The sequence below is a fragment of the Arvicanthis niloticus genome, chromosome 3, assembly GCF_011762505.2.
Source record: "Arvicanthis niloticus isolate mArvNil1 chromosome 3, mArvNil1.pat.X, whole genome shotgun sequence".
Classification (NCBI taxonomy): domain Eukaryota; kingdom Metazoa; phylum Chordata; class Mammalia; order Rodentia; family Muridae; genus Arvicanthis; species Arvicanthis niloticus.
This window is the reverse complement of record NC_047660.1, coordinates 66,597,762-66,661,489: the sequence shown is the minus strand read 5'-3', so window position 1 is coordinate 66,661,489 and position 63,728 is coordinate 66,597,762. Positions and strand designations below refer to the sequence as shown.

Sequence of the window (63,728 nt, the reverse complement as noted above, 5' to 3'; positions counted from 1 at the left end):
GCTTCTATGTGTCTAAGAAGAGAACCGCACAGCAGGCTGATGAGTGAGACTGCAGTTTCCTAACTCCAGAAACAAGATCCTGATCACAAGTACAATTTGTGCTCTTTGGGGACAATAAAAGACTTATATATTGAAGAAGAAGAAGAAGGAGAAGGAGAAGGAGAAGGAGAAGGAGAAGGAGAAGGAGAAGGAGAAGTAGAAGAAGAAGAAGGGGGGAGGGGAGGGGGAGAGGGAGGAGGAAGAGGAAGAGGAAGAGGAAGTAGTTGTGGAGTGTCTTGCCTCCCTCGCAACAGAAAATAGTCCCTGTTTGGGGATACAAAGAATAGTGCTAGAGCTCAGAGAGGTGGGGGTGTGCATACGCACCCAGGGCAGCTTAAGGAGATGTCCATTGCCACTAGCAAAGAGGAAGCAAAAATAGATTATGCCTCAGGGGTGATCTGTGGGGATGCTTATACATTCCTGGCCTACATAGAATACGGTTTGGGGTCTTTTGGTTTGGTTTGGTTTTGCTTTTGTGTTCTTAGTGACTCTCCCTGGTCATATCAGAGTGTACCCTATATTTTCTATGAATTCAACATTATGAGGGAGAGTCTGCTGGCAGACTGAGCTGGCAAAAATAAGCTACATTGCTCTGGGCACCGTATATCCTTGCTAAACCCTGAGCCTCAGGTCGGAAATCATTCCTCTTTCCAGGTTACTCCTGACTTACATTTCAAGCATGCTGTTCCCCACTCCGACCTTTCTTCTGACCATGGTTTTACTTCTGCTTACTATAATGTCACTGTTCTGTTGGTACAATCATATATTGCTTAAAGACAGGAATATGTTCTGAGAAACATAGGTAATGGTTTTTCCTTTTTTGTCATTGAGCAAACACTGGAGAATGTGCTACACATTCCAAGAAACTTTTGGTGTCTGTAAGAGAATACTGTGGGTCTGTTGTCACGTATGTGGTGATATATGTTGGGTAGGTCAAAATGTCATTATGAAGCTCATAAAAACAATCCCTCACGATTTTCCAAACGGAAAGTGTATGGCCCTCTTTCACTCTGTTGTGATTTCTCATTCTCTTGAGCTGTCTCTCACCTCACCTGCCCCTAATGTCTGGAAGACACTCACATTCCTTGGGAACAAACCAAGATTCAAAGCAGATCTTGGTTTCAGGACTGCCTTGTGTTCAACGATGAACAATAGGGCTGTAAGACTGGGAGCTGACCACAGGGCGGCACTGTGTCTCCATGAGTGAACTAGACTATCTAGAGCCAAAAATTAGGGTCAACCAGGGACAGCAAATGCCCCTCCCCCCAAGTTCCTGCAAAATACCTTTTCTCCGGTCTTAGATTCTAGAGCAGAAACACCTATAGTTGTATTCACATACATGTACACTTAAATGAAATGTGTTCCCAGTTGTGAAAATTACTCTGCTAACAATACAACCTTTGTAGGCAGATACTAAGCAAAGATCTGTCTTCCCATCCATAATACACAACAGCAGCTATACCAGTAAAGGCTGGTTGAGGTCGTAGGTCTTCACTTTTTCCTTATGTTGGGCTAAGTGATCCCAATGATTACAGCCATGCTTTGCTTTTCTTCTGTGTGGCATTTCAGCAACCTTTGTTGTCTGACCCAAAACATCCATCCATCAGCTAACTCCAAACCCCTAACACCATCTTCTGACACTGGCCTACAACATCTAAATAGACTTAGGGGTAGGGCTGTAGATCAGTAACAGAGCACTTACTTGCCTAGCATGCTCAAGGTCCTGGGTTCAATCCCCAGCACAAGAAAAGGAAAAGGGTTCAGCATCAAGGACACAGCTTGGCTCACTACCACGTTGGAATGTGGGCACTGGATGCCAAGGGGCTCCGTCTCCCACTCACTGCCACTGCAGAAATAGTGCAATTGGGATTTCCATAAAGCAAGCTTTAATGACCACAAATATTCTTTCCACATTATTCATAAAGTGCTTTCTCCTTTCGCGGGTGTGTGTGCGTGTGTGCACGTTCACAGTGTACTCCTAAGTGTTTATATCTGTACACCTACCTGTAAAGGCAGAGGTGGACTTTAGATTGATTCCTCCATCACTCTACACCTAATTTTTTGAGACTGGGTGTTGTCTGGCACAACCCTCTAAGTCAAACAGCCACCATTGTCATGCCCGCTTGTAAAAGATCAGCATAGCTGGGCTTGTGGACATGTAGGAAGGACACAAGGTCACAGGATCCTCACCTGAGAACTCAACCCTTTGTGCCCAAATTCCAAGAGGCCTTGGAGTCTCAAGGAGAAGCTACAATATACAGCCCAGGGAAGACTAGAAGGGAGCGCCACCTGAACAGCAATGGGGAGTCACCACCTATGCTGGGTACAGACCTTCCGGTGGGCCTGCCTCCAAGCTACCCACCACCTCTAAGGAAGCTTAATGTACCCCTTGGCTCCCCAGGGTGAACTTTGGTAGAACTGAGCGTTGCTTTGTTATGGGGCCTCATGAGAAGACATGCATTGCTGAGTTCCACACCCTCAGGAAGAAAGTTCTCTCAATACTAGGTTCCAGCTGAGCCTGGTGTCCACTGATGGGCTAGGCTGCCAGCTGGTGAGCAACCGGGTCCTCCTGTCTCTGCCTCCCAGCCATGGGATTATAAGAGCACAGCCAAACCCAGATTTTTCAGTGTGTGCTAGGGATCAGAACGCCGTCTTCATGGTTGCACAGGACTTTACGTGCTGAGCCATCTCCCCAGCCCTCCTTTTGCCTCGAGAGTCCAAGAAAGAACCTGCAACAGCTACAAGACATCTGAATCCCCAAGGCTGTTACTCATATTTGGTTAACAGCCTCTTACAGAACCATAGTTTTGCTCCCAGATCCCCTGGAATCCATCAGTGAATAAAATCCTACAAGGAAGTCTCTTTTACTGTGACCTTCTCGAATCACAAATAGGATGAACATACAAGCAGCAGATGCCCTGCAGTAAGTTGCATTCTGAGACTGTGTTTGCTATCTTACTGAATGATCCATCTAAAATGTACTCTAGGTAACTCCAAGGAGGATCCTGAAAGATGGGCCTTTAGGGAGTTCAATTACTTTTTCTTTTTTTTTTTAATTTTAGTTTATGTATATGTATGCTTTGTCTGCATGGTTGTCTGTGAACCACATCCATGCCTAGTGCACTCTGGATCTAGAAAAAGACATGGACCCCCTGGAACTAGAGTTATGGATGATTGTGAGCTGCTATGTGGGTGCTGGGAATTGAAACCAGGCCCTCTGGAAGTAACAATTGAGCCATCTTTTAAATTAAATTGGTCTCGAACTCAGAAATCCTTCTGCCTCTGTGCTGAATTAACCCAGGTGCTAGAATTAACCGCCACCGCCGCCGCCACTACCACCACCACCGCCGCCGCCGCAGCCGCCGCCGCCGCCGCCACCACCACCCAGCTTAGTCAGCTTTCTTTCTTTCAAGAGTTATTTATTTATTTTATGTATATAAGTACATTGTAGCTGTCTTCAGACACACCAGAAGAGGGCATCAGATCCCATTACAGATGGATGTGAGGTTGCTGGGAATTGAACTCAGGACATCTAGAAGAGCAGCCAGTGCTCTTAACCACTGAGCCATCTCTCCAGCCCCTCAGTCAGTTTTCTTAAAGGGCACGATATGGATGACATCTCTGAAATCCTACAGTCTTTCTCAATGACCCATAAATGATAAGGAAGTCTTCTAAGATCTACAACAGCTCCTCCTCCCCAAGCTTAAAAATGCTATTCATAAAAAGAACGACACCACTTTCTCAGCTCCCATGGTCACACTCTGTGCAGCTTTTATACCCCGCAAGCCATCCCAGGTCATCATGTTTTAAGAGGAGCAAGGAAAGGGTAAGAAAGGGGGCAGGGCACAGGCACATTTAGATCCAGATTAACAACAATGTTCGGTTTCCTCTATAGTTTATTGCCACAGCAGAAGTTGTGTGAGACAGGAGGTCACGCTCTACACATAACAGTATAGTCAGAGCCTGGGGTAGCCCTGATGCCAAACCCCAAGCAGTCGGACCTAAGCTCTTTCCCCTAGTCCCACTTTAGGTGCACACTGACAGCTATCCAAGTTAGTGCAGCCAAAGGACCCAGGCCTCCCTACTGCCCCAGCCTCAATGTGTTTACCACTGTTCTTCACCGGTCACCATCTCCCATTCTGACTTTCATTTTACAGGCTGGATACTTCTATCATGTTAAGGATCACTGACTGACCCACCAGCAAACCTTCCCCTGATAGACATTCATTTAGGACCACTGCCTTCAGAGGCCTAAAGCATCAAGGCAAAACCACTGTCAGCTTTGGAGAATGAAGCTCCCCATCTCCCACCACCAACCCTACACACACACTCTCTCTCCTACCCTTGCAAATATGAACTAAAGGGGGGAGTGATGGGGGCCCCATGACAGCCAAACCAGCTTATTGTTCCTCATCTAGAGAACCTAGGTCAGGGAGAGAACATACAAGCCTTCTCAACACCAAAATGGGAGAGGGGATAGTTTAGGGGGCCTGGATCTCTAAGAGATATTAGGACACCTCACCTAGGAGCTAGAGGATATCACAAGTTAAAGGTCAAGGTTAGGGTAGCAATCAAAGATCAAGGCCATCTCCCTGCACAACTGCCCATTTTCCTTGCTTACTCTGGCCCAATGCCCTGATAACACCTCTGAAGTTAGTGCTGCAGGAGGTGAGGGCTGGGTTCCACACCAAGGCAATGAGGGTCATTCAACAGGAGACTTCCATGGTGTGCCCTGGGGGTCCAGAAGGGAGTGTCCCAGACTCGCTACTCTGCGACAGAGTGCGGGATCGGGACCGACTGCCATCGATGGATGCTGCACTGGTCAGAGATGCAGTCCGAGACCGAGAGAGGCGAGTCATGCAGGATGAAGCCACTGTAGACACATAATGATAAGCAAGCCATCAGAGGGAGTGGGAAGACAACCGGTAACTTCTAGTGGGGCCTAGGTGAAGACGAGAGCTGTGGCCAGAGAATCAGCAAGCTTGCCTTGTAAGACGGCGAGTCCAAGAGTTAGCCTACAACAGGTCTACCCCTGCAGTCCTCAGCCTTTCCCTTTTTAATACCCTCTGTCCCAGTACTCACTGTAGCCCATGCCTTGCAGGAAGTACTTGAAAGCCTCTGTCAGCTTGCCTGGCTGTGGGCACATTACAAGGAAAGAGAAGAGAGAGAGAGAGAGAGAGAGAGAGAGAGAGAGAGAGAGAGAGAGAGAGAAGTGGTTGAACATCATGAAAGTCTCAACAGTGGCAAAGGGCACAGCCCAACGACCCTAATAGCCCATCCCAATTCTGCATCCCAAGATCGGCAGGGCACCCACCTGAGTCAGCTGCGGCTGACCTCCAGAGTCGGCCATCTGCTCAGGAAGGAAACACCCAGAGAAGAAGGATACATGGAGATATCAGACGCTCCATGACAAGGGAAGGGGACTTTCTCCTCCCAGGTTCCTCACTCAGCCCCTTTGCCCTTCTCTCCCTTGACCCATAATGAACCCACAAGGCTTAGACGCTGGAATTTAAAATATGTATGCTCCTGGACTGGGGGGCGGGAAGCAAGTGAGGCTTGGAGGAGGCCTGCTAACCTTGAGGAATGAGGTCTGTGTGGGGTCCAGTTTTGAGTTACATTCCACCTGGAATAAGTAGGAGGTTGAATGAATCAGGTCTCCCGCCCCCCCCCCCCCCCCCAAGTGCCCCTGATCTTTCCCTCTCCTTGTCAGGCCCTACCCAATTAAATCTTAATAGAAGCCAAATTCCTAAGGCCCTAGAGTTGTTTCCCCTGTCCCAGAGTTTTCAAGTTTGCTGCTTGGCAAGATCCACTGCTTGGGTGGACCCAGTGTTGGCAAGACCCCCAACATTCCCTCACTACCCCGAAAGCCATTACTGACCACGGCATCTTCATGAGGTGCTTGGTCTCCAACCACCAGCATCACAGGGCACCTAGAGGCACGGGGTCAGGGAGAAGACAGTGAGCCTTGTACTCTCTCACCCACACTTCCCATAAAAGTAGCTAAACAAGTGTGTGCAGTTGCCTTTCTCCTGCTGACTCAGCAGGAAGGTCAGAGAGGGAAGCCCCAAAGGAGACAATTTGTTACACAGAATAGAATAAAGGAGATTGGTAACTTCCCTACAAAGGTTAAGGGATGTTGGTACCAAGGGGCAGGGCAGAGACAGGACAAAGCCTCATCTACCAGCATCTTACTTGAGGGTCGTCTCACCACCTCGCTCAAAGTTCAGGTCTCGGCGGCTGCAGAGGGTTCAAAGAGAAGTTGTTTTTGACAGGCATGGCTGTCTACCTAGATAAGCTACCTCCTCCATAGGAAGCTATCTTCCTTATTTATAGTCAGCTATTGGGGATTAAAAGGAAATGCCAAGGGCTGGGGTTACAACTCGGTGGTGGAGTACCTGCTTAGTGAACATCTATAAGGCAGTAGGTTTGATCGCCACAGCAGTTAAAACGGATGGCGGGGATACCATAAACAATGGCAGGCACAGGCCAAGAGCACACCACCTGAAACCACCTGTGCCCTAGATCTCTGGTCAGAGGCAGCTAAGGGAGAAGAAGGGCCCAAGAATGAGAGATGCCCTGACTCCTGTCCTGAAGCTGTGCAAGCAAACCCTGCCTGTGATGCACACTGCTCACGACCCTCTCTCTGCTTCCGTTTCCTCATGTGCACACAGCCTACTCACTTGTTGTAGCTGTTCCAGTACAGTTCAATGTTCTCCAGGTTGGGCGCGTGTGTAATGATGTTTCTATACTTTTGTATCAATTCAGAATTTCCAGAAAGCTCTTCCTAAGGCATGGAAGAGATGAATCAGGGTTGAAAAAAGAAGCTGAAAATGATGGAAATGACCTAACACTTCAGATCCTGTGCCAACTAAGGAAGTCACCCCAAAGCATTCAACTCCCTGCTGGTCACTCCCACTTCTTCCGCCTCTCACAACCACTTACCTGGCTGAAAAGATGTCCAAGAATCATCTCCGGAATGGAAGACGTGAGGCCAGTTAACTACGAGGACAGGTGAACAAGTTCAGGATATTGTGGAGAAAGACCCAAGCAAAGCAACACATTTTATTTTTGTGCCCCATTATGCCCTCTTTGAAGGTCCAAATCTATTCAGTCACACTGGTAGTGTCATCCAAGGAGACTCCCCACCCTAGATGTCAGCACACAAGGCCCTCCAAACCTTGTGGGCTGCCCAATCCATCCAGCCCTTGGCATTGGGATCAATGTTGATGAGAACAAGACCTTCAACTGTGTCCGGGTGGTTCAGCTAAGGAACAACAAAAAGGAGATCAGAAACGGTCACTCTCTTTGTCCCCGCCTCACTGAGCCCCACCTATCTCCCCCCCCCCCAGATTCCTATATGGCCTACTTTCTACCCTGCTCCCTAGTTCCTTCCAAAATCCTGAAATGACAGGAATGTGGACCATTCCTGCAATATTATCTAATATGGGGGACCCGCCACCCCCTAGTCTAGCAGGTTTTACTTCTTACAGCATATCGTGACAGAATGTAGGCTCCAGCTCCAACACCAACTCCAATTATTGTAGAGAAACTGTAAGAGGTAAATGTGTGTGTCACGGGCTCTCGCAGCCAAAACTCTGTCACAGCCCAGTCTCTTCAAACTCATCATCCTTCCTGAGGTCATTCCTCCTCACAGAAGAGGACAGCAAAGGACTTTCCTTTGGGGATGTAAAAAGGCACCAAGAATGCCTGATACTTGGTGTAGATGAGGATAGACATTTATCCTCAGCTTCCTCTTGGAGAACTAGTGTCTTGAAAAAACGTCTCTTCCTACACACACAGCTTATCAATTCTTGACTCTCTGAAACGAGTTTAACTTGTTCTGAGCCCTGGCGCTAAAGAGGAACTGGAATTATGGACCTTCTTAAAGCAAAATATGAAACAGGTGTGGTGTTAGTCATTTGGGAGAATTGAGGAGGCAGGAAAGGAAGTAAACCAGAGTTGCTGAGAGCCATGGCGCCCAGGAAAAGCTAAACCAAAAAAAGATCCCAGGAATCAGGGGCTGGCAAGATGGCTCAGCAGTCAAGAGCACTTGCTTCTTTTGCAGAGGACCCAGGTCAGGTTCCCAGCACCTCCTTGATGGCTCTTAACCATCTATTATTCAAGTTCCAGAGGTTGCAATGCCCAGACATATGTGTGGTGTCCATACATGCATGCAGCAAACACTCCCAGACATTAAAAATAAATAAAGCTGAGAAAGAGAAAACACCATTTTTCAGCATTTCCCTCCTCATGCCAGAGGCCCTTGTGCGGCTTGTGTTCCTTCTCCCACTGTCTTACACACCTGTCTCCCAGTGTACCAAATGTGATCATGGGAGACAGGAGTGGGGACCAAGACAGGTCTATCTAGTTCCTCAGGGATGAGGTCACCTGTACCTCCTCTTGCCCAACTTCCAGATCAGAGAAGCTTCTCCTAAGCCCGAGACAGGGCCAGGGACAAACCCCTTCTCTTTCTCCCGGTCAGTAGTAAGACTACTCTGATAGTTCCAGGCAATAACCCAAGCCCACTGCCCATCCTATCAATCAAGGTGAAAATCCATGGAAGAGGAAGATAGACTGAGATGAAAATTAGCCCAAAAACCATGGGGACAGAATTCTAGAGGCTTTCTTATACTGAAAAGAAAAGTTTGAAGGCCTCCTGAAGCCTCTCACTTTAAGTACTGCAGGATGCAAGGAATCATGTCTGCAAGCTGGTCCAGAGATGGGTACTGGTACCTGGAAAAGAGAAACATGTTAGTTACCAATCTGTACCTATATACCTCTTCCTGGAGTAACCTCTGCATCCTCTGCCAGAGTCTTCTATGTCTCCTTCACTTTCATCCTCTCTGGTACACTGCTCTGGTACCTTGCTCTCCCACACATATCAACATACATACATACATACACACACACACACACACACACACACACACGGAGGGAAGGAGGGAGAAAAGAAGTAAGAGACGGAGGAAGAGGGAGAAGGAGAGGGAGAGGGAGGGAGACACCTGCTTAGTAAGGAACTAATCTTACCCCAGAGGAAACACAGGCGCCCCCTCTTCCATTCCAGGGGCATCCACATGAACTCGCACAAAGTTCTGTATGATTTCTTGCATATCCCCGAACTGAAACAGTGGCTGGAAGCAAGATTTATCTAAAGAGAACCCACATTCCCCAACAACAACAAAATCAGAAGGAAAGAGCATCCTGTGTCAGAACCCACCCTCTTGCTTTGATGCTGTTTACACTAGAGGAGACTCTCTCTCTGGTATGCCACTGGGCTCCCTATCTGACCATACTGACTATGCTCCCCCCCCCACACACACACACATTGGGGTTTCCCCTCCCCGTCTCTCCCCACAAAGAGGTAGGAAAAGAAATGGTCTTACAGTTGAGGCCTACATCATGGTAGGTAAATATTGCTGGGCGTTTGGGTTTGGGGGTGCCATACACGGTAAAAGTGACTGAGCCATAAGGTGTCTCCACGGAGTGAGTCTGTAAGAAAAAAACTTACCATCAGGGAGGAAATATACTGAAAGTTTTCCAAAGGGTTGAAAAGTGAACAGGATCAATGGGTTTTTAAGGAAAGATGACAGTGGAATTGGATCTGAGGGTAGAAAAATCATGAAAGATTAAGGAACTCAAACAGAAAAAAAAGAAGGGAAGAGAGGAGAAACTTGAAGAAAAGGGGGGGGGAAGTGCAGAGGGCCAACTGGGGGACAGAAGATCTACTCCTCCCACCCCGGCACAGTACCCCACAGTTACCTGTCCCTGGTCCAGGAGGATGCGGGCAGCTAACTCGGCCTCCTGGAGAGACACACACAGACATACACACGGACAGAGACACACAGCAAATGGGGAGACGGACATACAGAGGTAGGTAAAGAGAGACCAACAGACACCAAATACAGAAAGAGTGACAAAAAAAAACGAGACAGGAGAGGATGAAGGTTAGTGAGGTGACGAGACGAGGTCTGGGCTCCCTTTTACAGTGTCAAGGATAAGAGATGGGAGGAGATGGGTAGAGAAGGGGTGTGCATTAGAATGAGAGCCATGGGCCTGGGGAGGCAGAGAGGCAAGGGGGAATCTTCAGGGCATGGGACTAAGGCAGGGAAGTCAGAGAGTCTCTATAAACCTTGGCAGTCTCAGGCGTTTGTCCTGGCAACAGTGGCTTCTCCTCAGTTATCTGCACCTCCTGAAGCTCTGCCATGGTGGCCTGGCAGGATAAGAAAACAGTAAACCAGCCAAGGCAGTGGTGGCGTACACCTTTGATCCCAGCACCAGGGAGGCAGAGGCAGGTGGATCTCTGAGTTCTAGGCTAGCCTGGTCTAAGGAGAGAGTTCTAGGACAGCCAGGGCTACACAAACAAACCTTGTCTCTAAAACAACAAAACAAATCAGTAAGCTGGGGAGGGAGCTAGCTCAGCCTCTGTGCTCCCAGCCCTGCAAAGTGCAAAGAGACCTCAGAGCTGAAAACTCCAAGATACACAGGGAGCTTTTCTGGCTCCCCCACCCCACTTCCAGGGTAATACCAAACAGGACAGCACATCTCTTCAGACCGCCAGCCTCATGGCTGCCCCTCAACCCCAACACTCGAACCTCAGGACGCTCCTCTCTCTCCCATCCTAGAGGGAGACACCAGGGTGGGGAAGCAATGTGGCTCCAGTTTCTTAAGCTAAATTTAGGGGACTCCCTGCCGTAGCTCTCTGACTTGGGTACACTCTTAGTGTATCAAGAGTTAGGGTACCAAGAGTTCACAATTGACTATGACCTTCAACTAAAGCCCCAATGTCAGCATCTTGAGGGGCTAAAAGGACTGAGGCAATGACCACCTGCAAGTACTCAACAGAGGGACCTAGATACCCAATCCAACCAAGGTCTCCCTCTCTCTGTCGACTCAAGACTCTCTCTCCCAAGTACACAAATGAGTGTACATCAACACCAGTAAGTCTAGAGAGCAGAGCACTTGTGCAGACTTGAAAGAAAAGAGAAGGAAAAAAAGCCAGTAGCATGGTCTGGGTGGGGTCAATTTACTAACCTCCTATTGGTTGGGTACGGTAAGAGTGGAGGTCAGGGTTCTTAGTCCTGACTCTGGGGTCTGATAAAACACAGGAACAAGGTGAATGACATGGGAGACGGACTTGGGTGTTTTAGGGACATACGGCCACAGCCAAGACCCAGAATTCCAGGGTCACTAACCCTTCCTAATCTCCCCTGAGTCCAGAGAACGCGTCCTCTCTCGGTTCTGATCAATACAAGCTGGAGGGGCCTGCGGGGCAACACAAGCAGGTCCAGGCTGGGTAGGGTATGAAGAGAAAGAATTGACACTTCGATAGAGCATGACTGTGTCAAAACCTGCCACTACTATGTGTGACCTTGTCCGGTTAGTTACTACTCAGTTTTGACAGTTCTCGGTTGATATGTAGGTAGTACAGCATGATCTCTTCCTCCACCATTTAAAAACAAACAAGCTTCAAGCCTTCATCTCTCCCATCCACCCAGTCTAACTGTAGGTCGGGTGAAGAAAGGAGAGGGGGAATAGGGCGGCCCCGTAACCTCTGCACTTCCCCGGACTGCCAGCCAGCATGTGCCAGCCGGGAAAAGATGGGTAGGACTTGACTGCCGCTCCCAGAATACGAAACCTGAACCTATGAGTCCCTAGCTGCCGGTCCTCGACCGGACCAACACCCTCTCACAGCGGACGCGAAGCGCCCAGGACCCTGTACATCATCTCAAGAGCGTCCCAAACACGCCCTGCACTTTGCAGCGCCTCCGCCTTTGTGCGTAGCAGCGGAGCACCTCGCTTAGCCAGCCCCTTCCCCCGAACTGCAGCCCAGGGACCAGAACCACGATGCCCACCCTCCTAGCCCGCGCCTTCCCAGCCCAGAGGCGCGTTTGCCCCTCCCCCTACCTGCTGCAGCCTCCGCGGTCACAACCACCTTCACTTGCCTTTGACTTAGGTCCGCCCTAGCTCTGGCTCCCCACAGACCCGCCCTGGGCCCTCCCCCGGGCTAGCTCCCTGTAGATCCGCCCCGACTCCCCCCATAAACACGCCCTGTAACTCGCCGGGGCTACCAGGGGAGGGGCGAAAGGGTGCGGTTTGGGAGCACACAGAGGTGATGTTCATAGGCTCTCCGAGTGCTCCCCACAACCCCAAGCCGCGTGAAGTGGGGCGTGCGTGGGGACCCCTTAAGCCTCCAAATGATCCCCGCGTCCACCTCAACGGCGCCCCCTACTATAACCTGACTGCCAGGCTCACTTTTGGCTCTCTTCCTAGCCCCCCAGATTGAGTGGCGGCGACGGATAGAGTGGGGAGGCCAACCCAAGGTGCCCACGTCCCACTATTCAGTTCCGCCTGCCCGGAAGCAGAGAGCTAGGTCAAAGAAGGGGGAGGTGGGCGAGGGCCACCGCTCAGACCCGGTCTCGAGGCAGGTAGGGGTAGTGGTGCCAGCGTGTCTGGGGACGGGTGTCAAGGGAGCAGGAATTCCGAACAATTGGGGTGCTGGTACCTCCTCAGCCGCGTCCCGCCGCTTGCTCTCCGGCTGCTCCGTGAGAAGTTGGACAACAAGCAGGGGATTGGGGGTGGGGGGGGCCGGGAAATGCTGGGGGCCGCTATAAATAGATGATGAACGAAGGAGGGGAAAGATGATGGCCAACAGCGACTCCCGGGTCAAGGCCCCAACGAGGAGGCGGAGGGGGGGAAGAGGAGGGGCTGGGGACCCCCCAAGGGCTCTGACTCTTGTGTAAACAGGCGCGGAGGCGGAGCTAACTCTGCAAGGGTGGAGTAAAGGGTTTGAGGAGGACTCAATGTCCTGGGCTGAGACCCAAGAGACCCTGTGGCTGAGGCGCTAACCCCTCCTAGTCCAACCCCGAAAAGGAGGGCGAGATCAGCTCTGAAAAGCTGAGTGGTAGTGCCCTGAGGCCGATGCCTCCTGAGCTGCTGTCTCCAGGGCCGATCCTCGGTGCCTGGTGGGTTTACCATCCTATCCTAGACTTCCACAAGATTCACATCTGAGACACGTCCTCCCAGTGCTCTGTAAAGAAGGCTTGCTGAATTGGACTGGTTGATGGGCTATAGGGTTTGAAAGTTGTGTTAAGCAACCAGATGGTATTTCCCCACATGCCCTTGTTCTCGCACCCCTGCTCCCAGAATCAATCCTGCCCCATCCCCCTTCAGCCTAGTTCCAGACTTGCCATTTAGGGGGCTGGGCACCAGGCCAGTTGAAAACAATGTCCAATGGAACCGGGGCTGCCAACTGCAACACCAGAGCAGACTGCTCCCCCTCGAGACCCCCAGATTGCCCTCCCCCTGCCTGGGAACTACCCTCACCACCCACAACCCCCTTCCCCAAGGAACATCAATGCCCCTTTCATCCCCACTTGGCAGGTCTGTTGGAAAGGAGAGGCCAAGAGGGAGGAGGAGGAGGAGACCTGGGTAGGCTCAACGCAGCTAAAAAAAAAAAAAAAAAAAAAAAAAAAAAAAAAAAAAAACCTAAAGAGCTTCTTATATCTCCCAGACAGAGCCCCGAGTTTTCCTCTGTTCCTTTCCCCTGCTCCCTTCATAAGAATTGCCCTAGAAACTGGCACAGACCCCTGGCATTCTAGCTTCCTGCCTAGCCCCTGGGTGCATGCAGGTTTAACGCTCTCCTGGATGAGAAGTTTGCTGGAATTTAAGCAGAGCTACAGATGGGTACGACAAGAAAGCTCTGACAGCCCCTGTGGCTTGTGGACAGACAGACAGACAGCCAGAGAACCTGGACTGAACACTTCAGCCTGCGGGCTTCTTTCACGTGTCTAAAGTAGACATACTTAGAGGGGGGAGGGAGGGACTGGAAGGTTCCAGCATCTAAATTCGTCTCTGGGTCAGAATGACTCAGGGGGAACCTGATAAGGGGCAGACACAGGGGCTTGGGGAGGGCTGGAAGTGGGAAATTTCCACTGAGATCTGTTTACTTCCTAGACCTAGGGGGTCTCTAGATAGCTCCTAAGGACAGGGACACACACACACACACACACACACACACACACACACACTGGCTCTGCCTCTTGTTTTTCACTGTCTGGACAGGTTCAAGACTTACCTGAGTACAAGTGCCCCAACATGGACAATATCTAACCTAATTTCTCTGAGTCAAAAGCAGTTTCAAACTATGCTTTTAGCTAAGTGACAGTTTCAAACACATTCAGCATACAAACCACTGGATGGATGAAATTCAAAGAAGTGGTATGTTTTGGTCAGTCTTGTGATCCAGGGATTGAAGAAGCATATAAATATAGAAAAGGCTAGGGAAAATAACCTAAAAGATCAGTGTATAGAGAGCAAGTCTTGTAGCAGGCTCCACCGCTCTCCAGTGGGAGAGAAGAGCTAATTTTCCCAAGATGATTTTAATAACCCCTGATGAAGAAAGCACAAATTGGAAATTCAGAAATACTTAAGAAGTAGTGTTTACAGTGCTGTAGCCACCGCATACTCATTTGCAAAGCATATTATTTAGTGCTCACACTCAATCTTCTTTTACCAAAGGACTTCAGGGCCCCTTAGCAATACTTCTGAAGCCCCACCCCCGGAGGCTAGAGACCACCGGCTAAGAGCCATATGTTTCTATAATTCAGAGAAAAGGAGCTTTGCTTCCTGGGTGAACCGCCCAGATGAGAAGTGGACTATTTGAATGGGAGAGAAGGGGCATTTCATCTCGGCAGAGAGCGAAGAAGAAAGTATAAACAGAACTGTAGAGCTGGGAAGAATTGAAGAGTAGGAAGTATGTGTGACCCCCAAATTCATATCATTGTCCCTAACTATATGTGGAAACTGAAGTCTGGGAACATCAACGACCTGCCCGTGGCCACCAGCTGATCGCACGCCTAGGATGTGACCCTATCAGATCCAGTCCCCTCCAGGGTCCATGCTATTTCTGCCAGGTAACCTTTTGAATGTACAACTATTATGCCATTAGGGCCCCAGCTAAGAAAAATGTTAGTGAGAGGCAGGTGACACTTGGTGAGATAGGCTGGATCCAACTTGTGTCCTTGAATGCTAGGTAAAAAGATTAGGCAGTAAGAACCACAGATTATATTTTTTTGAAAAAATGTTTTATTTCTATGTATGAGTGTGAGGCTATGCATGTGAGAGACACGCCCACGAAGGCAGAGACATCAGATCTCTCCGGACCTGGAATCACTGGCAGCTGTCAGCCGATGCAGGTCCTCTTCGAGAGCATTATGTATTCTTAACCACAGAACCATCTCTCCAGTTCCAGCTATTCATTTCGTTTCGTTTTGTTTTGTTTTGTTTTGTTTTTTGAGACAGGGTTTCTCTGTATAGCCCTGACTGTCCTGGGAACTCACTCTGTAGACCAGGCTGGCCACGAATTCAGAAATCCACCTGCCTCTTCCTCCCAAGTGCTGGGATTAAAGGCCTGTGCCACCACTGCCCGGCTCCAACTATTCTTGAGTCATAGCATAGTGGTTCAGTGAGACAGGATATCAGGTATTCCTCAAACTGGCCGTGTATTTAAGGTTGGCCTTGAACTCCTCATCTTCCTGCCTTGACCTCCACAGAGTTCCGTGATTGCAGGTATGTGTCACTGTAGTCAAGTACCATAATCTGTTCTCCAGCAGGAATAGAGGATAGAAAATCTTGGTCGGGGAGCATTACACTAATGGGGAAAGGTTAACAGAGCTGGTGTGTGGAATAGAAAGGCAGAAAGAACTGAACCTAGAAAAACAGCAGTTCAGAAGCCTCAGATAATCGTAGAGATGTGATGCAAGAATAGGGATGAAAAGAGTTTTTGTTGTTTGTTTGTTTGTTTGGGTTTTATTGTTGTTTGAATATTTTATTTTATTTTTTGTTTGTTTTTTTGTTTTGTTTTGTTTTTTAGAGACAGGGTTTCTCTGTGTAGCCCTGGCTGTCCTGGAACTCACTCTGTAGACCAGGCTGGCCTCAAACTCAGAAATCCACCTGCCTCTGCCTTCCAAGTGCTGGGATTAAAGGCGTGTGCCACCATTGCCCAGCTGTTGTTGGTTTTTGAAGACAGGGCTTCTCTATGTAGCCCTGACCATCTTGAAACTCAAGTCTATAAACCAGGCTGGTCTTGAACTCAGAGATCTACCTGCCTCTGCCTCCTAAGCCCTGGGGAGTCAAGGTGTGCGCCATCACCACCCAGCAGGAGTGTATTCACAAAACTGTACACTGTTTATAGGAATTAGGACCTGATTAGATAGCTAAGACTAGAAGGTAACCAATCTCCATTGTTGATCCTTGAAGCTCATCTCTCATAGAAGACTTTTGTCCAGAAAGAAACCATTAAGGGACACTTGGAACTGCTCAGAATCATCTCCTGGGGATTTTCAAAGTTTGAGACTTATTCTGACACATTTCACTCTACTTTATATGGATCTGCTACACTGCAGGTCTTCTGCCTTTTCCCTCTTGAGTCAACAGTAGACACTCTTTAAAATCCCCTGCTGCGGCTGTTTTTCCACAGTCAGAGGGATTTCTCCGTCTGGTGGTCAGTACACCTGAGCTGGGAGATCAGACAGGAGGGCAATGTCCGACTCAAGCCAGCCTGTCCTCCTCAATTCCAAACGCTTCAGTGGTTGGGTCTCCCCAAAATGTACACACTAAAATTCTCCCTCCCAACATGGTAGCATTAAGAAGGATTTGGGAGAGTCATGGTGAGGTTTGGTGAAGGTAAAAATGAGACTTCAGGAATGAGATTTAGAGGCCAGGTGAGCTCTACCATTCGAGGTCATAACGAGGCCAGAAACCATAAGATTGGCAGACTGGGATGAAGTGATGGGGGACAGGGATTTGATATCTGAAGATGCCACTAGACTGGAAGTGATGGGGTCGTGGCTTTGATCATCTAAAGATGCCACCAGACTAGCAGCTTACTCAACTCAAAGGTCATGTCTTGCTATCCATGATTCCACAGTCTTTACACAGCTTGAAGTTCTTGCTGATTTCAATGTTGTGGCTGGATTACTCCCCAGAGATGAGAACTTGATGGATCTCTGCTGCTGCTGCTGCTGCTGGAAGGAAGACAGTAGAGAGGCCGAGCCAGAGCCAGGAGTGATGTCATGTAATACTGTGACATCACAGTGTTTCTTTTCTGCTTTCTTCACCCATTTTTGTCTCCCTGTTGCCACACCTTCTCCCCAGTCATCTGACTCCCACATAGCTGCACACACTTGTATACATAGGCACAGACACCGTCTGGGCTCCCAGGTATATGAAAGCGGTGGGTAAGGGGGATTCCTACTGCATAGGAGTTTAAGCTTGACACAGTGCTGGAAGGGAAGGCCGGTGCTAGAGCTGAAGCTCTGGGGTGGAAAGGTGGGGGAGACAGGAGAGCAACAGGGAAGAGAGCAGTTGTCCCTGGTGCTGCTGTGACTTACCATGCTCCTTACCCTTCCTTCACCTCATTCTCCCTCACTCCCCAGCCCCAGCCCCTACTACCCCTTCCCCACCCCTCCCTCACCCCATCCACTCCCACCCCCCCACACACACACACAATTGACCATGGCCTCAGAAGCAGAAAAAACATTCCATCGATTTGCTGTCTTTGGAGAATCATCCAGCAGTGGCAATGAAATTACCAACAAGAACTTCTCCAAACTCTGTAAAGACTGTGGCATCATGGATGGCAAGGCAGTGACCTCCACAGATGTGGACATTGTGTTCAGCAAAGTGAAGTAAGGGGCCAGAGGTGGGGGCTGAAGTGAGAAGGTAATCGGTCACAGCGAATCTGTTTTGTTTTGTTTTGTTTTTTTTTTTCGTTGTTTGTTTGTTTTGTTGAGACAGTGTTTCTCTGTGTAGCCTTGGCTATCCTGAAACTCTCTCTGTAGACCAGGCTGACCTAGAACTCACAGAGATCCACCTGCCTCTGTCTCCTGAGTTCAGGTACTAAAGATGTGCACCACCAGCCTGGTACCGCCTGGCATAGTTCTTAAGATGGAAGATTTATAAGGAGCATCTGCTGGGAACTGTCCCAGTCCCTATTCTCAACACTCACTGGCAGGATAAAATAGGCATTCCCGACTAAGAAAAAGGTAGATGTTGGGAGGTGATGACTTCATACTCCACAGTTACTGGATTTCTGTCTGACGGGCCAGGGCCAAGAATGCCAGAACCATCAACTTTCAACAGTTTCAAGAGGCGATGAAGGAGCTGGGCCAAAAGCGCTTCAAGGGGAAGAACCCAAACGAGGCTTTGGAAGATGTTTTTAAACTCATGGAAGGCAAGGACCCTGCCACCACTGGTGCTACGGTGAGTAGTAGTAATGACCTTTTGTCTGGTCTTTTCCTTTCTTCCTTTTGATGTTTGTCCTTCCGTCTTTTCTTCCTGTCTGTCTGTATTTCTATCTAGCAGGCCCTTACTCTCTTAGACTAGCCTGGAACTGGTTGTCTGACTCAGGCTGGTTTTGAACTGAAGTCTTTATGTTTCTGCCTCCCAAGTGCTGGGATTCTAGGTGTGTGCCAGCCACCACCCTGACTTCAGTGATAATGTTCATCCCAAGCCCAGAACCCTACTACTTCCCTAGACTCCTCTGCTCTAGTCCACTCTCTGCTTCTATGCCCCAAATCTTGTTGGCAGTGCAACTCAAGAGACAGAGTAGATAGCCTGTGGTACACTGCCTGTCCTGCTTTAGAGCCCTTGTAGTTGTTCTAGAGATGACACATTTGTGGCCTGGAGAGAGATGTTTGCTTCCAGGGCAGTGGAGCTCCCAGCTACCTCCTTAGCCACAGAATGGCTGTTTCTTTAGTATTTTTGTTCTTGTTGTTTTGTTTTGTTTTGTTTTGAATTTATATGAATACACTGTCACTGTCTTCAAACACACCAGAAGAGGGCATCCGATCCCATTACAGATGGTTGTGAACCACCATGTGGTTGCTGGGACTTGAACTCAGAACCTCTGGAAGAGCAGTCAATGCACTTAACCACTGAGCCATCTCTCCAGCAGAAGAGCTGTTTCACTAGTAGAATTTCTACTCGTTCTCAGATCCCATGGCCCAGACACCTCAGCCTTCTGTGTCTTTAGACACTAACATTGGAGGACTTAGTGCCTGTTTCACTAGTCCTCCTCCTACATATATTAAGGTTTAATCTCAGACTTCCTGCCTCTCACCCCTCTCCTTCCTAAACTGTGTCCTCTGTAGAAACAGTGTTCTCAGCTCTGCACATTGTGGATGTGACTTGGGACCGAAGTCCTCTGCCAGTATCCTGATCAGAAATAATTTTTCTGGATACGGGAAACTGCACCATCCTTTTCCACAGCTGTGTCTGGGCCTCAGCAAGCAGCACAGTGCCAGAGGCAGAACAAGAAGCCCTCTCAGCATGTGTTCTAAGGCTCTAAGACCATCTGTGGGGAAGGGCTGTGAGGGCCAGGGAAGGAGGGCTTCAAACTCACCCTCTGGCTTGCAGAAAGCGACCACCGTGGGTGGAGTAGACCGGTTGACCGACACCAGTAAGTACACCGGAACCCACAAGGAGCGCTTTGATGAGAGTGGCAAGGGAAAAGGTATCGAAGGACGGGAAGAGACCACTGACAACTCAGGCTACGTGAGTGGCTACAAGGGAGCTGGCACCTATGACAAGAAAAGTCAGTAGAGAGGAGCCATCTTCGCCTGCTAGTTTCCTGATCCTGTGTTTTTAACACTAGGAAAAAAAATCTAGGAACTAATAAACAATGTGTGTGCAGCAGCTAGTGAGTTCCATCTCGTGAGTAGGAGGCACGGATTGGCCCACAGATAAAGGGAGAAGAGAAAGCCCAAGGAGCCAGGGTTTCAGTCATGGACCCTTTACCCTGCTAAGCCTCATGCATACCAGCCATAGGGTCCTAGTCTCCGTGGCAACTGTTCCTGAGACCAGGACTGGAGAATACATTTGGAGATAAGAGTTAAATCAGATGCAGAAGAAAAAACTATTTACTTACTGTGTTCACACAGGAGTGGTTCCTTCCTTTCTATCTCCCCAAAGGGAGTCACAGTTCTTGACTTGACATTCCATGACCCCCATAATCATTTATGATCTTGAATGAATGTGTCTCCCAACTTCCTCCATCTGTTAGAATCCAAGTTTTGTTGGGAGATAAATAGAAGCTAGGAAGGGAGCCTGACACCTACTACAAACCACAGATTTGTTTTCAGGCTGGGGAAAGATAGAATCTTTCTGGTTGGTTGCTTTTCGAGACAGAGGTTTCACTGTGCAGTCCTGGCTGGCCTGGAACTCTAGATCAGGCTGGCCTTGAATTCCCAGAGATCTGCCTGCCTCTGCCTCTCAGGTGCTGCCATTAAAGTCGGTCACCCACCTCACCTCCATTCTCATGCCTACAGAGCAAGAGGGTCAAGGGGGGTGATCATCAGGACACCCAAAGCAGGGGAGGGAATTCAATCATAATCGAGTTTGAATGTTTTTAACTTTTTATTTTAAAATGATTACAGATTCACAAGAAGTCAATCTAGAAAGGAACTCATGGGCCTCCTGCCCAGTCTCCTCCAGAGGTTTTGACACTTTACATGATGGGGGTTGGGACTGCCTCTTCCCCTTGCCACCTGAGTGAAACAGAGATAAGGGGAGACAGGGGGACTGAGGGACCTTGAGTAGGACAGGAAAGATAATCTGAAATTCTGGTGGGCCAAGGTGAGAGAGGGATAGAAGACAGTGGTGGGAAACAGGCAGACAGCATGGCTAACAGTGGTTGGGAGAGTCTGGGAAAACAGCACTAGACTCCATGGTGGGAGGAGGTGGGGAAGGATGGGTTATATGAAGGGAAAGGGGAAATCACAGATTACTGTGGGCTCTCAGGAAGGGAGGCAAATAGGCCAGAGGGTCATAGGGAGGTTCTGATTGCCGGAGCGTGGCAGGAATTAGAAGAGAACTTGGGGTTGCAGGAGGTGTGGTGGGGGTGGAGGACTGACTGACACTAAAAACAGGCCTAGGGAGAGATACTGAAGCTGGGTGCCTGTTGCCATGGTGTGAGCTGGGGCCTGGGCCTCCCTCCAGGAGTCGGGATCTGGCCCAGCAGATACACAAGCACTGCCAGCTGGACACAGTCTGCTTCTTGGGTGGGTTTTACTGTTGCTGGGAGAGGAAGGCTCATGGTGGGGGTGATGACAAGGCAAAAGAGCCTGAAGGAGGGCGGGGCTCTGCTTCAGATGTCAGGGAGGAAGACTTGCAGACAGACTCAGAGTTTGGGAATGGGCCTTGGTGTGGCATGTAGAAAGCCTGTAGTAGGTAGGACTGGTTTGGGAACTAAGTCCCTAGTAGAGGCCAATGATGTCTATTGGCTCAGCATCATGCTTGCGGGAGCAGAGCAAGTACAGCCTTTGGTTGGTCAGGGTGCTATTGTAGCTACAGCTGGTTGGTGCCTGTTTATGGCCCAGGGTGCAGACTGTGATGGGGAAGGAGTTCCGAGTGAGGGTGCAGTACTCATTGTAGTTTTCACAGAAGCTCTCGCTGTATTTGCAGAACTTCTGGATGCTTTCCAAGGGGGCATGGACCACATAGTGGATCTTAGGGCAGTACCAGTCCTGCAGTTTGCCTCTCACGTAGGCAATGAGGCCATTACAGTATCCTTGGAAACCCTTCGGATAGTTAACCATGGGGTAGTCAACATGTAAAGTTCGGAAGTTCTTGATGGCTGCCTGCGTCGTGATGCCTGTCACCAGAGTTGGCCGTAAGACAAGCTGGAGGACCAGGAGCCAGGCCACGTCTGGTGCCATACCTGTTGCTGGCAGAGTTAAAGTAATTAGAGGTACATTGGGCTAAAGAGACTGTCCATCCTTCCCAGAGTCTCCAGTATTCTCCAGCTTTCCCTATGTGTCTCCCCTAACATCTAAGAACTGCTCAGTACCTTACAAATTCTGACACTCTAAAGAGGCAAAGCACTTGCTCAAGGCTACCCCTCAGACCAGCTATCTACAGCCAACCCTCCTCCTGTGCTTCACCACCGAGACTCTGTCTCACCCAGTCCTTGGGCTGTACAGCGCAGATTCAGAGGTCCAGCTGGTCCTTGGGGAAAGATGCTTCTGAATGCTCCGTTTCCTGGCACTCCTTTTGGTAGTTACAGAAGGAGTGGAGAACAGGCTGCCTTGGTAGTCTCTAAGAACTCTGCAGGAAGAAACTGAAAACATCGGAGGGTAGTGGGAGGTAGGGATGCCTAGGGCCACTTACAGCCTAGAAGTGGGCTGAGACTGAAAAGGTTTCTGGATAAAGACATTCTAGAAGGAAGGTGTGTCCCCTGGGTTTGAGGAGCACTGTGCTAACAGGGTTAGATGGGTAGGAGGAAAGAGACATCACTGTCTGGTCTCCATGCTGCTATCTTCAGTACACTTAGATCCAACCTCCTGGCTAGAAATCCCTAAGTTCCTGGGCCTTCTTTGATGTTTGCTCTGGCTCACTGGTCCTGCTTTTAGCAAAGTGGGAAGGAAAGAACCATCTTTTATATGAAGAACAAAGTGTTTACCTTTGATCAAGGGTTCACCAATGTCTCATCCCACTTATAAGCCCCGGGGCCATGTGCATCAGCACCTACCACTAAAGTGGCAGGCTGAGAACAAAGAACCTCTAAGACTTCCCACAGTCCCCCCTCCCCAATGCCCAGCTGAGTGTGCCAAAACCTTGCACCCTTGACTCAGGGCCTGTCAGTTCAGAGCACTGCTAGGAATCTCTGCATGCTGCCTCTGAAGCCCCAACAATCTGGTTCTGGCTCTTGAGAGAATGTGAACCACCTGGCCTGATCAGATTCTTGGTATTGGCTGGTGACCGGTAGTTTTTCCTGCTGAGTAAAGAGCTAAGTTACTCAGCTTTTTATCAAATATCTGGATCTTCATCAAAGTCAACAAGCTAGTTTCAAGGAACTTGCCAGCTGTAACCTTTGACCCCACAGGCCTTTCAGCCCTGTCTCCCTGTGGTGATTCTCCACATTTACACATTTTAGGGCTTTATTTGTGACAGGCTCTTACTGTGTATGCCAGGCTGGCCTTAATTTGCTTATCAGCCTGTCTTCAACCTCTTGAGTGCCAAAAACAGAGCTATGTATCACCCTGCCCAGCCCCTGGGATGCTCTTAGGAGAACCTTTCACCTTCAGCAGCAGAAGCAGGAGTCAGGAGGCAGACCCCTAGGTGCTCTGAGGTTCACTGTGGAGCTCACAGGAAGGAGGAGTTGGTCTCAAGAGACATATTCGTATTCTCTCTATGGTTTTTCATTTGTAGCCTCCTCTGGACTCGTTCTTTCTGGCTGCACAAACTAGAGCCCAAAATTAAATTTATTCTCCTCAGACTCAATTCTCTTGTGTCTTTGTCTTTATTTCCCTGTTGCTGTGCTAAAAATCTTTGACAAGAGTGACTTAAGGGAAAAGTTTATTCTGGTTTATTCTGGTTCACATATCAAGGAGAGCCCATCAGGGTGGGGAAGTCGAGGCAGCAGGATCCTGAAGCAGCTTGTCACATTGAATCTGCAGTCAGGAAGCAAATACAAACGAACACATGTTGCTCAGCTCCTTTTCTCCATCCACACAGTCCGGGGTTCCAGCCAAGAAACAGTGGCTGGGTTTTGCCACCTCCATTATTGTCATCAGGATCCTCACCCAGAGAACTCAATTCAGTTCTCAGCACTCACACGGTGGCTCAGAACCACCTGTAACTCCAGTTCCAGGGGATCTGATACACTCTTCTGGACTCTGTGGGCACCAGGCATGCAGGTGAGATATATACATACATACATACATACATACATACATTCATGACAGCAAAATCCTTGTACACATTAAAAGTAAAAAAAAAAAAAATCTGTTTTGTTTAACCCTTTTCTCACAATATATAATCCAGTCAACAGGTCACAGGGCCTCTTGCTCTTGTCTGTGTCTGTATCTGCATTTCCACCCCTGCCAACTTCCCATCTTGGACTACATCCCACACCCAGTGCCCTCAGGCTGTCTCTCCTGGGAAAGCTGCTGATGCCTTCCCTTGCCTCTTGCCCCATTTATTCCATAACTAGTTTGCATGAGGACAGTCCTAAGGGTCTCATTACTAAAGTCTCTGCTTAGAGGAACTGCCCTGAGGATTGTGCACAATTCGGACAAATGACAAATTCAGACCCACAGAGGCAAGTGGCTGTCCTTCAGGCTGCAGGACAGTGCCCTGGCCTGGCTGATTGAATTTGTGCTTTGAGGGCGTCAGCCCACAAAGTCTAGGATGCCAATTTCAGTCATGCTCCTTCACCCCTAGTCTCTCCAGGCTGTAATTGGAGCTTTATATGGCTTTTTCCATCCCACAGGTCCCCACTCTCTAGCCCCTCCATCCACTTACCACTCACGTGTGCACACAAGATGCCAAACTTTAAAGCACGCTACAGAGGGAAGGGTTCCCTTCCTGGCTCTTGTCTCATCCTCTGTAAGATGGTTTTAATTGTCAAATGGTATGCAGATGGGTAGCTACACCTTTCCTAGGTCCCACATTAATTCACTTGTCATCTTTAGAGCCTCATTTATTCCCTACACAGACCTGATGACAAATCTACATCCCTGTGCCACCAACCCAGAGTCTCCTCTAAACTCAGCCTCCGTCTGAGATTCATCTCCACAAAGCTTCCAGTGGTTATGCTATGACAATGTTTTAAAAGATGTTTTAATTTATTCTTTGAAGATTTTGTTAGAGTCCAACAATTGCTGACGAATCAGACCCCAGACACAAATAGTATGTAAAAGCAAAGAGTTTATTTAGCTGAGTTTTCTGCATGCAGGGGGCTCCCCTTTTGGGAATGGAGACCTCCTGCAGACTCTCAGGCCCAGCTTGTATTGTCAGGGGAATTTTAGGGAGGGGTATGTGCCCTTTTACCTTGGTTGGTCAGCTCTATCTCTAGGGGTCTGACTGACTCTACAATTGGTTAGGGCTCTGGAGACTTCCCAGGGGGTTGCTTTCTCACTTTAGCTACCCATTCTTACTTTAGGCCAGATGGCAAGGTGTCCTTGGATTGGCTGCCTGCAGCTGTGGCTGACCACAGGTTCCCGGATCTGGGTTCTCATTTCTGGGAAATAGAAACTAAAGTCTAGTCTCCCAAACTGCCAGTTTGCAACCTGTCATGGAGTCAGCCTGGTTCTGGCCAACTCAGTCCTCTCAATTTCATACAATGTATTCAGACCATTCTTACCCCTATCTATCCCTCCAACTCCCCCCAGACTGTGCTTGCCTTGCTCCTATACCAACATCATGCCCCTCCCCCCCCCAGAAACAATTATTGAGTCCAATCAGTACCGTTCATGCATGAGTGTAGGGTGTAGGGACAATTAGGAGTATGGGCAACCTACCAGGGACTATACCCCTCCAAAGAGAACTGATTCTCCCTCACAATCAGCAACTGCCAGTAGCTCTTCAGTAAGGGATGGGTCTTCGTAACTCTCTTCTCCGTCCACGATGGAAGTTTGGCTGACTTGCTTTTGTGTAGGCAACCACAGCTGCCGAGAGTTCCTGAGAGCAATGGCCCTGTCCCATGCAGACACTATGTTTTGCAGCAGTCCTCCCTGGCCTCTGGCTCTTAGCATATATCCACATGTCTTCCTTGATGTTCCCTGAGCCTTGCAGGGAGGAGGCTGTGGTATAGATGAGGAATTTAAGGCCGAGCTTTTCACCCTCACTTATTCCTTGCACTTTGATGAATTGTCTGTATTAACTGTCACTCACTGCAAAGGGAAGATTCTCTGATGAGATTTGAGATTTGCACAAACATTGCTATGGGTATGAAGATGCATGTCTGGAAGGCAGCTTGATATGTCCATTTAGCAAAGTTAGTAAGTTCTCCCCCAAGGTCTCTGACCTCTCCAGCCACAGGCTCTTGGTCAGGTTTTCAGTACCAGGCACGAGTTCCATCATCCTGTGCAGCAGGCTTTAAATACAATCAGAAAGCTATTGATTATACCGGTAACATTCAGGTCACGGTGGCACTGATGGGCACACCCTACCAGGCTGTTCGCTATTGTCGCTTGTAGGGCCCACAGCTGGGTAAGACTGCTAATAATTTTTCATCTCCCAGCAGGCTTTGTAGCACTTTCCAGCACTATAAAAGCTAGCCAATAGGAATAGCTCTTTCAGATCAGTGCCAGCCTGAGTTCTCCACATCCTATGGTCGATCCAAGCATGCGATACCTTCAGCAACTAGGTCTTACTGCCAATGTCCTGTATTATTTGGAGGCTCTGTCCCACTGCCCCAGCCTCCTGAGTGCCAGATCTACACTGTACCACACACTGTGCTTATGTGTGTTTATAGCATTCTGCTATGGTTTATGCAAGGCACAAAAGAACTATTGTTAGCGAATAAATCTAGTCTTCTGATGACTAGCCATCTAAGTTAGAGGGAAATTATTATTATTGTTGTTGATGTTATTATTATTATTATTGATTCTTTGAGACATCATCTCTCTATTATATAACTCTGGCTGTACTGGAACTTGCTACATAAGCCAGGCTGGCCTCAAACTCACAGAAATTTACCTGCCTCTGCCTCCCAAGTATTGGTATAGAAGGCAGGTGCCCCATGGCAGACACCATTTCTTTCTCTTTTTTTAGGTTTATCTCTATTATTTGTTTAAATTATGTATAGGGATTGTGTGTGTGTGTGTGTGTGTGTGTGTGTGCATATAGGTATGTGCACATGTGCACAGGTCGATTTGGAGGCCAGAGATATAGGAGCCCCTGGAGCTACAGTTACAGACAGTTGTCAGCTCTCTGATATGGGTGCCAAGAATTAAACTCAGGTCCTCTGGGGGAGTAGCAAATGCTCTTAGCCACTAAGACATCTCCAGCCCCCCATCCACTCCAAAAATCATATTTCTTGAAGACAGAAAATAATATAGGAATGCAGAGATAAGAAAGATGCCATCTCTGCCAGCCAGAGATATAACTCAGTTGGTAGAGTTTTCCCCTAGAAGCCAGAGTCTGAGGCCTGATCCTGAGCAGCGGCTGCGGTGGAACACGCCTGAAATCCCAGTCCTAGGGCGGCGGAAGCAGGAGAATCAGGAGTTCAAGGGCCATCCTTAGCTATATACCATGGTGCAGGCCAGCCTGGGGACCCTGGGACTAGTCTCACTGGGCAGTCAGAAGTTAAGTGGCATGAAAAAAAAATTATGAAAATCATATCTGCATGCAGCTGATGAGAAAAGTCCCACTCGGCGCCCCAGCCACGTGCAGGTATGATGGTAGGCCTGAGTATGGGCTAAGGGACTTATTTTGGATATAAATAAGGAGTGTGGCACTGGAAAGGGTTTAGAGCACTGATCAACCTATTACGCCCATTACCCTAAGACCAGGTCCCTCTCTCCTATGTCCTAGCTTGTCTAGAGGTCTGGGAGCCAAGGATTCTAACCTTTGGTCAGGGCTGCCGCCTCCAAACACACAGCCGTTCCAGAAAAGGTCATGGGAATTCAAAGACCTGAAGAGAGTCCCACAGCTGATCCCAACTTTGCAGCGTCTCACTTTCTCCAAATATAAAAATGAGCCTATTCCCCTTATTTATCCAAGATCTACATTAGGCTGACAGAACTTGGATCGGCTCTGGTCTGGAGGGAAACACTCTCCCATGGACTTCCCATTGGTATCTAGAGGCTGTGTGGAACTCCGGAAGAAAGGCTTGGCTCTGAAGGGTAGGCACCAATCCAGGCCTAGCCTCTCTCCCCACCCCCTTGCTCCCTCCCACTGCAGGCTGGAAGAAGCAACAGCTGTTGTGCTGTGGGGAACACAGGCAGGGATCCACCTGGCACTGGAGGAATTTTCACAACACCCACCCCAACTTTAACAACACACACACACACACACACACACACACACACACACACACCGACGGACAGCAGGGAAGAACGTTGGGCCAACAGTAATGACTGGAGTTAGAGAAACAAGGAAGCCAGGGCGCGTGGCTTTCCTCTGCCAGCCGCCTTCTGCTCCTCTTCTTTCCCAAAGCTGTCCTCTTTCTCTCAAGTTCCCCGCCCCCCCTCCAGAACCTACAAACCCACCTCCCACCCCCACCCCGCTTTTGCCAGGAGGATCATGAACGTAAAGTGTCAAAATTGTCTTAGCGAGTGCAGATTGAAGCCGATCCGGCAAGTTGGACATTTTAGGCCAATGCAATCTATGCAAATAACAGAGGCAAAGGTTTCAACCTGAACTGTGCCAATTGTAGGTTTCAACTTTCCTGTTCCAATTTTTGTGTACAAACTTGAAGCTCCACTTCTTTTCCCTTTGACCGGAGAAACGACAGAGCTTTGTTTATCTCATTTGCACGCAGTAGGCAAGCAGCCTCTGGAAACCCCAGAATGGTAGAGTTAGAAGCAAATAGAATAATAACGACAGGAAAATGCGCCGCAGATCATGGCTTGAAAGCATCACACCTTCGGGAATGGAAACTGGGAAAGGACTCTAAGAATTTTAATGAGCTTACAGCCACCCCTACCCCCCCCCCAACCTGCACTTCAGGGGCAAGACTGGGCTGAGCTGATGTGAATTTGGTCCACTGCCTATTTTAAAACATGGGTTCTGGGGCCGAGAAGATGGTTCAGTGAATAAAGGCATTTGTCACCAAGCAAGGCAACCTGAGTTCAGTCCCCGGAGCCCTCGGGGTGGAATGAGATACTGAGTGCAGTAACTTGTCCTCTGACGCACACCTCCACCTAGGATCCCTCTCTTTCTCCTCCCCCTCCCTCCCTGCTTCTCTCCCTCTCTTTCCCCCTTCCTTTTTTTTTTCAATAAATAAATAAAATGAGGATTCTTCGTGTGTGTGTGTGTGTGTGTGTGTGTGTGTGTGTGTGTGCTCGCGCTCACGTGCGCGCGTATCTGTGCCTGTGAATCTACAGCAACTTGGTATAATGCTCGCTCCAGACGTTCTGACACCTTAACAAAGAAGAAATCAGTGCTTGTCAGGGCCAAACCTCTCCAGGGAAAACACCCTGAGGAGCAAAAGGCCTGTGTGAACTTGTCCTTAGTGTTGTTTTGCCACCTAGTGGCCTTGTCCTTGTCCAACACCACTTGTCCTGACAGAAGTCCATCTTTGCCCACAGCTGTGCTGTCTACCAAAGGGACAGCTGGAAACATTCTCCACTTCTTTGCTCAAAACCCCAACTTCTGTAAGGAGGTAGGCAGAGAGTAGACATGATCGAAACACACTGTATTCATGCATGACAGTCACAAAGGATGTATAGTTTTAAAATGTCCTAAATGTATAAAATTATATTTAAAAAAAAAAAAAAAAAAAAAAAAATCCTAACTTCTGGCCCAAACCTTAAACTTCATAGCCAACATGGCTTGTGTGGTTTGACTGCAGCTACAATGCACGTGGGTAGGTGACCTTTTTAACAGGCCCTTTACTCCCAGAGTGACATCACAGCTCTTCTCGTGGTTCCTAAGGTTTCCTCTGTGTGGTTCTCTGAATGCCCTATGCACATGCTCCAGTGACACAGATCGCCTGGCTGTTCCTCACAGCACCCCAGGGGTCTGTGTCCACTAATGGTGTTTTGGTTGTCTCATCTGGGAACATCCAGACAAGCACAGGTTTACCCTCTCATTTTTATGGCTCTGTCCTAAAGTCACCTACTTCAATGACCTATTCAAAAAAAATCTCTGCCCACTCTATCCTGTTCTACCTTTTCTTCTCAGCAATTATCACTTTGAGCAAAATTATATGTGTTTTCCTGCTTTCCCTAGTGTAAGGCAACTCTGTAAAGATTGGGGTTTTGTCTTATTCATTAATAGGAATTGGATATACCACTGGCACAAAATAGTTGCTTTTTACAGTGTGTTCATTGTGTCGGGGGATGTTGGGGGTGGGGTAGAAACAGACCTGAACCTAAGATTTTGAGGTCACTTGTTTATATGTGAATTCTGAAAACATAAAATAGTCTTCACCTCTTTTCTGGGTGTTCCTACCCTGCTAGAGATGCTTCTTGACTCCAAGCTCCCCATTTCAAGCTCCCAGGAGCTCCCAGAGCAGCACGGACACAAGCTGTGCCCGGCACAGAAGCAGGAACTATAAAACGAAGGAAGGGCTGAGGCCCAGTGATGGTAGTGTTTCAAATGTAAACACTTGGGTAATGTTTAAGCTCTGCAACTTTCTATAAAACAGGGAAGGCCAGAGAAGAAATGGGAGGGGCTAGGTGCCATCTCTTGGTAAAGGAAGTGGCCTTTATCAGTACTCGGAACTAGAGAGGCTTGGAGAAATGAATCTTAGAATAGATGAGCCACTGCAGAAGGCACTGGGCGTGGTGACTGACGGTTCATCCTTGTCCCTTGCTTCTTCCAAGTCCTCCAGGAGACAAATCCAGCTTGTATACTTACCTGGATGATGAGAAGTTATGCGAACTAATTTTCTGGACTACTCCGTCTGTACCACAAGTCAGAAATAAAGCAATCCTTAACACCACAGTGATTGGCTCTTCTCCAGATAATAAGCCAGAGGTCCATGCAGAAAAAGATTAACGTCAATTCTCTCTGGAATTCAGTTGAGTTGACACCTGTGTCAGATGTCTTAATAAGAATCACTAAAACCATGTGGCCAGGGGCCAAATCCAGTATAGTTTTGAATGTGAGGATTACAGATTCCTTACTGCTGAGTATGTTTAGGCAGGCCCGTTAGCTCCATAGGCATCCGCTTGCTTGGCACATATAAGTAGAGAGTCAAGAGGTTGACTCATTTCCTGATGTACAAGCTGCCCCCCAGCCTTCCCCAAGTCACATGCAGCATAGCTCATACCTTCCTTTAAAGAATTAGGTCGTTTGCAAAAGTCCTCAGAGGATTGCCAGTCCAGCTAAGTTGAATGCATCCCCGGGCCCCTGAACCCATCATGGCACAAGAACAGAAAGTGATGAAGAATGGCAAGGAGAGGACAGAAAAGGAATGGTTCTGACCGGATGAAATATGTCAGCAATAAGATAGACAAAGGCCTGGCTACAGGAATGGTTGAGACCTCATATCTTGATCCAAAAACAGGAGGCAGACAGAACACAAGTTAACAGGGAATCATGTGTGTTTTTTGAAACCTCAGAGCCTAGTGACATACCTCCTACAACAAGGTCACTGTCTTAGTTACTCTTTGATTGCTGTGAAGATTGCACCATGACCAAGATAACTCTTATGAAAGAAAGCATTTCCCAGGAGAATTGCTTGGTTACAGTTTTAGGGGTTAGTCTGTGGCCATCACAGCAGGAAGCAAACAGGCATGACACTAAAACAGTAGCTGCGGGATTTTTTTTTTTTAAAACTAGAGTCTTTCTATATAGCTCTGACTGTCCTGGAACTCACTATATAGACCAGGCTGGCCCAAACTTACAGAGATCCACTTGCCTCTGCCTCCCCAGTGCTGGGATTAAAGGAGTACACCACAGTGTCTGGCCCAGTAGCTGAGGACTTTACACCCTAATCTGTAAACAGTTAATGGACATTAGGCTTGGAACCAACTTTTGAAACCTTAAAGCCTACCCTTAGCAACATACCTACTCCAACAATGCCACACTTTCTCCAACAAGGCCACACCCACTCAAGCACAGCCACATCTGCGCATCCTTCCCAAACAGTTCCACTAACCAAGCATTCAAATATATGAGCCCATAGTGGCCATTCTCATTCCACTGCCTGGCCCCATAGCCTTGTAGCTATCTCATAAGGCAAAATGCATTTATTCCAACTCCAAAAGTCACATAGTCTTTCAGTCTAATCACTGCTCAAAAAAGTCTCTTTTGAGTCTTAAAGCAATTTCTTAACCCTCATAAAATAAAAAGCAGATTACATACTTCCAACATACATACCACAGCACAGAATATACATCACCATTCCAAAAGGAAGAAAGAGGGCACAAGAATGAAGTACTGGACCAAGGTGAGCCTGAAACCTGCAAGGCAAACTCCAAATTCTGTCTTAGATGGTTTGTTCAGTCTCCCATTCCCCACAACGTTGTTGACTGCAGCACATTTCTCTCTCTTGAGCTGGTCCCATACCCTGAATGCAGCTTAACCTGGCAGGTATCTCAGCTCTGGCATCTTCAACATCTTGAGATCTCCAAAGCAACCCAGGCTTCACTTCACAGCTTCATGAAATGACCTCTCTGGGCCACCATGCAGGGACTCCCTTGCCACATGCCTGGCTTCGTCAGCTTTTCTTAACTGTAGGGGAAGATGTTACAACTATTTTTCTGTATCTCTGTTTGTAGTAACTTAAAATTAATAATAACTTTTAAAAGCCCTGATTTTGGTTTTAAACTCAAACATTAGCTTCCCCCAGAGACACGTCCCGGGAGAAGCACATTTCAAAGACATCCCAGAGGAAGAAAGACCCAAGATAAGAGTTTATGAGGCCTTGGCACAGTAAAACCTGGGTAAACAGACTTAGCAACTGGGCCTGAGGATGGAAACTGAGCCTGAGAATGGCTGTTGGAGTTTGGCCTTTATGGTTAATGTTTAAGAAGTAATTGTATAACTGCCTTTATGAGCCCTGTAAATATGGTATAAATACTGCCCTCAATTTTGGCTCAGGGTTCTTCTTGCCTTCATACAAGAGAACCTCAGCACCAGCTATTATCATTTCATCAATAAACCTCATGTTATTACATCTAATCCTGTCCATGAGTATCTCTGGGAGAGTGTGTCCCGTGTTATTAGATCTTTAGAATCCAACATGTTGACTCTAAATCCAGAACTACATGGCCAAGCTGTCAAGTTCTTCTGGCTGTTGGAGTTGAAACTTGGCCCCTTCCTTGACTTTCATTTGTGTAAACTTTCCGTTGTTGTTAGTTGCTTAGGAAACCCCTCTGGTTTACTCCTTTCACAGGTTGCAGGATTATCTGGGTGGTGTCTTGTCCTGTTTATTCTATTTTAAATCAGGTCTTTCTTTAAAGTTCTCATCTCTTTCAGCACAAGCCTTAGATGCCCCTTTTCTCTTCAAACTGTTTTGTATTTCCTTTTGCCTGGCTTGCTCTTTTTCTTTGCAGGTCTCATAAGAGTGATCACTAATAACCATGTTATTCCAATCCAGCCAGCCAGAAGAATGTGACAGCTTGGCAAGAGGGTTCTGGAGTTAAGAATCAACAAAAATACAGGAAAGAGTTGTGGCATCTTTCCAGTTAAGGAAAGCTGACAAAACCATGTATGTGGCAGAAGAGTCCCTGCATGGTGGTCCAGAGAGGTCATTCTAATCCATAGTCAATACTAGGCTGTCTTGAAATATATTTTGTGACAATGCTATTCATCCAAATCTCTTCAATGTGTCCTCCAACAATTTTGGGGGTGGGGGTGGGTAACAAGGACAGAAGTGGCCATGTTCTCTACCAAAATACCACTAATATTCTTGCCTCCCTGAAACCTCTAAAGCTGAGCCTCCATAGTCCAAGTCACTCTCCACACTATGGTCTCCTATGTTCCTACATGGATTGCCCACTAAACTGCACAGAAAGCATTAAGCCAGTTTTCTAGTCCAAAGTCCTGAAGTCTTCCACATTTCTCCAAACAGCAGCATGGTCAGGCCTGTCACAGGAATATTCCAGGCCCAGATACCAACTTCTGTCTTTGTCACCATGACCAAGATAACTCTTATAAAAAAAAGCATTTCATTGGGAACTTGCTTATAGTCTTAGAGAATTACTCCATGGTCATTATGGTGGGAAGCGGACAGCCATAGCTCTAGAGCAGTAGCTGAGAGCTTTATATTCTGATCCACAGGCAGCAGGCAGTGAGAAAGACACTGGGCCTAGCATGGCCTTTCAAGACCTTAAAGATCACTCCCAGTGACACACCTGTTCCAAAAAGGCCACACCTACTTCAACAAGGCTACACCTCCTAATCCTTCCCAAACAGCCTTAAAATATTTTCTGCCAGCTTGGCCATAGGGTTTGACCTTTTCAAACTTTCCAGCACAAGCCTTGGCTCTAAGCTGAAGAAATGGCTCAGTGGTTAAGAGTACTGTCTGCTCTTCCCGAGGTCCTGAGTTCAATCCCCAGCAACCACATGGTGGCTCACAACCATCTGTAATGTGATCTGATGCCCTCTTTCAGCATGTAGGTGTACATAAAGATAGAATGCATATATATATATATATATATATATATATATATATATATATATATATAAAATCTGGCCTAAGTATTCAAATATATGAGCTAAGCCAGGCAGTGGTGGTGCCCGCCTTTAATTCCAGCACTAGGGAGGCAGAGGCAGGTAGATTTCTGAGTTTAAAGCCAGCCTGGTCTACAGAGTAAGTTCCAGGACAGCCAGGACTACATAGAGAAACCCTGTCTCAAAAAACAAAACAGAAACACAAATTAAATATATGAGCTTATGGAGGTGATTCTTATTTAACACACACAGTCCACTCCCTGGCCACCTAGGCTCATGGCTATATTATGATGTAAAATGCACTTAGTTCAATTTCAAAACACCCCATACATTTACACAGTCTCAACACAGTTTAAAAGTCCAAAGTTTCTTCTGAGACTCAAGAAAACCTCTCATTTGTAACCCTCTGTAAAATCAAAAATCAAATTACATGTTTCCAATACATAACGTCATAGAATATACATGACCATTCTAAAATGGAAAAAAAAAAAAAAAAAAAGGAGTACAGTGAGGAAATACTGAACCAAAGCAAGACAGAAACTCAACAGAGAGAATTCCAAATCCTATAGCTCTATATCTAGAATCAAACAGCTTAGATCAATCAGTCCTTCCAGCCTTGTTTCCTGCAACGCACATCTCCCTTTTGGGAGGCTTCCACTACCTGTCTGCAGTTCTCACGGATCTGGCATCTCCAACATCAGGGTCATTAACAAAATCCAAAATCCAGGCTCCACTCTCACAGATTCACTCAATGCTCTCTGTTCAGGGATTCCCCTGCCATATGCCTTGACAGCTTTCCTTAAAAACAGGGCTATTTTACAACCCCTTACTCAACTATCCTTCATGACTAATGCCAGAACCACAAGAGCAATTCTGCCAAGTGTGGCTGCCCACTTGGGTTGAAGCCTGCCCCCCTCCTGGAATCACATTTGCATAAGCTTTGATTTGTTCTTGGGGTGGTTTTGTTTTGTTCAAAGCAGGAAATTCCTTGTATTTTACAAGTTGGAACCTTAGCTCCAAGGGGTCTTGCCCTGAGGACTCTGTCCCTTTTCCATTTTCCTTCAGGCCTTTCTTTAATCTTTTTCATCTCTTTCAGCAAAACCCTTGGTTCCAATATTAAACTTCCTGGCACTCTCTTTCTCCTCAAACTGTACATTTGGCGTTTTGTCTTCCCCTGCTTGCTAATTTTCATCACAGACCTGCATGAAAGTGATTACTAAGAACAACACACTAGGTCAGTTAAAGGCTGCCTTGAAATGTCCTCCATCAAAGAGATTTGTCCATTGCTTTTCAAATCAGCCTCAGGCAAGTTCTTAGGACAAGGGCAAAAAGTGTGTATGTTCTTTGCCAAAATATGACAAAAATGGTCTCTCTCCCCATTCCTAAATTGTACCACTCTGGAACTTCCTAAGTTTGTCCTCCACAGACCATGCTATCAGCACTACTGTCTTCCAAGCTCCTCTAAGGCTGAATGTGTAAGTTCTGCTTACACATTCAACTATTTTATACCCATAAGACCCAGTCTTCCACATCATCCAAACAAGCACATGGTCAGACCTGTCACAGCAACACTCCATTCCTGCCACCAACTTCTGTGTCAGTTGGGTTTTTTTTATTGATATGACACTAAAACCAAGGCAGCTGATAAAAGAAAATATTTTACTGGGCTTTTTAGAGTCCCTAACCCTCTAATGCTCTAATTTTGGCAAAGAAAAGTCACGGCTGCAAGAATGGCTGAGAGCTCATATTTTTATCTGCAAGTAGAAGGCAGAGAGAGAGAGAAAGAGAGAGAGAGAGAGAGAGAGAGAGAGAGAGAGAGAGAGAGAGAGAGAGAAGAAGGAGGAGGAGGAGGAGGAGGAGGAGGAGGAGGAGGAGGAGGAGGAGAGAGGAGGCAGAGAGAGAAATAGATAGAGAGAGAGATAGATAGAGAGAGAGAGAGAGAGAAAACAATGAGGAGGAGGAGGAGGAGGAGGAGGAGGAGGAGGAGGAGGAGGAGGAGGAGAGAGGAGGCAGAGAGAGAAAGAGAGAGAGAGAGAGAGAGAGAGAGAGAGAGAGAGAGAGAGAGAGATCTAAAAATGCCATGGGCTTTTTGGAGCTTCAGAGTCTCCTTTCAGCAGCATACCTCCTCCAACAAGGCCACTCCCTCTTAGTCCTTCCAAAACGGTTCCATCAACTTGCAATCAAGTATTCAAACATGTGAGTGTAGGAAGAGGCATTCTCGTTTAAACCACCACAGACAGGTTAGTTAGACCCAGTAGTAGGTCTTCTTAGGCTACCAGTCTCAAAGTTTAAACATTCAGAATTGGGAAGCTGCAGTTGCTGGTTTTTGTACACATTGGTCAACCACTCATACTCAGACCACCTAGGGAAGGCTTTGTCATCACTCTGAACCTCATTCAGACAATGCTTTGTCCCTCCCATGTGGCTGAGGCATGGGGGCTTTTGTCATGGCCATGACCATGTCAGTAATATCCATTCACTTGGGACTTCATTCTCTCTGGGCTTCCTCCATTCCCTACACACAGAAATGGGGACCCAAAGAGACAGGGCAAAGAGTAAAAGGCAACAGAATTATATAAGGGATTCAAGGTCAGGATACTGATTAGTGGATGGTATCACCGTAACTGTGAGTACCTGGGGAGTGGTGAGTTAAAGCCATGGCCAAAAAAGGGAGACAAATAAGGTCAGGAGTTTGGTTGATTAGCTAGAATAAAGTACAGGAAAGTAGTGCCTTGACTGAGTAGTCTCTGTTCTCTGTCCCAAGCAGCCCCAGCCTCAATCCTGACTCTTCCCTCTAAGGGAGATGGTATCAACCAGAATAAGATTCTGTTTCAGGCTCAAGAAACTGTAGGTAGCTGAAGTCTCAGTCAGCACAGAGTTCAGTCATATGACCTCACCTCAGAATTTATCTCAGAACATGCAGCTCAGCCCTCAAGCGTGAAACTCAACCATGGATCACATCAACACACACACACACACACACACACACACACACACACACACACACACACGCTAAAACTAAAAACCCCAACATCTTTGTGCATCAGTCCTATCCTGGTACGACCACCAACTGCCAGATCCTGGACATCGCCTGCAAGAACGGCCAGAAGAATCACCACCAAATCAACAGCACACATCCCTGACCTTGTATGAACTCTCATCAGGGAAGTTCACACACTGCAGGTATCATCTGAGTGCATCTTACACAGCAGCTTGCCTGCCACCCTCCTCAAGAAGAAACTCTGGAGAATCCCTGCTGGTTCCTGTGCACTTGGACCAAATTCTCTAGGTTTCCAGAATTCTTACTTTTTGGCCAAGTCCTAAACCCACTCCCTAACTCTGCTGTGCTCCCTTCCCACCAGTACCTTCTCCTCCTCTCATCTCTTGGGTCCTTTCTGCCTCAATCTCTTCAGAGAGGAGCTGGGGCTGACACTGTGGTGACCCAATCTCCAAGGAGAGTGTCTTCATTTTTTTTGTTTTATTTTGTTTGTTTGTTTGTTTATGTTCAGATAATTTCCCAGAAATTTCCAGTTCCACTCTAGAGGGAGAAATAATGCCTTCATCTGTCCAGGTGACAGGGAGATGACAAGCCCCCACCTCAATCCCTCAGGCCCAGGCAAACTGCCAGTGTAGAGCGCCAAGGGGCTTATCTCCAACACACACACACACACACACACACACACAAGCAAACCTGGGGGACAGGCTTCCTGGTTTATGCCTTTGACCATCTCTCCCCTCCCCTGTCTAATGAAAATATGACAAGTAGTAGGAAGAGATGGAGAAGGGGTGCGTGCAATTTATAAGCAGTGCTGTTTCCGTTCCTAAGTTAGAACTCTGACCTGGTGAGGTGACTTATTTGGGGACAGACGGCTGGAAGGAGAGAAGACAAAGAAATTCCACAACGTATTTATCCAGCCAGCACTGCATGCCTTACATGAACCAGCCAGACAAACCATCTAATACCTGTGAATATGAATTTGACAGGGATCCCTTGCCTCCTTTATGGATGAACAAACCAGTTTCAGAAAGCATAATTTAGGGCTGGAAAGATGGCTCAGTGGTTATAAGCACTGGCTGTTCTCCCAGAGGGCCCAGGTTCAATTCCCAGCACCCACATGGCAGCTCACACCTGTCTGTAACTCCAGTTTCAGAGGCTCCAACACCCTCAGACAGACAGACATGCAGGTAAGACCATAATGTGAATGAAATAAAAATAAATAACAAAAATTAAGGGAAAAAAGCATAATTTAAATAGAGCTTGTCTAATTAGTAGAGCCTTGTTCTGAAAATAGGTGTCTTTAATCTCTGTGCTACTGTACCAGTTGGGCAAGAAAGGAAAACATTACAGACAGGAGAAATAGGTAAAAGTTCGCTCATGAAATGGATCCTGAGAGTTCTGTAAAGCTGGGTACCCTGTGCCGGCCACTGCTATCTATGTAGCCAAGAAACTGATTATGAGGTATGCTGGAATCTTTATTCAATCTTTTTCCCTCTTCTCGCAGCCCTTCCCCATTCGCTAGCCCACTGTGCTACCAACCTGGGCTCCAGGCTGGCTAATGCTGGATCCACTTGGCCTGATGGCTAAGGGGAGTGTCCCAGTTTCATTACGTTTCTCCAGATCACATTTCCCTTGACCTTAAGGAACTTCCGTGGCCCACAGCCTGCTTGTCAGAAACAGACTGGCGAAGCTGACAGAGCTTCCTTCCTTGCATTTGCTCTCCCTTGCCTCTCTACACTGGCAGTCTGCCTGAGCCTGAGGGGTTGTAGGGGCAGATCAACTCCCTGTGCCTCAGCTGCAGGCATTATTTCCCAGTAGAGCTGGAAAGTCTTGGGCGCTATCTAACCTATCTAACCGTTGCCATGCCTTCTCTCTTCCTTTGTCTCAGTCCCAAAGTGCACACGCCCGCCCCAGGCCCACTTTCTCAAACCAGCCCCTTTGTCGACCTCTCCCACCCCTCGCTGAGTGTTTTACTGTATTCCACACCCCCCTATAGTGTACCCCTAGCTGGAGACAGAGGAGCTTTACAGCTTTGGAGCCAGGCAGAATTTCATAATCCTGGTTCCTGGCTCAGTTGTTTAGTGACCTTGAACACTGTTCCTGCACCTTTCTGCAGGTCAATTCCTTAAAGCAAAATAAGAATAATCCTACCTACAAAGAGGATTGTAGGGAGTCTTAGAAATAAAAATTAAAGGCCAGGCACATACCTTTCATCCCAGCACTTGAGATCTCCAAGTTCGAGGCCAGCCTGGTCTACAGAGTGGGTTCCTGGACAGCCAGGGCTACACAGAGAAAATCGATCTCAAAAACAAACAAACAAACAAAGCAAACAAGAAAAAGAAATAAAATTATAAAATTTAAGAAGCCCCAGCTCCAGGTCCCGAAGGACACAACAGATAACCATAAGCGCCCCACCAAGCTTCCCAGGGACACTGTTCTCTGGGAACCTGGGTTCACTCCCCGGTTACCATCCGAAGACAGAGAAAAAAACAAAAGTATTAAAGAGGGAGCTACATCAGGGAAAGTGACAACTCAAACAAAATGTGAGGTCCACAAGGAGATGAGTAGCCCTTACGAGGCTGGAAGGTAGACACACGCACTAAACACACACTGTCCTAACACCAAACGATGGAGCAAAGTCACTTTTTTTTCTTTTCTTTTCTTTTCTTTTTTTTTTTTTTTTTGTTTTGTTTTTTTGTTTTTTTGAGACAGGGTTTCTCTGTATAGCCTTGGCTGTCCGGGAACCCACTCTGTAGACCAGGCTGGCCTTGAACTCAGAAATCCACCTCTGCCTCCCAAGTGCTGGGATTAAAGGCGTGCGACACCACTGCCCAGTTAAAACACTACTTTCTGAAGACAGAGCACTGCCATCATATTGTAACTAATAGAATACTCAAAAATATATATACTTTTACTCAAAATCTTAATTAATATAATTCTCCTATGGTTGCCATACTTGACATTTATGCATTTCTTTATTTATGCATGTGTGTACATGTGTGTGTTGCTCCTGGGAACTGGACCTAGAGACTCATACATGCTAGGCAAGTATTCTACTCATAACGTACATACATTCCCCAGCCCATTGTATACTGATTCTAAATAAATGATTTTTAACTGAAATGCATAGGAAGGCAAACACTTAGAGACACATGAATTTTTTTCATAATTATTTGTATTTTTTATTTGCGAAGTGTTTTAAAAGCTTCTTGAGCAGGGGTGGTATGAGCATGCTCTGTGTGCACATGTGGAAGTCAGAAGTCAAGCTGAAGTAGGCTCTCCCCTCCCACGGTGTGTGAGCCAGAGATTACTGAACTCAGGTCATCGGGCTTAGCCATTTCTGCCACACCACTGGTGAGTTCTGATGGCTGTTGGAATTTTGGAGATAAACATGTTCCCCACAAAAATTTAAAATGACTAAAATTACACTGTAGCAGTACATATTTAAAGAGTCCGATCTATGCTCCTGGCAGGTGCATGTGTGGCTCTGCACCCACCCAAGAGCTCTGGATTTACACACATGCACACACACACACACAGAGAGAGAGAGAGAGAGAGAGAGAGAGAGAGAGAGAGAGAGAGAGAGAGAGAGAGAGAACTGTTTTAACTATGCCTTGCTCAATGGCAAGGCTTCTCTCTACCTGCACGTGGCTAACCCACTTTCTCCTTCGATATTCCTGAGTCAACACCTTTTAAAATCTATATTTCATCTTTGCTACCCCATACCCAATTGGGAGGAATGGCCTCTGGTGCCACTTTCCTGGATTCTTATATGTCAACGGGCTTTTAAATCTGATCTTTCTGTTTCCCCAGCATGGTGACTCTGCTCCTTCTCTTTCTTGAGTTTCTTGACCAGGAATCCTAAAAGTCCCACTTCTGTCTCCCTGCCCAACCATTGGCCATTGGCTAATTTATTTCCCAGACAAAGCCAACTGGGGCAGGCTTCTTTTAGCCTGACTGTGGGACATTGCAAACAGGTTTTTTGGGTAACAATTAGCTTGAGAACATAAGCCCATATATTACACCTTTAGTGTTTCTTCCCAAAATGAAACAAATGTCTAGTTGTTTTTGCTTTTGTTTTCTAAAAACACCATCTAAGTAGAGTTTAAAACTAAGAAGTTCTGCCAGATAGTGGTGGTGAATACCTATAGTCCCAGCACTTGGGAGGCAGAGGCAGGTGGATTTCTGAGTTCAAGGCCAGCCTGGTCTACAGAGTGAGTTCCAGGACAGCCAGGGTTACACAGAGAAACCCTGTCCTGAAAAAACAAAAACCAAGGAGTTCTTCAGTAGACTCAGTGGCAGAGTCCTTGGAAGAAAGCTATGAATTTGATGAGGTTGGGGACAGATACTAAACCAATCGGGCAGAGTAGCTCATCCCTTTAATCCCAGTACTCAGAGTCCAACACAAAAGGAGTGAGGAGCTGCTGAGAGATCAAGGCTAGCCTGGGCTACACAGTAAGTTCCAGAATGAATAGCCTGATCTACAAATCGAGATCCTGTCTCAAAACACAAACAAAATAGTTTTGAAGAAATTTGTGTTGACAGAGGCCTTGGAGAATGATAACTAGGAAAGAGTATGGGTACCTTCTGAGAGGATGGCGAAGTTCCATTGTTGTCTAAATATGTTTACTGTGTGGAAACTGTGGACTTAAGATTTATGTCTACTTCTTTGTGCCTTAAAGTTGTACCTCAGGGCTGGAAAGACTGGAGAGATGACTCAGCGGTTAAGAGCACTGACTGCTCTTCCAGAGGTCCTGAGTTCAATTCCCAGCAACCACATGGTGGCTCACAGCCATTTGTAATAAGATTTGATGCCCTCTTCTGTCATACAGGCATACATGCAAGAAGAACACTGAATAATAATAATAATAATAAAGTTATATACTTCATCCTTTCTAGAGCCTTTCAAGTTCTTAAGAATGATTTTATTTACATGATAGTTGTTAATACAGCAATCAATTCCAATGAGTATCATTTAATTAAATCATAGATAGAATATAGTTTATATGTTTTGTTTTGTATTATTTGTTAGATAATACTTTTTTGTTCATTTGTTTGTTTGTATTTCCAGACATGGTTTCGCTGTGTAGCCCTGGCTGTCCTGGAACTCACTCTGTAGGCCAGGCTGGCCTCAAACTCAGAAATCCACCTGCCTCTGCCTCCCAAATGCTGTGATTATCGGCATGTGCCACCACTGCCAGGCTAGATAATACTTTTATTACTTACAAAATTGCAAATATATATACTTCTTCTAAGATTATGTAACTCAGGAAGCTTTTTCTAATACTTATCTTCCCCCCACCTCTGCCCAGTCTCACCCACACACAGGGTTTCCCCTATATAGCCCTGACTGTCCTGGAATGAGCTCTGCAGACCAGGCTGGCCTCAAACTCAGAAATCTGCTTGCTTCTGCCTCCTAAGTGCTAGGATTACAGGCATGAATCACCACACTCTGCTTCTTAATATTTATCTTATTTGTCAGTTAATTTTTCTGTTTTTTAGCTATGTGGGAAAATGTTAATCACTTTACAAATGCCATTATAAGCTTTTACAGCTATTAATTGTTAAAGTTTTTACAATAAATACACATGTATACTTGTATGGCTGATAGAATTTAATTTATTCTGGTTTGCTTATTTGAGACAGGGTCTTGCTCTGTATGTAGTTCAGGCTAGCCTGGAACCCCTGGCAATTTTATCTCACTCTCCCAAATTCTAGGATTACAGGCATGAGCCATCATGACAGACTGCATTTTCAACTTTTCCAAAGTTTATAAGGAAATTCTTCTCTCAGAGATACATTGAGGATGTGCACCAATGTTTGGAATTGCCTTGGCATCAGTAAAACGCAAAGACTTGCTTGACTCTCCTTCCTGGCAAACTCCGGCTTGACAGGGCCCATTTCTTCTTATGGTCTTGATCACAATACATTGCAGAATGCCAGAAATAACGTGATAGACATTTGACTATTCAGCTTTCCAAACACCAAAGGTGAGGTCCAAGCTGATAATAATTAAGGCCAAAGCCCAGGCCAATGGAAACCTGGTGCATTACAACTTGAAAGTTACAGAGTGGACAGTGGGGAGCTGGAAATTAGAGACAGGGACTGGGTAGTCCCTCAAGATTTCTGTTGCTGAGGGGAGAGCGGGAGAAGGCTATCCAGGGAGAACCATCCAGGCACCACACATGGCTTTCAGCATAATTTATACCTGGATCCAAGAAACAGAAGTTGAATCTAATAAATGACTGAACTTAATACTAGAGTTAGAATGAGCTAACTTTCCTAACAATGAGGCTATCCTATTTAGTAAGCTTTGGATATCCGTGGAGACACAGAAGCATTCGAAAACCTCCTTGCTAATGACACCCTGTTGGAAGTCCACAGTTTATAGGACAAGAAAAAAAAATGTCTGTTGTGACAGAAATATGCTCTAACCCAGGAAGGTGGATGGGAAACACCCATACAGAGATAGATTCTAAGATATCCAGTATCCTGTGAACTCAAAGTGACTAGATACGAAATGCTTAAAACAGTGATTAGCATGCAGGGAAAGCTTGAGCGACATCAGTGTTGATACCTACTGTATCAGATGCTGAGTAGTCAGATCTGTGAACTCCATCGACGTCTATGACAGAAGAACAAAGGCTTCAAGCAAAGTAAGCCGAACTTCTCATCTTCTACTGCCAAAAAGGATCCCATGGGGCTGGAGAGATGGCTCAGTGGTTAAGCATACCGGCTGCTCTTGCAGAGGACCTGGGTTCAGTTCTGTCGCTCACATGGAAGCTCACAACCCTCTGTAATTCCAGTTCCAGTGCACCTAGTACCTTCTTCCAACTTCCTCAGTTGGCAGGTGCACATGTGGTACACACACACACACATGCAGACAAGACACTCAGAAACATTCATACATAATAAAAAGTAAATCTTTTTTAAAGGCTCCCAGACAAAAATCAGGTAAAGTAAGGTTCAAGGTCAGACAAAACAAGACCTTAATTCCTCCAGGTAAGTTCATTTATCAGGGTTGGAAGAATGCATTTAATTTGGGGGAGGGGGACATCTAGGATTTTGTTGAGCATACCTGTAATCTTATTCCCAGTACGATCACCATAAGTTGAAAGCCACACTAGGCTACAGTGAAATACTACTTCAAAACACAGAAACATTAGAGTGTGAAAATTTTTATGGAGTGACGTGCAAGCATGTTTTTATGTGCAGGAATGTATGTAGAGGTGAGAGGTTCACGCCAGAAAAGTAAGGCACAGATGTCTTAGACACATGCCCAAGATCATACAGGTAGTATAGGCAAGAACTCAGATTTTCTTTTTCTTTTTTTTTTTTTTTTCTTTCTTTTTTTTGCTTTTCAAGACACGGTTTCTCTGTGTAGCCCTGGCTGTCCTGGAACTCATTCTGTAGACCAGGCTGGCCTCAAACTCAGAAATCCGCCTGCCTCTGCCTCCCAAGTGCTGGGATTAAAGGAGTGCGCCACCACTGCCCAGCCTTTTCTTTTTTTTTAAACCAGTCCAGTGATGCTTCAAGCTAGCACTCTCGTTAGTAATTCTAAGTGGATCTCAAGCATGTTCCAGTGTCTAATTCACAATATGCAGGCTTGGCAAAAATCAAGCATTAGATAGTCAGACTTCTGGATTTGAGACAAAGACATATTTATCCCAAAGGGTATTTAATGCCTATGATGCTGACATGTGTACATCCCTGACATTTTGTCATTCAGGTAGGGGAGTTGTTACTCAAGGACTTGCCAGTCAACTGGTCAAACACACCCCTGGCCATACCACTAGCTGTTGGAGACATAAATAAGGACACTCAGCCAGAGTAAAGACCCGCACCTCCATTAGCTGTTCAAAGACAGGGGCTACATCACAAAGGTCCTGCCTGGCGGCATTCCAGGTGAGCCTGTGACACCCTGAAGTACTTCATTTTTAGTGTCTGCATACTTTTTTATTTATTGTTTCGGTGGTGGTAAGTGTGCACAGGTGTAGAAGTCAGAGGACAACTGGAAGCCATTTTACCAGCCCAGCATCTGTATTCTTTAGGTGGACAGATCTAAAGCTGAGTTTTCATGACCAACCAGAGGCTGCAGGACAGCAGTTTTCTGGCTCTCCCCTAAAATATAATGAGAGTAGAAGAGAAGGATTTCAAGCTCCTGGCAAGTGGGGCCTTGGCAAGCCCGGGCTTCCTCTAAAGTGACCTTAACTGATACTCAGAGATAGGAATTATGTGGATATCACGTATATTGTCTTAAAATTTGCTTGTTATAATAGTAGATCAATTGCTCATTTCCTGGTCTTGTTGGTTATACTGTGGCTATAAAGGCAAAGGTAGTTGCCATAGTGGGTGTTATGTTAGAAACGTCTTTTTTAATTACTAAGATATGTTAACAACAATGGGAAAGTCCGGGTGAGGTATGTAGTGAGCTTGTACACCACTTCTGTAACTCTGTGTTTAAATTTGGTATTATTCCAAACTAAAAGTATTTAAAATAAAAAATTTTAATTTATCAATATACTCCACGATGCATGTTTTAGTTAAGGTTGTACTGTTGTGAACAGACACCATGATTAAGGCACCCCTTAATTGGGGCTGGCTTACAGCTTCAGAGGTTCAGTCCATTATCATCAAGGTGGGAGCATGGCAGTGTCCAGACAAACATGGTGCAGGAGGAGTTGAGAGTTCTACATCTTCATCTGAAGGCTGCTAGGAGAAGACTGACTTCCAGGCAGCTAGGATGAGAGTATTAAACCCATGCCACAGTTGTTATGGATGACCCTGGTGCTTCCTGTATTTTGATGTTAATCCGCTTTCCCAGGAGGGGCGGTCTGAGACTAGGAATGAGTCATGTACACTCAGGTGACTTCTTGTGAACATTCCCTGAATGAATGAATGAATGAATGAATGAATGAATAAAGGGACCAATCACTGGGCTAGGACTTCTCGGTTGGATGGGGAAGAGAGGAAAGAGGAGAGAGATAAGGGCTTTTAAGGGATAGTGAAAGGACAAGGTGTAGCTGCTAGTGTCTCCCGGTTTCAATGGCAGATCCACTAGGATTCACCACAGGAGGATTTAGATTTATTATGGCTTACAAGACTAGGAATCTAGTTGTTGCACCCAACGATTGAGTTACCATTGTTTCTGAACTAAGTTTGTGTGGTGTTTTCCTTCACAAGGCAGCAGCTGGACTGGGTTCGAGAGAGAAAGATATGGTGGCATAGCATGGGTTTGTCTTATGTGCACCACAAAAGGCCGTGTGAGTTTTGAAGCATGGGGCTGGCATGGAAGCAACCTGCCAGTGGGAACGTAGTGAGCTGGGTGGAGAGATTTTGGAACTCTGAGTTAGAGAGTTCCAAAATAAGAAGAAGCTGACCATTGCTGGCCAGTGCACGGCCAGCCAGCCTGCCAGAGCAGAGAGTAGCTGAGATATAGTGCTTTTAGTGTGGGAACTTGGTGCCGTTTGTAATATTTCCGAAACACACAGTGACACACCTACTTCAACAGGGCCACACCTCCTAATAGTGCCACTCTCTGGCCCAAGCATATACAAACCATCACAATGCAGTTTTATTTTCCATGAAAATAATGCCTTAATGGATTTCTTTTGAGCTTAGCATATAGCTAACTCAGTAACAGAGTTACTTGCCTAACATGTCCAAGGTCCTGAATTAGATCCCCAACCAAATAAATTTTAAAAACTTATTTCTATTAGCATACTTCTAATAAAAAAATAGCTGTGATAAATATGGACTGAAGACATTTACCTTGACACCCTCTGCACATCTGAGTTCCCCCTGAAGTACCTAAGGGTCGGGAGTAGGAGTGAGGCTTCCAGAGAGTGTCGAGAGTGTCGATACTGAACTTGGTCAACGATACTCTCAGACTCAGAGCCTCCGAATGCAAGTCTAGGGTATTCTGTAGACGATCAGAGCCACGATCTCATTTTAGAAGGAAGTTCTCATAAAGAGACTTGTAACTTTTAGAAGCTTTGGACAAAGCCCTCACCTCAATCTGAAACTAACTCAACTTCCCTATCCTCATTGATCTTTGCCAAGATCTGGGATCCCCCAAAACCAACCAAGAACAGTTAGTCTTTTATAACCTGGATGCTATTTGAAGAATGAATCTTTAAAAACCCTACCAGGGGCCCATGAGATGGCTCAGGGGGATAAACGTGCCTGCCTACCTACTATCAAACTTAAGGACTTGAGTTGGATTCCTGGAACCCCTCATTGTGTGTGAAAAGAGAGATAAGACTCCCTCAAGTTGTTTTTGGTGGCACACACATGAACACTCGGGCATGCACATGTAATAAAATAAAAGAATTTAATTTTTTATTTGTTTGTTTTGAAACAGGGTTAATAAATAAACTTCTTTAGACTAGTTCATATGTGGAGGAAAGTGAGAGGCCGTTGGAATAGTGGACTAATGGTCAAAAAAGAGGTTTGCTGCTAAGCCAGGGAGAGCAAGTGCCAGGGTACAGGAGAATAACTGGGGATTTTCTAACTGAAAAAAGTTATAGGGAGATGAGCATTGTACCAAGATCTAATAAACAACATTATAAATTATCCATGAGACTCAGGAGAGAGCCTGGCAGTGGTGGTGCATGTTTTTGATCCCAGCACTTGGGAGGCAGAGGCAGGCCTATTTCTGAGTTCAAGGCCAGCCTGGTCTATAGAGTGAGTTCAGGATAGCCAGAGATGCACAGAGAAATGCTGTCTCAAAAATCCAAAAAATAAAAAATAAAAATAAATACTCAGTAGAGAAGATAGGCAAGGAGGCACACAGCAGTGATGACCATCCAGACCAGAGGCAGAAAGGGAAAAGGATCAACAAAACTAATAGCAAAGTCTAGCTCTGCCCTTACCCATGCTTGGACACATTGGATGTTCAGTATATTAGCTATAAAAAGGAGAAGTCAAAGAAAAAGGCAAAGACAACTAATACTTTCAGTTACAAGTACTGTAAAAAGAAAGATGAGAAGGAGAAAAAGAGGAAAAGAAAGAACTGGAGGGAGAAGGAAGAGGAAGAAGAGAGAAAAGGGGGAGGAAGAAGAGGAGGAGGAGGAGGAGGAGAAGGAGGAGGAGAGGAAGAGGAAGAAGAAGAAGAAAGGGAAAAGAAATAAATGGAGACCTTACACAGAGGAACAGTTAGTTTTTGGAGAAAGACTGAGTTAGGTAACAGAGCCTGCTGCAGGGCAGAGAGTAGCTATCCTGTTGCCAGAGACAATCATCCCAAAAATGTTGCTAGGAACACTAAAGAGTAGACCTCCAGTCCGTTGAAGAGTTAATATTAGCCAGTCTCCCTGCACTGTACAGCTTTTGTGTTTGATAAAGGTGGGTTCGTGTAAATTAGCCATGGGCATGACTTGAGTCCAGGCCACTAGTTGGCCACAGAGGTGTTGCCAGAATTTAGGACTACCATTGTCTGGTTCAGTATTCTTACCACCTCACTGTTTCAACTTTGCATCTTGACTCATCTCAGGAAGGAATTTAAGTTGAAATTTTGGTTCTGTCCAGTAATCTCACATAAAAACAAAATCAATAAGAATTGGTTCTGGGGAGGGGATAGGGAGATTACGCACTGCTTAAGAGCGTTAGCTACTCTTCCAAAAGATCCAGGATCAATTTCTAGCATCCACATGGCAGCTCACAATCGTCTGTAACTCCATTTCCAGGGAATCTGACACCTTCTTCTGGCTTCTGTGAGCACCTGGCCTCCATGTGATGCTCAGATATACTAGCAGGCAAACATTCATATAAATACACTTCTTTAAAAAGATAAGTAAATACAAATAAAAAATTGGTCCTGAAATGTAGCAAAGTACCATTTGATTCTGTTACAGTGTGGCCTGAACAGCAGATGAATTTGGGAATGTAACTGAACTGGCTGTTACACACAATCACATGGCTTCATATGTTGTTCAACTCTCCACACATGGACATTGTTTCCTTATGGGCCAAGAAAAGGAAACATTTTTACCTGGTGAGGATGCCACGAGGTAAGTGAGCTTTGTTCTTCAGATAGGATGGTGTAAAAGAAATCTCTTATGTCTATATGAAAGCTTCACCTTGGGTTGGAGAGATGGCTCAGTGGTTAAGAGCATTGACTGCACTTGCAGAGGTCCTGAGTTCAATTCCCAGCAACCACATGGTGGCTCACAACCACCTGGTAACCTCTTCTGATGTGTCTAAAGACAGCTACAGTGTAGTCATATAAACAAATAAATCTTTAAAAAGGGCCAGGCAGTTGTGGCTCACGCCTTTAATCCCAGCACTTGGGAAGCAGAGGCAGGTGGATTTCTGAGTTCGAGGCCAGCCTGGTCTACAGACTGAGTTCCAGGACAAGGACAACCAGCACTACACAGAAAAACCCTGTCTCAAAAAAAAAATATTTAAAAAGAGAAAAAAAGAAGGCTTCACCTGTCAAATAAAGCTGATTGGCCTATAGCTGAGTCAGGAAACAGAAGGTGAGAGTCCTGGTAGGAAGAAAGAATGCTGGGATAGAGAGAAGCTACTGAGGAGTAGCTCTGAGGACCGGAAGGAAGGAGCCTGAGCAGAATTAACCAGCCATGTGGCAGAAGTTAGAATAAAAGAGTTATTAATTTATGAGCTAGTCAGAAAACATGCCTGGCTATATGCCCTAGATATTTGAGTCTCAGAGTTGTTATTTCAGGAACCATAGAGACCACAACAGGATAGTTAACAACAAATAGATTGATAGACACATGCACGGTGCTTAGATCAGTCTCAAGACTCTAATAGCTGAGGGGAGTAAACATTCATTTAACTTATGATCTGATGTAACCCAGCTTCCAGTCTGGTACCTACAGGGAGACTCTCAGCACCATAGATCAATGAACTAAAAAAAAAAATTTAATGTGATGAAGAACCATAAGAAGAAATTTAGGAAGCTGGAGAGATGACTCAGTAGTTAAGAGCACTGATGGCTCTTCTTGAGGTCCTGAGTTCAATTCCCAGCAACCACATGGTGGCTCACAACCATCTGTAATGAGATCCAGTGCCCTCTTCTGCTGTGTCTAAAGACAGCTACAATGTACTCATATACATTAATAAAATAAATAATATTTTAAAATGAAGAAGGAGGAGGAAGAGGAGGAGGAGGAGAAGGAGGAGGAGGAGAAGGAGGAGAAGGAGGAGGAGAAGAAAGAGGAGGAAGAGAAGGAGGAGGAGAAGAAAGAGGAGAAGGAGGAGGAGGAGAAGGGGGAGAAGGAGGAGGAGAAGAAAAGAAGAAGAAGAAGAAGAAGAAGAAGAAGAAGAAGAAGAAGAAGAAGAAGAAGAAGAAGAAGAAGAAGAAGAAGAAAGAAAGAAAGAAAGAAAGAAAGAAAGAAAGAAAGAAAGAAAGAAAGAAAGAAAGAATTTAGGGCCAGATAAACATAATGTTCTCCCATTGTCATGTTGTGTGAGGTATACACATATGTATATGTGTGGGTGGGTGTGTGCATGTATACATGGTACATGTGTGTGTAGAGGTCCAAAAATGCCATGAGGATGACCTTGAGTTTCTGGTCATCTTGCTGGCACTTCCCAAATGCTGGGATCACAGGGCATGTGCCACACTTTATGCTGTGCTATGTCTCATACATGACAGGCAGTCACTCTACCAACTGAGCTACATACCCTAGCCATTGAAAAAGTACCTAGTAGTCAACTCCAGACCACCATAGTGGGACATTTTCACATTAAATGGATTGTGGCAGGATTTTCTTTGTCATTAAAATATTAGTGCATCAGGAAGCCTATGATTGGACAGGAAAAAGGGAGGCAGAGCTAGGAGTTGCAGTGAGAGGGAGCAATGAGAGGGGGGTGGGAGGGAAGGGGAGAGAGAGAGAGAGAGAGAGAGAGAGAGAGAGAGAGAGAGAGAGAGAGAGAGAACCAAGATGGAGGACAGACAGGAAAAAGATGCCGATCTTCTTCCACAGGTAGTTGTGAATATCATGTAGGGACAGAATAGTTGGGATAACTTGTCTAATCTAGTTGGGCAGCTTGTATCATTTATCATTTGGCTCAGAAATTATTATGTAAGCATCTTGTAATTTGAGAATTATTGATATATAAATCTGACTAGTTAATTATAAACATCAAGAGTTTTGATTTTATGGGTTATTGTGATATCTAACCGTGAGGTGGGCTGACCAAGGGTTATGGCTGAGAAGGAACTAGTGGCAAGCATACCAGAGTTGGGAATACCATGACCAGTGGTGCTAAGTAGGCTAGCTAGAGACAAAGGTGGCGGGACCATGCAGGGCTGAGAGTTGCCAGCAGAATTGTAGGAAGCCTAAAGATTTAGTCCATTTTTACCAGGGTGGGGAATATGGCAGCATGCAGGCAAACAAGGTGCTAGAGAAGCAGCCGAGAGTTCTGCATGCACACCTTCAGGCAGCAGGAAGAGAACCACTGGGTGTGGCTTGGGCTTCCAAAACCTCAAAGCCCACCCCCATGACACACTTCCTCCCACAAGGCCACACCTTCTAATCATTTCAAATAGTGCCACTCTCTCTGGTGTCAAAGCGTTCAAATCCATGAGCCTATGGGGGTTGTTCTCATCCAAACCATCCCACAAACTGTGTGTTACTGATCTGTTCTTGGCTTTTCTTGCTCACACAGCCCTCTTCCTTGGTGCCTTGATAAGCAGCCACGTATCTAACTGCCACTTACTCCCAAAGCTGTTCTTCCAACCCAGATCCCTTGGAGTTGTGCATACATATCCATCTTCTTATTGTTTCTAGGCTCCTCAGTGCCCTCAAGTCATTTCTGATGGAAATAGTAAGCTCATAAAAGTGGTCAAGATGGCCCAGAAAGGAAAAGTGCTGAATGCAGTCTCCAGAACCAGGTTAAGTAGGAGAGGAGAAATCACTACACAAAGTTGTCCTCTGACTTTCACATACACTATGGAATGTGTGTGTGAGTACACACACACACACACACACACTGTAGAATGTGCATACATACATACATACATACATACATACATACACATATACACATACTGTGGAATGTACACACATATATACATACACAAACACACACTATGGAATACATACACACACACACACACACCAATAACAATAACAATAATCTGTGATTGTCTCTGCTCCCAATGTTCTGCTCATGAAAACTTCTCTGGCTCAGTTAGTAGAAACATAATAGTTATTCTCTCAAGGTCCTAATTTGGGCCACATCTTTGCCAACTCATTCTTTTCTGTTTATTTCTTGAGCAACTATCCATGTAGCTAGAGAATGCAATAAGGAGACACATATCACCCTGGCCCTCTCTGTAGGGACCTCACCCTGTGATTCTAAACATCCCAAGACCTATTAAAGAACCTGAAATCAGATTCTGGGTTCATCACTCTCCCTTGGAGCCTTGGAGGCCAAAGGCAAAAAACCCAGAAAAGAAGCAGAACAATTGTAATCCATTAGGAGTAGTGGCACACACCAGTAATCCCAACACTTAGGAGGCATATGGAGACAGATTTCTGTGAGTTCAAGGCCAGCTTGGACTACAAAGAAAGTTTGGGGCCAGGCATAACTATATTTGTGAAATCCTGTTTCAACAAACAAACAGTAACTAAACAAAGAAATATTATTATGGAGCTTATCTAGACAATTTAAAGCATCCTTTGTTTTGGCTTTTGGTCTCAGCCTAGGACTTATGTTAAGCTGTCCAGTCAACCATGGCTGCTCTTATAATTTCAGTTGTTCAAAGAGCTTCAGTGTTACTTCCTCCTGACTCCTTCTGTGCCTTACTTATCCCTTACATCTCCGTCATCAGTCAAGGTCTTCCTGTCTTCCCGGTTGTTATACAGAGGGTTACTGATTCAACTGCCACACCCAGTGACCCTACCCAGCAGGAAGAAGCCAGATCCCATCATTGCTTCTATTTCCTAAACGACAGAGATGCCTCTTCAGATGGATGAGAGTAACCGGTGAGGACAGCAGCTAGAAACTGAACAGTTTAGGGATGGGGCAACCATTTAAATCCTTAGTCATAAGCCAAAATTCTCCTGGTTCCTGCCTGGCTGGAGGCCAGGAATATCAAAAGGGAGTTTTGGGTTTTTTTTTTTTTTTAATCACCCCTAAATGAGCATTATTGCCTGAGGGCTAGATGTGAAGCTATGAACCAAAATGACAGTCAAGTCATTAATCTATGGTGAAGAATTTCAGGGACTGGATCTCCAGACTTACGTGGTAGAGACTGGCTACACCTATTCTCCAATCTCAGCCCATATCCTGAAGGATTTTTATGGTTGCTTCTTCAGAGTGGGAAATGCTACACTAAAAATGGCATCTACCCCTGGGTGGAGGCATGGCATTGTCTTCTCCTTTAAGAGTTGGGCAGGTCAATCATATAGCAACGAGACAAGCCCTCAGAAAGGTAGGTCCACCTTAATGATCAAGAGGTAGGAGGAATACTTGGCCCTTTGGTGAGCTGATGTACTTTTCCTTCCCAGAATTCCCACCCTTTGTGTACTTGTTCTCTGTCCACCATAATGTAGCTTTTTCTCTTTCTCTCTGTCTTTCAGATGCTGGCCAGAGCCCAGGTTTGCTTTTCCTGGTACTTTGGGCTTGCTCACTCTTTCTCTAAAGCTTCCTGTCTTAGTCACTCTTCCATTGCTGTGAAGAGACATAATGACTCATAAAAAGAAAACAATTAATTGGGGACTTGCTTACTGTTTCAGAGGTTTAACCCATTATCTTCATATCAGTGAGCATTCCAGAATGAATGGTACTGGAGCAGTAAGCTGAGAACAATAGCCTGATCTGCAGGCAGAGGGGGTGGGGGCTGGGCTTGGCATGGGCTTTGAAACTTTAAAGACCATTTCCAGTGACACATTTCTTCCTCCAACAAGGCCACATCCCTTAATCCTTCTAATCCTTCCAAACAGTTTCACTCCCTGTAACTAAGCATATGAGCCTTTGGGGACCATTCTTAATTCAAACCACCATAGTCAACTAGCTTGGAGTACATTTTGAGGCTTCAGAAGCAATCACAAAACTTGTCTTGAGGGCCTGAAGAAATGGCTCAGCAGTTAAGAGCACTGGTTGCTCTTCCAAAAGACCCAGGTTCAATTCCCAGCACCCTCATGGCAACTCACACCTGTCTAACTCCAGATCCAGGGCTTTTGACACCTTTAGACAGATATACATGCAGGCAAACCACCAGTGAACATAAAAATAAAAACAAATTTTAAAAGGGAAGAAAAGAAAAAACTTGTCTCAGTGAGGTGGAAGGTAAAAGCTGATTTTTTAAATCATTCTCTGACTTCCACTCGAGCAGAGCACATACTCCATAAAAACACTGTGCACATACAATAATAAAATCTTAAAAACAAACTAGGGGCTGAAGAAGTGACTCAGCAGATAAGGCCATTTTCTATTCTTACAAGAGACCCAGATTCAGGTACCTACAAGACTACTCACAGCTGTCTGTAACTGAAGTTCCAGGGCATCTGCTGCTATCTTCTGGCTTCTGCAGGCACAGTGTGCCTGTGGTACATTAACATACATGCAGACCAATATGCACACTCAAAATAAAATAAACACATTTGAAAATAGAGGTTGGAAAGATGGCTCAACAGTTAAGAATGCTTGCTGAAACCTCTGTGTTTCTGGAACATGTTTATTCATTCAGAATGGCTCCAGAATAAACTATCCCTTATTCCCTTTAAAATGAAGGTTGTCGGTTTTGCATCGACAGCTGTGGCATCACAACACAGGACTTTGAGAATGATCGGCTTTCCACTAGAAGAATCAGCTTCACGGAAGGAACCCAGGTAGCTGAGTCCAGGCCTGCCTAATGTTACCTCCTCAGTCCTGTTGGTGAGTTCTGTTCAAGGCTCTGAACCTCCCTTAAGTTGATTGGTCCATGACCCATTTTGTTTATTCTGAGCTGGTTAACAAGGATCCTCCTTTGTTAAATACATTTTTGGTCTGCTTTCAAAGTGTTTGGTTTAAAGTATCTAATTTGTTTGCTCTGAAAGCATTTGGGTCTAGACATAGGGTTTGATTTCTTTCCTTGTTTTTGGACCTTTAACAGTATTTTGGATTCTGAATGTCTAGCTTGTTTCAGTATTTTGTTCACTTCTGGAACTTTGAACGAGTTTTGATTTTTGTTTTATGTGTCTTGGTCTTCATTGTCTTTGAAAAGCTTTGATTTATTATCATTTGGCCTTTGTCTCCTGACATTTCTCCTCAAACGCACAATTCTGAGTCTTTCTGCTGCTTCTCCTGTGACCTTGCCAAGACTTCAGCTTAGGAATTTTACGAAAGCCTGGTGATAAGACAAGAGGCATTTGTTTCTCTGGATGATAAAGGCACTGAAGAAAAGAGGCACTTGTTCCCTCCTACACAAAGTGTGGAGGGGTCTGGGGGAGCAACCCAACAAACCCAGATCCTGGGTCAGAAGGAATCATTGACTCCCCCAGGAAGACTCACTTGAGGGATTGGTTCACTCAGTGTCTTAAATCCCTTCACATTTGAGATGCGAGATAACCTCAAGACCCAGTTGGAAAAGATGATCTCAGAGGAAATGCTGAGGAAGTTGGTGTGTGTGTGTGTGTGTGTGTGTGTGTGTGTGTGTGTGTGTTTGGAAGTGTGTGTGTATGTGTCTTTATATGTGTATATGTATGTATTTTTTACATTTGTATATGTATATGTGTGTATGTATATGTGTATATGTATATATGGAGAACACGGTTTCCAAAAGGAGGAAATGTTTGCATATAAACTGCCATCCAATTCTCTAGCTGATTTTATGTATGATAATTACTAACTTCCAAGTATTTGGAAAAGTGGAGAGAAACATTTACTACCTCCAAATTGCTTTCTCTTGTGCATTTAACAAAGTCCTAGACCATGAAGTTAAACACACAAGCATACACACACACAGATGCAGGCAGGCCACCTTAACTAAAATATGAAAAGATCTGGGGAAAAAAATAAAAGTGGTCATTAAAAATAATAATAATAATGAGTGAGTGGCAGGCAGTGATGTGCACACCTTTAATCACAGCCTTGTAGAGGCAGAGGTAGGTAGACCTGAGTTCAAGACCAGCCTGGTCTATAGAGCAAGGTCCAGGACAACCAGAGCTGTTACACAGAGAACTCTGTCTCAAAAAACCGAACAAGTCCCCCCAATTAATAATAAAGAACTCTTCAAAGAAAAATCTGTACCTATGAGCTAAATTAGGTGCTAAAACATGCATTAATGAATATTTTTTTATCACAATAACAGGTAAATTCTAAAGTAACTCCCTCTTCTCTGACCTTGTTTTGTTATCTCTGATCCTTTAGTTTCCCTTGAGCAGCCTTTTTCTTTTAACTCCCATGCCTATTATACAAACCAGCCCTAAGCTTCCTTTCAGCCTTAAAGCCAAAAATTTCAGTGTACTCCCCAGCCCCGCCTCCACATGCCTCTGGGAGATCCCTACAGCTTGGGGGAATTCACATTAAGGACAATCAAATTAAGTAAGCCTCTGTGGCCAGCATTCCTGGGGGTTTTCACTGACACCATCTCCAAGCATCTTGAGGAGTTTCCCTGTCTGTCATTTGACTGATCCATCCCATTAAACATGGACTCTGGTGTTCCTTTGCTTCTGTTTTTCTCACAAGAAACACACTAAATATTTGAGTGAGCTAACATCAAAGTGGACGTTTCCTAGACCCATGCATACTCCGCTTCTGGGTCTTATAATAGTAACACATGGCTTTTTGTGGAGACATCTTTGAAAACCTCATGTAGTGGGTCTGATAGATCAAAAGATACTCTAAACAGACACTTATGTCTCTCAATCTAATCATCAGACAGTTGCAAGAATGGGCCCTAAGGATATAGGAGCTTCCATGAAAATCTCATATCTTGAGAGGGAAAGGCTCCAGGCAGAACTGGAACTTGTCTCTCTGAAAGAGATTTCAGTTTGAGTAACTTGTCAAACAACCTTATAGATGAAACTAAAACCTTGGCCAAGACTGTTTAGATGTGCATATCCTTGACTGTGTTCATATGTGTGTGTGTGTGTGTGTGTGTGTGCGCGCGCGCGTGCATGCGTGTATGTACATATCTATACTTGCATGCATGCATACATACATACATACATACATACATACATACATACATACATGCTACTTCAGGACCCTAAGGATAAGCTTGAGGGTTTTCAGGATCTCTGTCCCTCTTTCCCATGTGGCCGCATTAAATAAATCTGCCTTTTCTGCTTTCCACTTTTAAGTTTGCTCTTTTAATTTGATTGTTATGGTTAGGTGGCCTGACCTGACTTGACAGAAGTGTGACCACTGGCAGTCTGGCAGTCTGGGACACAATTAGAAAACACCCTCTTCAGCAAAGAGAGAAGGAGGGGGAAGGGAGGGGAAGAGAGAGAGAGAGAGAGAGAGAGAGAGAGAGAGAGAGAGAGAGAGAACCTTGAGTATATGTGTCAAACGTCACCTATGATCTTTTGTGTTCCCAAGCCTTTCTCCTGTCTTAAAGAAATACAGTAAACTTACTCCTTTTTTTTCTCAACTGAATAAACCTAATGTCATATAATTGTGGTTTGTGTCTATAATAGTTGTGTTGGTGTATTTTTGGTTGTTTTCATGTGTTATTTGTATCAAAGGGTTTTTTTGTTTTGTTTTAAATAAACTGTGGTCACGTCAGTTCTCTTTTTAAATTAATTTTTTAAACTTTTTATTAATTCTTTGTGAATTTCACATCATGCACCCCAATCCCACTCATCTCCCCATCCTCCCCCATATCCATCCTCCACCCTTGCAACCTTCCCACCAAAAGAAAACAAACAAACAAACAAAGAAACAAACCAAAACCTTTCACTGTGGAAGATGTGGTGTGTCCTGTGTGTCATTCAGTACACCGTTTTGCCCAAACCACTTTTCTTGCAAATGTTCCTTGCAGTGAGTCACTGGTCAAGTTCCAGGCCTCTGGAGTCTCCTACGCTATCAATACAGGGTCCTCACTGGGACTCCTCTGGGATATCCTGTTGTTGCCCTGTGTCACGGAGACCTTGTAACTTTGGTTTTGGAGGACCAGCCCCTTCCCATGCTCCAGCAGACCATAGATGGGGTAGATAGTAGATGATCATAGTTGGGCCTGGGTGGTAGCTGAGTTGGCCAGCCTGCCAGCTCTCCCATGCTCATCTCCAGAGCCATGAGGAGGGCAGCCCACCTGAGTGCCACAACCAGTGAGTGGTGGAGCCAGTTCTGCACAGCCCTCAGACATCAACACGGCCCCAGGGAGCACCAGCAGCCCAGACCAGGGACATCTGCATGGCCTTTGGTAATGACATGGCCATAGGCATCTACACAGACTTCCACTGCTGCACCACTATGAATCCAGACATAGTCCCAGGTAGCATCCCAGGCCCCTCACATCAGGCTGTTCCTCATTCCCCTTGAGTCTCCGGTTCTGTCTCTCTTCACTGTGCACACATCCTTCTGCTTCTCTCTCTCGTTCATCTCTCCACCACTTACTTGCTCAACTTACTGGCACCCAGGACCTGCAAAAACAGCAACTTTGGGAATATTTGAATGTTTCAAATACCTTCAGTGTTATATACATAGATTTTGATAAGATGTCATTCAAAACGGATTCTCTTTTATATAATATAAATATATAATCATAAAATTCATATGACTTCTTCAAAATATTCCGAATATAAAACTGTTAAATGTAAACCTTCTTTTATTTATGTTGGAACATACATAAATTAATAGCTTTGTTTACTGAAGATGTCAATGCTTTTTTTTTTTTTTTTTTTTTTTTTTTTTTTTTTTTTTTTGGTTTTTCGAGACAGGGTTTCTCTGTATAGTCCTGGCTGTTCTGGAACTCACTCTGTAGACCAGGCTGACCTCGAACTCAGAAATCCACCTGCCTCTGCCTCCCAAGTGCTGGGATTAAAGGCTTGTGCCACCATTGCCCGGCTGTCAATGCTCTTTCTTGTAGAATTATTATGAATTGTGCTAATTCCTGTCTAGCTTCAAATGAAAGAGACTCAAACTATATTTATTTATTAATTACTATGTGCAATTACTGGGGGACTACCCCTAATCTAAATCTCTAATGCTAGTCTAGCTACTACCTCAGCTGTGCTCCCTAAATACTTGCTGTGTGAAATTCTCTGGGTTATTTCTGCTCCAGCAGTCTGGCCTCCTGGGGAAGCATTTCACTATGGCATGTGCTGATGGTCCATCATGACTCACAGAGGCCTCCTCTTCTCTTTCCTTCCTCTCCTACCTGAAACCAGCATCTCAGTAACTCAAACTCTACCTCTCCCTATTCACCCAACTAATTGGCTGTCACTATTTTTGGTTTGGTTTGGTTTGGTTTGGTTTGGTTTGGTTTGGTTTGGTTTGGTTTGGTTTGGTTTGGTTTGGTTTGGTTTTTTGAGACAGGGTTTCTCTGTGTAGCCCTGGATGTCCTGGAACTCACTCTGTAGACCAGGCTGACCTCGAACTCAGAAATCCACCTGCCTCTGCCTCCCAAGTGCTGGGATTAAAGGCGTGCGCCACCACCGCCTGGCTCACTGGTTTTATTTAACTAATAGTTTTAAATTGGAGAGCAATGTCACACAACAAAGACTGGTATACATGGAAATCCTCCTGTCCTGGAGCAACTGGATCATGGGGTACAGAATTTAGCATTTGCATACAAGCAGCACCAGACCAACCCCGACATTTTTCCTTTTCATAATGAGGATTATAAAAAAATATAATCCTTGGCCAGGCATGGTGCCACATGCCTTTAATCCCAGCACTTAGGAGGCAGAGGCAGTTGGATCTCTGTGAGTTCAAGGCCAGCCTGGTCTACAGAGTGAGTTCCAGGTTAGCTAAAGCTATACAAAGAAACTGTCTCAAAAAAACAAACAAACACATATATATTTATGTATATATATTTGCTTGTATGTATATACACTATATACACACATATATGTATATATACATGTATTTATATATCTATTTGTTTGTATATATACACTTTGTATGTATACATATATATATGTATATATATATATATATATATATATATATATATATTCCTAACAAAGTTTTGTTCTATTAAAATATGTCTTGGGCTAGAGAGATGGCTCAGTAGTTAAGAGCACTGGCTGTTCTTCCAGAGGATCCTGGATTCAATTCCCAAGACTCACATGGCAGCTCAGAACTGTCTGTGGTTCCAGTTACAGGGGCTCTGACACCTTCATTAAGACAGACATGCAGGCAAAACATCAATGCACATAAAGTAAAAATAAATCATTAAAATATATCTTATGCATGATTATGTATATAAACTTTCTGTCTACATGTGGTTATGTTTTCTTTTTACATAATGGACTTATTGCCAAATTGGCTCATAAGTAAGTGCTTGTGTAAACTAAAGTTGTTAACTTGGCTTCACTTCATTTTGGCTCACAGTGAAATTAAAATTTTAACAAGTAAAGTTATAATAAAAGAAAAAATAATCTAATAAATATGACCACATAGGTAAAACAAATAGAGATGGGTAGTGGTCCTAAATTTTTCTTCGAGGCAATTTACTTGAATTCTTAAATTTACAAATTTTAAGCCTGCTTTTAAGGACAAGATATACATAATCCTGTAATTCTGGTCAATGTCTCTCTCTCTTTTAAAGATATATTTATTTATTTTATGTATATGTATACATTATTGCTGTCTTCAGACACACCAGAAGAGGGCATCAGATCTCATTACAGATGGTTGTGAGTCACCATGTGGTTGCTGAGAATTGAACTTATGACCTCTGAAAGAGAAGTCAGTGCTCTTAACCTCAGAGCCATCTCTCCAGCCCCCTGGTCAATCTCTTATCTCCTTGATCTTTATCCCAACTAAGTTCTATAGCATGCTCCCTATTGATGAACTTTAGACAAGATCACTCCTACTGAATGATGTGTTTTTCCTAGTAGATAATTGAGATATCTTACACAGATATCTTAGAGTTTTACAGATCATCTTAATGTGTTACACTTTAATGATATATTTTAAATTGTTTATTTTTTAGCTATAAATAAATAAAATAATACGCTGGGTGGTGATGGCGCATGCCTTTAATCCAAGCAATCAGGAGGCAGAAGCAGGCAGGTCTCTGTGAATCGGAGGCCAGCCTGGACTACAAAGCAAGTTCCAGGACAGCCAAGACTGTTTTAAAATAAAACCTTGTCTCAAAAAACCAAAATCATCATCATTATCATCATTATCGTTGTCATCGTCGTCGACATCATGGTCATCATCATCATAGTCATCATCATAAATACCAAACTTAACCTTCTTTGAATGTTTTATCCTACTTTGGATGCCCCGTAAACACAAATAAAAAGTAAATGCTTTTTCTGAGCAAAATCATTCATAGGTACATGTTATATTAACTTAAATCTTTAACAAGTATTTAATTTAAATTTGGTTAAGAAAACAAATTATTAATATACGCTATTGTGTTTAACTATTAGATAACTAAGATACATGTATTTTTGTGGTTTAGATAGAGCCTTCTGAGTTTTCCTTTTTACCTCATTAAAATTGTTTCCTTAATTTTGTATTGACAATTACAATGTTAAGATTAAAGTATGATGTAAATGTTGTTAAAATATGGTTATAACTAAGTTAAGATACTATAAAGATTATACTTTTTTGAGACAGAGTTTATTTGTGTAACCCTGGCTGTTCTGGAATTTGCTCTGTTAGCCCAGGCTAACCTCAAACTCACAGAGATCCACCTGCCTCTACCTCCCAAATACTGGGATTAAAGGGATGAGTCACCACTGCCTGTTGGTTATAAAATTTTTTAAGGTTAATTCTATACCCTGACATAAAGTTAATGCTTACTTTTCTACAACTTTTGTTACTGTTTGGTTTTTTAAGACAGGGTTTCTCTGTGTAGTCCTAGCTATCCTAGAACTTACTTTGCAAACCAGACTGGCCTCAAACTCAGAATCTGCCTACCTCTGCCTCCTGAGTACTGGGATTAAAGGGGTGCATCACCACCGTCCAGCTTCCTACAGTATTTTCTTAAGTATTGATCTGTTCTTAGTATCCTTTTACTAAATAAACATTTAAAATCTATGATTAAATTTGTTTTTTTTTTTATGTTTATCCATTGGACAAAGCATTTGCTTTTTGGATAGTATTGCTTTAGCTATTAAAAAACAATCTGTTTAGATAGTGATGCTGATGTAGGGTGGTTCTGATGCTAAGGTCTCATTCTCCAATTGGTTCTTGATCAATCAGTAAAGAAGCAATGGGCTAATTGTTGGGTGGAAGGAATAGGCAGGGCTTCCAGGTTCCTGGGAGGCACGAGACAGATGCATGAGAGAGAGGAAGAGAGAGTTCACCATGCTTCAGAGAGAGAAAAGCCAAGCAGTCACGTGAGGTCTCCGGTGAAGAGGCCACAGGCCATTTCTACAGGAGGGCAGTTAGGGATGCTTAGTTGTAACTAAGCAACTAAAGTTGAGGGCAGGTGGAGTGGTGCAGAGCTGAGAGCTGAGAACTGAGATAAGGGCTCGCTTCTCCAGGAGGGAGATAAGTAGCGCCCAGAAATTGTGTCTATAAGACAAGTTGGAATTGAGCAACCTATGTGTTTGTGTTTTTTATCCATGAATTCAAGGGAATCTGGGTGGGGGCTGGTAGCATGGCCCATTCTTGGAGCTTAGGCAGGGTAGCAAAAGCCACATGCAATATGCTTACTTAGACCTTTTTACTAAATTAAATACTGATTACAAAATGTGTTTTCATGGATCAATATTGAAATTTGTTTATAAAGTTTTGTCTACTAGATAAACAAATAACACATGGTATTGTAAAAGACTTTTAACTATAAGTTCAAAATTAGTTACACAGTCTTCTTCAAAAGATAAAAATTAGATGATTTCACTAAACGAAAGACATCACATCAGTGACTTCATTCTGATTTAAAGATGAGGACTGACTCCAGGTACTTCTAACTCACTCCTAGGAGATGCTGAACTTTCTTCCGTCGTCTGAGAGCACATCCATTCGGACAATCCTGCCGATGGTCATTGTCACCGCCACCAGCAATCAAGTTCCCCAAATAAACAAACGTTCCTCTCACTGCTCATGTTTATTAAATATTTTTGTAATTAGACTTTAAAAATTATTTATGATACCTAGTAATCTACCTCATATATTTTTAAATGATAAATTTTTTTTCAAGAGAAGGTTTCTCCATCAGTGCTGGCTGATCTGGAACTCACTGTGTAGACCAGGCTGGCTTCAAACTCACTGCCAGCCCCTTCCTCCCAAGTACTATAATTAAAGACATGTGCCACCACTGCCCTAAATAAAATAATATTAATCTTAGTTTTAAGAAGTTACAAATGCTTTAATCCCAGCACTTGGGAGGCAGAGGCAGGTGGATTTCTGAGTTGGAGGCCAGCCTGGTCTACAGAGTGAGTTCCAGGACAGCCAGGGCTACACAGAGAAACCCTGTCTCGAAAAACAAAAAAAAAACAAAACAAACAAACAAAAAAAAAAAAAAACCAAAAAAAAAAAAAAAAAAGAAGTTACAAATGGGGGCCGGAGTGAGGGGGTGGGCCCAGAGAGCAAG

General features: G+C 45.2%; 3 protein-coding genes and 1 long non-coding RNA gene across 7 annotated transcripts; 2 read left to right on the top strand and 2 right to left on the bottom strand.

Moving 5' to 3' along the window:
- Positions 1–3,917: 3,917 nt before the first annotated feature.
- On the bottom strand, positions 3,918–12,692 carry Ndrg2 (NDRG family member 2). Of its 4 annotated transcripts, none has more exons than XM_034497833.2 (16): positions 12,542–12,692; positions 10,169–10,249; positions 9,799–9,840; positions 9,423–9,528; positions 9,067–9,187; positions 8,710–8,772; positions 7,528–7,588; positions 7,217–7,303; positions 6,982–7,038; positions 6,720–6,823; positions 6,232–6,276; positions 5,918–5,969; positions 5,615–5,662; positions 5,354–5,389; positions 5,122–5,173; positions 3,918–4,912 (listed from the first exon to the last, which is right to left on the bottom strand). In XM_034497833.2, the coding sequence occupies exons 2-16, from the start codon at positions 10,241–10,243 to the stop codon at positions 4,746–4,748; spliced, it is 1,116 nt and encodes a 371-aa protein (XP_034353724.1). In that variant the 5' UTR covers positions 10,244–10,249; positions 12,542–12,692; the 3' UTR covers positions 3,918–4,745. The 4 variants fall into 4 exon arrangements, with proteins under 4 accessions (XP_034353724.1, XP_034353721.1, XP_034353725.1 ...); XM_034497830.2 differs by lacking the exon at positions 12,542–12,692 and adding an exon at positions 11,944–12,075; XM_034497834.2 differs by lacking the exon at positions 9,799–9,840 and having other exon boundaries at positions 12,542–12,675.
- Positions 12,693–17,480: 4,788 nt separating this feature from the next.
- On the top strand, positions 17,481–19,734 carry Tppp2 (tubulin polymerization promoting protein family member 2). Its single transcript, XM_034499038.2, has 3 exons — positions 17,481–17,726; positions 18,147–18,300; positions 19,456–19,734. The coding sequence occupies exons 1-3, from the start codon at positions 17,554–17,556 to the stop codon at positions 19,639–19,641; spliced, it is 513 nt and encodes a 170-aa protein (XP_034354929.1). The 5' UTR covers positions 17,481–17,553; the 3' UTR covers positions 19,642–19,734.
- A 789-nt stretch (positions 19,735–20,523) lies between these two features.
- Rnase13 (ribonuclease A family member 13 (inactive)) lies at positions 20,524–22,132 on the bottom strand. The gene is made up of 2 exons (XM_076930492.1): positions 22,000–22,132; positions 20,524–21,763 (listed from the first exon to the last, which is right to left on the bottom strand). The coding sequence occupies exon 2, from the start codon at positions 21,753–21,755 to the stop codon at positions 21,294–21,296; it is 462 nt and encodes a 153-aa protein (XP_076786607.1). The 5' UTR covers positions 21,756–21,763; positions 22,000–22,132; the 3' UTR covers positions 20,524–21,293.
- A 16,315-nt stretch (positions 22,133–38,447) lies between these two features.
- Positions 38,448–63,505, top strand: LOC143441729 (uncharacterized). Its single transcript, XR_013109374.1, has 4 exons — positions 38,448–38,572; positions 48,964–49,119; positions 54,818–54,961; positions 63,117–63,505. It is a non-coding gene; the product is annotated as an uncharacterized LOC143441729 (long non-coding RNA).
- Positions 63,506–63,728: the final 223 nt, after the last annotated feature.

What these genes read in the sequence shown, in the direction of transcription:
- Ndrg2 (XM_034497833.2), bottom strand. Translation starts at nt 10,243, where the DNA reads ATGGCAGAGCTTCAGGAGGTGCAGATAACTGAGGAGAAGCCACTGTTG. An exon ending in TGCATCCTGCAGTACTTAAA is followed by an intron (nt 7,589 to 8,709) that starts GTGAGAGGCTTC and finishes TACCTCTTACAG; the next exon opens with TTTCTCTACAATAATTGGAG. An exon ending in ACATTCTGTCACGATATGCT is followed by an intron (nt 7,304 to 7,527) that starts GTAAGAAGTAAA and finishes GTTGTTCCTTAG; the next exon opens with CTGAACCACCCGGACACAGT.
- Tppp2 (XM_034499038.2), top strand. Translation starts at nt 17,554, where the DNA reads ATGGCCTCAGAAGCAGAAAAAACATTCCATCGATTTGCTGTCTTTGGA. An exon ending in ATTGTGTTCAGCAAAGTGAA is followed by an intron (nt 17,727 to 18,146) that starts GTAAGGGGCCAG and finishes CTGACGGGCCAG; the next exon opens with GGCCAAGAATGCCAGAACCA. An exon ending in CTGCCACCACTGGTGCTACG is followed by an intron (nt 18,301 to 19,455) that starts GTGAGTAGTAGT and finishes TCTGGCTTGCAG; the next exon opens with AAAGCGACCACCGTGGGTGG.
- Rnase13 (XM_076930492.1), bottom strand. Translation starts at nt 21,755, where the DNA reads ATGGCACCAGACGTGGCCTGGCTCCTGGTCCTCCAGCTTGTCTTACGG.